General features: G+C 37.3%; 1 long non-coding RNA gene across 1 annotated transcript; it reads right to left on the bottom strand.

Moving 5' to 3' along the window:
* Window positions 1-39,577: 39,577 nt before the first annotated feature.
* LOC118818141 lies at window positions 39,578-61,989 on the bottom strand. Its single transcript, XR_005008064.1, has 3 exons — window positions 61,876-61,989; window positions 40,923-41,058; window positions 39,578-40,781 (listed from the first exon to the last, which is right to left on the bottom strand). It is a non-coding gene; the product is annotated as an uncharacterized LOC118818141 (long non-coding RNA).
* Window positions 61,990-72,089: the final 10,100 nt, after the last annotated feature.

Below are 72,089 nucleotides of genomic sequence, written 5' to 3'. Positions count from 1 at the left end.
CTCTCAGGTAGAGGACAACTGAAAATAACGGCAAACTAAAACTAAAAAGACGGCTCATGAATGCATCTCACACTGCCTCACTCCGTAGAGTTTCTCGCCAAGATAGAAAATTGTGTCTTCTTTTAGAGTTACTAACTTGGCTTATCAAATAAAGTTGCCATATTTAATTATACACTTTTAAGTGTTCCTAAATGGTTCTTGGCTTGCATGTTTTGTCCAAGGAATAAATACTGACTGCTCTAGAACCTTTACATTATGTGGAGGGTCTTCAACTCTGTATACCCAGTAGAATTCTGGAATGATCTTGTGGATTTCTACCAATTTTCAGAGTTAGAGGACTGATTATTAAAGCAACATTTTGTAACAATTTTACCTTAAAATAAGAGCTTCAAAATCATTTCAATGGTACACTGGCTGATGATAGGAAGAATGTCGTCTCTGTCATTACCACTCCGGGTCTGGAACGCCTGAAGTTGTAATTTTGGTGAAGCATGAACAAGACCTCTCACGAGAATTGCATAATGCTTTATGGCACCACGTCACACAACAACAACTATGGGTCATGTTAGCTGTAGTGATCTGGTGATTTGGGACAGACCCCAAATTTCAATTAAGCATTGGTTTAACCTTCTTATGGATCACTGCAACTTGGAAAGACTTACAGCGAATCTTAATGAAGAATCCTGGTCACATTTTACAATATATTGAGACCTGTTTTCTTTTTTCCACCTTCTTTACAAACAGGTTAAAAACACATAAATAGAATCTGACAACTACTCATATTGTAATTGTAGCATGAAAAAAGTTACATTCAACTAAAAATCTACTAAATTGACCATCATTTTCTTTAACTCTAAACCTGGTTCTAATCCTAATCCTAACCTAAACCTCAACCCAAAACCTAAACCCATCCCTCACCTTGGTCCTAGCCCTAACCCTGGTCCAAATCCTAACCCTAACCCCACCACTGATTAGAATCAACTGAGTTTCAAGATAGTTTGTTAATAATTTGAACATCTGTAGATAATCTATGGTGGACTATTTGAGGACTATCCAAATAAAGTGAGACCAATTCATCTTATGCCAAAAGTTTGGTTAGTCTTGTCAATCTCACATCAAATAAGCCTTGAAAGTTTGGAACCTTGCAAACCTCTCAGCTGGCTTGAAATAAATTACACTGTCCGTATATTCTGTACAATAACCTATATGATGTTGTCAACAACATTTTATTCAAGTTCGCACATTCTCCACATTCAAACACTTAGCAGACAAAGTAGCATATATGGGTTGAAAATTTTAGCCATGTTAGTGTTAATCTCCAATGAATAAATAAAACCATGCAGAGTCATATTTGTGTAAAATCCTGTAATTTCAGTCAACATAGTTCTTTCAATTCTGATATTGTCTTTGCCTGTTTGGTGACTTTCAGTTTATCACCAAATGCACATGTACAGCTGTCCATGAGGGGGTCTCAAAGCATAATTTGTATTCACAACAGCAATGCAAAAGTGAATTACACTTGTAGGGGAATTACAAGAGCAAAAAATAAAAAAATCTTGCCTTATGCTATTTAAACCAGACAAAATGAACCATTACACATTCATTTTATTTAAAAGGTGAGTACCACCTCTTTAATTTGAAAATGAAACCAAGTGAACACAGGGCTGTGAGCCCAGCACTGAGGGGAAATGGCATTGTAATTGTAATATTGAAAATACATAATAAAAAAATAAAAGTAGAGCTTCTAAAAATAATAAACCATATGTATGTGTTCCAGTGTAAGTACGCTGGCACAATATGGCTGCTGCTTTTCATCAATGTAGTACGTTTCCACATTGGCTGAGGAGAATGATTCTCCCACGTGGCTCAGAGGCTTCTCGGGCTAGGCGCTTGTGTGGCGCTATCATTGCAGCTACGAGACCCCCCAGCTACGGACTCTTTCCAGGTTATGAGGAATCCCAAGCCGACCTCCTGATCTACACTACACTGCAGCTACATTGCTGCCTGGGCTGGCTGCCTATGTGACGCTACACTTCAGCTACAGGGTCTCCCAAGCTGACCGAGACCTTCCCCAGTGGCTAATAAATAATGTAATTTGTGCCAATGATGACTGGAGTTCTGCTTTCTGTCAGAATTAACCTCAGTAAATTACCACTGTGGAGTCTACATGGCTAAATATAAAAAAGGTTCTTTCCATTCACACCTGATATTCACACAAATGGTTCTACAAGAACCTTCTGTTGAAAAGTTCTTTAGGAAAAGAGCTCTTTTTAGCGCCTTTATTTTCCACATCCTTCTGATGTGTCCCTCATACATGCACAATTCACTTGACATCTTTCTTAGAATTCATTTAGAGTAAGTTGGTGTACACTGTGATATACAGTTCTCAGTGTTCTCTATCTCAATGAGACTATGAGCCAGAGGCATGCTGCACTTCTATGTACCCTCCACTCTCTCAGAATGATAACACTAATCCTCAATCAGCTCCACTCTCACAGACTCCCAGTTTGACTTTACTAATGGCGCATGACCTCTGCTTATCATCAAACAGGGCTGCGCTAACAACACAGCAGATACAGACTTGTTTTGATCAACACCACAGGAAAGGCAGATAAATGCTAACTGTGGCTATGTGCAACATCAGCTTCATTTGTGTGATCAGAGAACAAGTTTTCCAGAATGAATAGTGAGCTAATGAGCGACTTTGTCCCTAATAAGGGAGCAAGAGTGGCCTTTGGTCTTAACATTGATCTGTGTTGTGATTGACCTCAAGTTTAGTGCTGATGCACAAAATTTCTCTGATTTAGTCATAAGTTTCTCATTCATCATCTTGAAAAGTTTTAGAATAAAAAAAGTATACATTATACATGTATATATTACAATTCATGCAACCCTGTTACTCAAACCTGTTCCTCCTCATAAAAAGTGAAACATTCCTTTTATTATGATGTGTACAGGAATTTGGATCATCTTGTTGCTTTCTATAGGAAGACAACGAGACAAGTAAGCATTCTCAATCTATTTTCTCAGTTTACACAGAATTAACTGATTTGGCTACCTGGGTAAAACTTGACCCTTCAGACCTATATATATATATATATATATATATATATATATATATATATATATATATATATATATACATAGCAAAGGAAAAGGTACATTTTAAAACAGTTTCAAGGCATAAAATGAACTCTATTCATGGAAATTCCACCTGCATACCTCACAGTCTTCTTCTTCTTCTTCTTCTTCTTCTTCTTCTTATTATTATTATTATTATTATATGACATAGATCTGTGAGGAAGGTTTACATTTAGAGCTTCAATTGAATGGAAATAAGTCAAATTGTAATGTGATTAAAGTAAGTTTGCATGTTTCCAACTATGAAACATTATTGGGAATTCAACATGTTTCAAATACTGTATAATGTATTCTTGAAGATTGATGAAGTTGCCAACTAGAAATGTTTTACAATTTGCATAACAGCATTACAAGAGTCTCATCTAAGCTGCACTGTGTTCAGATGTTCTGGTGATTTCATTATTTTATCAACACTCTTTTCACTTGTATAAAGGTGTCTGTATTCAAAGGCTTCACACGTCATGAAGAACAACTTGTAAGGAGAAGACAATTAGCAGCTTCGCAACCTCACCTCACCGCAGTCTTAACTCCTCCCTCATGTCCTGTTGCATGCTATAAATAATGACTAGTGTGATGAAGTGGTGCACAAATCTCTTCAAACAAACATGTAGACGTCATTAACTTTTAATCCAGATTCAACACTGAATCCTGTTTATTTAGAAAATAATAATAATAACCACAGAAACTACAAGCTTATTATTCCATTATTAATCTTAAAGAGCCCATATCATTGAAAATCAATTTCCCTCTTTTTTCTGAGCTAGACGTAGTAGGTAAACATTATCAAAATTCATATATGAAAATTAAGCTGCACACACGAACTGTTTTTTGTTTTTAGTGACTTTGTGATGCCACAAGAAAATGCATTTACATATATTCGACTAAGCAGTCTACAGCGGTTCAGCCCCATCCATTCACATTGAAGTGTTTCAGGTTCGAAGCATCGAATGAGGCACAATACAGGACAATAGAGGACAGAAGAGAATGAAGCTCATTTACATATACCAGTCTTAAATGTGCAGTAACAAAAAACAGCCTGTTTAATTCTGGGGGAAATTAAGAGGTTGGAAAATGGTCATGTAAAACTGAGCTGTACCAGGATGCAAAAATAAATGGAGAAAATACAGGACAGTGCGTGTTTTCGGTTGCCACTACAAGTATCAGAAATTGGGGCTGAAGTTGGGGCTAATTGTTTTGAAGCTACACACAAATACCAAAGTGAAACAACTCTACAAACTTCGGGTTTGTAGCGACCACTTCACTGATCAAGACCAGTGAAAAAAATGCAAAGTTGATTTCTTCAAATTACAGCTGCTAAAAAAATGCTGTTCCCTCTGTTGTATTTTCCACCACAGAAACTGGAATCAGGGTAAGAACGTTGTCAATAAATGATTTGTCATTAGCCACCATGCACATATTACTATTATCCGTTAGCTTACAACAGACTGTCTAAAGTAGGCCATGAAATAAAATAACTATCTGCCTTGCTATCCTACCTCATAAACTGGTAAGCAGAGTAGCAAGTAGTTTGTTGTTGACACCACCAATTTCCATTTGCCCTGGGTTGTTCTGCTTCAGCGCTGACAGGTTCAGTCTCTCTCTCCCTTTTGGCTCTCTCTTCTTCAAGCCGCTGCAACTCAATTGTATATTCTGGTTCATACTTATACGGCTCTACAACATTTTGGAAACAGACCCTCCTCAGAGTCCTCTGCTTACTCTGCCATCTTCTAAAATAGGTAAGAAAACTGTAAATATAAACTGTAAACAAAAAAAAACATGTTGAACAATAAAAGCACGCTAGCTTGTGTGCATTGACCTCAGTTGAGAATGCAATTTTGAGAGAAAACACGGAAATAATCCTTGAGTAATAGTTTGTACTAAAAATACATTTTAGGCCAAAACTTTAGAACAAAACTATCATAAAACAATGTCTCAAGTATCAAGCAATGTATTTATAACCATTTTGTGCAATAAGTTAACAGGATGTAGCTGCTAGACTCATTAAATGCTTCAGACATCTGGTTCCTAGTACTATAATGGTGAAAAATTCCAACTCAGTAAATTTCTCTAGAAAGGGGCGTTTCACACCGAACCACTCTGAATGATTTTGCTTACATCTAAACCATTGTATGATTAAGTAATTAAATTGGTGGAGTCCCCCTTTTATTGTACATACAGGCCCCTGGGGTCCAAAGGGTCAATATTACATGCAAGATTACAGGTAACATGTTAAGCCACCGACATTACTAAGTCTTGCTGACATTGTGCTTGCTACAAAGTCTTAGTCACCTCTCTGGCAAACATGACTCAGAACTAAAATTCACTCTTATATTGAGGTATTTTAGAGTCCAAGAGAAACATTTAAGATTGACCCTCAAAGAGCCCTGAACGATCCCACCTGTTTCAACTCTTGCACTTATTTAACTGATGGAAAGGGTAAAAGATAAATATAGATGGCATGGCTCAGTAGCCAGATGAATCATCCTTTACTTCACATCCTCATGATACATTCAGTCTGAAACTGCTCTCAAAGATGTCACACTGACATGAAAACATGAAAAGTGTTATGAAATACGTAATCATAACTAACGATATCAAAGCATGTTTCGAAACTTTTTTTTTTTCTTTTCTTGGGTAAAATGCAAATGAATGCAGTTGATATTGAATAGGTAGCCAGCAGTGTTGGAGGTAACAAAATAATGCATTACATTATTGTCATTACAAAGTAGTGTAACATTTGACAGTTAACCACATTACAGTTACTGAATTCAGTATAAGAACTCTGGGTAACACTTGAACCCTGCTGTAAAACATGGACATAACCATGTCATAAACATGTTATGACAGTCATATGTTGCCATGAGTTGTCATGACACATTTTCTACATTCATTTAACAGTGCCATGTTACCATTACTGTTGTCACGACAGAGAGATATTATGGAACCTGTTATGACAATTACCAGTAATGATGACCTGATACTGTTATATTACTGGACATAATCTGTCATAACAGCATATGACTTCTGCCATGACATATTTATGGCATGGTTATGTCAGTGTTATGTAGTAAGGTTCAACTAAAGTGTTACCGAATTTTGTTACATTACTCTCTGGGAGGTCGATGTTAATTTTGTGCAATGCATTTAAAGCAGAAAGTTCCTTTATGTAGATTATTTGCCCTTGTCTTTGCATGTAGTTTGTGTACATGGGTAAGGCCATAAACTTGGCAAGCAATCTGTTGAAGCAGCTAACCACACTAATATGAAACTCATGGTGAAAGACCCCTGCGCTAAAGAAACCTAAATAGGCTAGATATATTTTATATTCAGAAACAGCTCTTTAAGATTTATATCATATTCGTAGAGATTTTATTTTGAGGCATGTGTTTTTGAACCATTTCTACAGACTAGTTTATAGCTTTTCAAACAACATTAGCTGTTCATAATTTTAATGAAGTATAACTGACTGTGTTTTGTTCAAAGGCAGGGATAGTGACAGGCCTTTTAAATGACATTTATTATGACTACTCCAATGCTGGTAGCTAGGCTTGGAGACTGTTTTGGAATTAATTGGATTGAATTAATGATTGAGACTAGAACAGATTTAAATAGAGATAAAGACGTTTGTTTCTCCTCCAGGATCTACTTTACATGTCTGCATACACTTCTGTATTTGTACTTTCCCTGCACTGATATTTCATGTCTGTTTGGGTCACTATTTATGAGTAATGAATATATAATTCAAAGGCCGTGCATTAATAATAGGAGTGTTGAGTATTTTAAGAAAGGATCTTGCAAGGTCATTTGGAATTAATAATAAAAAATAACAGGAATGAACAGAATACAAAACTTCTGACGGTCTGACATTGAGTCATGTCCTTGTATCTCTTTCTTCATATTATTTAGAAAACTGCTCAATGCATTGGCCACTATCAGCTGCAGCATATCAAAGACAGTCCAAAGGAAACATCATTTAATTCCAATTTCATGCCTGAGTTAATGCAAATGCATCTAATTTATTACAATTTGAGGTAATTACGTTATTAATGATTACAGAACGGCTCTCAAACTCGTGACTATCCACAACTCTCCACAAAGTAGGAACCACAATCGCGTTGGAGGTTTTCAATTCCACATGAACATCCATAGAATTGATGACATATCACCCAATGCTTCACTGCTCAATGCTTACACTTTTACATATTGCATGAAGACATGATGGATTAGCTCCTCACTTCACACCCCATTTCAGGTGTGCCAGTAATGGAGGTTTTGTTGCAAATGTTTTAAACCTTAGAAGTCACAGTTATCATTAACAATAACAAAAGCATTCTGTAATTTTAGATGAATTATTTCTTCTGTAGCCCATTGGAAAGTGCAGCTTCCAAACTTTGAAATCATTCTAAACTTTAGAGCATTTGTGTTTATATGCAGGATATTTTATTTGAATTTGATGAAAAGTTTTTGTGATTGTGGCCACAGTGCTGTTTCACATTCATTCATTATCTAACCTACTTGTCCTTTTGGGGAAGGGGATGGGGGGTGTTTGCTAGAGTCATTAGGCAGAAGGCAGGAAACACCCCAGAGAGGTTACTAGCCCATCATAGGGCAGACACACAGACATACACATTTACACACACACACACTCACACCTAGGGTCAATTTAGTATTACCAATTGGCCTGACGGCATATCTTTGGACTGTGGGAGGAAACCGAAGCACAATGGAAGAAACCCACACAGACACAGGGAGAACATGCAAACTCCACACAGAAAGGACCCTGGTTGCCTGGCTGGGATTCAAACCTAGACCCTCCTTACTAAGAGATGATGGCGCTACAATTTTTTTAACATTGTTTGACATCAGGATGAGCAGAAATCTGTCAGAAGAACTGACAAACTTATCGATATCAAACATAAATTGAAAGTAACTAATTGTAAGTCATTACGTAACTAACTACATAAAAATACACTATATGGTCAAAGGTATGTAGACACAACCATTATACCTACATGATCTTCTTGGATTTTCATTCCAAAACTATAGACATGTCCCTCCTTTAACAAACTTTACTGTTGGCACTATGTGTTCCAGCAGGTAGCATTCTCCTGGTCATCTGCCAAACCCAGATTCACCCATTAGACTTCCATATGGTGAAGCATCACTCGGGAAAACATGTTTTCACTGCTCCAGAGTCCAGTGACACTGTGCTTTACACTACACCAGCCAATGTGTGGCATTGCTCATAGTAAACGTAGGCTTGTGTGCAGCAGCTCAGCCATGGAAATCTATATCATAAAGCTAATGATGCACAGTTCTTGTGCTGATGTTGCTTCCAGAGGCAGGTTGGAACTCTGCAGTGAGTGATGCAACAGAGGATCTAGGCAATTTTTATGCACTACACTCTTCAGTAAGTTTGTGTGGCCTACTGCTTCATGTCTAAGCTGTTGTTGCTCTTAGACACTTCCATTTCACATGAATAGCCCTTACAGTTGACTGGGACAGATCTAGAAGGGCAGAGATTTCATTTTATGATAGAGTGTATCTACAGTACTGTACAAAAGTCAGATACTGACTTTTAATTTATTTAACTTATAGCCAAAATTATTCATTGTTCCCCATCAGGAAAAAACAGAAAAAGTGTATTGAATAGAAAATTGCACTGAAGCCTCGGCAATAAAATATATCACATTTTTCAGCATTTAGTATATCCACACTTTGCCTTTATTGCAGTTTCCATTCTTTATAGCAGACTTTTTTCAGTTTTTCAAAGAAATCCTTAGTGCTATTTTTCCACAACTCCAAAGTTCAACCTGTGAAGTTGGTGCATTTTCTGCTTATCATGACAAAATAAAAAATTGGCCTATAATTATTGTACAGCATACTCTGATTAGATAATAACATCTTCAAAAGAACAGTAAAATGGCAAAAACAACTTTAAAGTGATGATAAAGTTTGCTGGTCAGACAGAACATAGGTTTTGGAGTCAGCTCACCTTTGACTTTATCTGCCTACCTGCTCTGAGTTGGCTGGTTGCCAGGTTAACTGTGTGTTCCTTTCCAACCAGAGAGGAGGAAGTAGTGGTGCTGAAGGCCAAAGAGGAGATGGTTTCTGCTCTGCTCTAATAAAAAGCAAGGGCAAGAAAGTGATCTAGAACACTGTGCCCTGCTTATGTCTATGTACACATAGAAAGGTCATGTTATTTTCTAACATTTGTTCAGGCGTTCAGTTCACCCTCTCTTTCTCTCCGTCTATCTGTTTTACACACAACTGTGCATGATTTGTACCTGTAAGTACCTATATAACCTATAAGTGTCAATGCACAGAGCAGAAACCTGCATTTGGTATCTGATGACCAATGTTTATTTTTCTGTGTACTTGCGGCAGCGCTTGGTGAGTACAGTACATCCGGGCTATAGAGCACACTGCATTTAATTGTGTGAGTAAACAAGCTCTCACTCAGACTGGAGTGTATCTGAGAAAAGTGTCACGGTGCCTTTCTTATTGAGAGGACCCTCAGTATGGTTGCCATGGTGAATCAGAGTTGTCTTGATGGAGCTGAGGACACTTGAAGTATGAATGTAGCACTACTCTCCTTCCCTGAGGCCTCTCTCTCTCTCTCTCTCTCTCTATCATGATAGTGTTTCACTTATAGTCGTAACGTTTCCCTTCGTTACTGGCCAATTAGGTCAGCAAGTGTTTAAGAACTGATGATGGTATCTATTATATAGATAGATATATTATGATAGAGTGTATTGTTATTTTATATTCAAAGTTGACTGAACTGCACTTTCTCTCACTGCTTAACAGGTAGTTGCTCATATTGGTTCAGTCACCTGGAAATGTTCATACAGCCAATCAAGCTCTCCCATTGTTTAGGCCTTCAGGAACTGAACTGAATGCTTTACCTGTTAGATTAACCACCAACATTCTTTAGGAAGTGACAGTGGAATCACCTGTCACATTTTGATTTCCAGTGAGTAGAACCAAGTTTGTGTGGAAAATAAATCCCTCTAGGTCATCTAAAAGTTCTAGATACATCACTGACTGCAAATACACGATGTAGTCTAACTGGGTTTCAGTCAGTTGTTCAGGAAAACAGCAGCAGGAGCTCTATGCCAGGTATCTTTACTGAAAAGTTCACTATAAAACTCCTACATATAGAAGACAAATTATGTGCTAATGTCTGTTCAAATTTCAAAGTAAAATATGAAGTGTCTTTCACAAGCCTCACATGTCTATGTATAATGTAGACCACCCAGACAACATGGACCACCATTAACTTAGTACCAAAAAAAATAGCCGTATTGTAGAGGTGGGTTTTTTCTTTTTGTTTTTTTGGCTTAATTTTGACTTATGGCCCAAACTAAAGGACTATCTCTAATAGTATCATTTCACCGCTGTACATCTATGAATAGAGTAATATGGATATATCTCATTATCTGCACATGCTTACGTTTATCAGGCACGTTCAACCCTCTCAGGTTGAATTCTTATTCAACATCAACAGACTTCATACATAAAAGAATAAATCTTGAGAAAACTGCAAGCTAGAGATTTACTTTTATTCTCCTCCCAGACGGGTAGCTTTGTGCAGTTTCAGTGAGGGCTCCAGTGCAAGTCCCTTTCAGAGGCTTTGTAATCCTGTGAACTGTACCGTCTTTTTGGAGACTTTGTAAAATAAATCCATGATGGCAAATTTAACTCTGAATGTCTTCTGTGATTATTTATCCGTTTCTCCATGTGGAAAAGGGTTATTGTTCTTTTTAGCATGGACGTTAACCGTCCACTGCTGCCTTGAGTTGAGTCGGTTGACAAATCAGAGGCTGCGTTTCTGACTTGCCAACCAATCAAAGGCTGTGTTCCTGACTTGTCAATGGAACAATGCTACTCTTCTGGGCAAAACAAAAGTAAATCTTCAGCATGCAGCGTTTCTGAGATATGTATTCTTTTATGTACAATGTCCTGTGATGTTGTGTATGACAGTGTTGACCTGAGATAGTTGACCATACAAAACTGAACATCTCGCCAGCAGTACATTCAGATCCTTTGGCGATGGCCCCTTTAACTCATTTAAATCTGCCTTCAAAGGGGTGCCCTGGGATAGTCAGATGTGAAGATTTAAATAAAATAAAGGCAAAGAGAGTTAGTCAAACATTAATTATTAGGGATGCACCAATTCTGGATAATTAAATGAAATACATAAAATAAAATTAAATCATTTTAGCTTAAAGGGCCCATATTCTATGTTTTTCTTCATTTTTTTTATCAACTTATAACTTTTTCTGTGTATGTACTGTTTATGTATTTCTGTCTATGTAATGTTCTTTATAACTTATATGTGAAGGGGCGGGGCTAAACTCTCATAGGCGTCTATATGTAAATGTTTTTGGGGTCCATGACATCACAGAATCAGTAAATGTAAAAATCTTTGCTTCCACACATGGACTGTACAGATTGGAGAGTGAACAGTATGTTTTCCATCATTACTAATACTTACGTACTACATCAAAGCCTTTTATTTCAAAATAATTGAGCCCTTTAAGAAGTCTAGGGTCATTTTCAGTGTTTTTAATTATAGTTTTTAAACAGTGAATGATCCTTGCTGTCAAAAGGAAGCTGCTCTGGTTTCTCCTCACACCTGTTGCTTTTGTATTGTTTGACTGAACCAGGGTTTGTTGTCTCATGTGCAAGCCAGCCTATACATGTGTGAAATGACCTTGCACGTTTGCTATGTGAATAAGCAACTACAACAGAAAATAGCAAACTGCTTCAGGAACATATGTCAACATTCCCCAGAATGAGTTAAATGCCTTCTTCAAAGACACAACAGCAGAGGTCAGAAGAAGGGCAAAAGCATTAAACAGAAACATTAGGACACCAATGCAGAGACCACTGAATCACCGCTCCCTGATTCTAGAACACAACGGCTTTCGATTTTCTCCTTCACAGTCCTGTCACCTGCCCTCTTCTGAAACACTGGACTCTATGGACCTTGACAGAGCCATTCTCAACACACTGTTTAATCAGGCCAGAGTTTTCCCTCTTTCCCCTGGTATCATGGAGGAGACACACACGTTGCTGTCATTGCTCATGATGTCACACTGAGAGTCCATCTTCACCCAGACTTTGGCACACATGGTGCTGACAGCCCTATAGGCAGATATTCCAAAGAACAGTGAAAGACAGCTTGATCTGACAAGATATTTATACTCTAAGAACAGTGCAGAGAAACAACATTTGATTACTCAAAGGCACTGACTGAATCATATTAATACTACCAAGCACCAAAATATGTCAAAAAATGTAGTGACCATATTTGGTGCTTTGGACAAAATACACATTTTGTATTCATTTGTGACCTTAATTTGTTCTTGGTTATACAACTTAATGGAACTTCACTGTACAAAATAATGAGTGCACCTACACGAGTCTTCTGAGTGTTTTATATGTAATGTTGATAATGGTAAAATAATGGTCAATCCAAGAAAATGCTTTGTTTTGGGTACCCCTATGTCATAAACAGCTTAAATAAATACCTTTTAGGCATCTCAAAACTATAGTCAACCAATGTCTCAGGCATCAGGCCATGCATTTCTAACCATTTCATGTAACAATATAGTTTCTTTGTCTGGTTCTGACTCAGTAAGTTTCTCCAGAGTGGCACATTTCACATCAAACTACTGTGAAAGACTTTATGTACATCTTAAAGTGTTAATTATGTAGAAATGTTGAATAATCAGTTGAAATCCCCTTTGACAGCTTGTGTTGTAGCCTGTGCACAGGCCTATATTTTCATAAACTATTGTTATAAACCCAACTGTAACAAACTCTATGACTGCTATTTTGCAAAGTACATGTAGAATTGCAAAGTGCACTTTATGATACAAACTTTACCCTCCAGGGAGAAATAAACCAATTGGCCATATAACTGATAGTCTATCCATTTAGAACTAGCCAATGACCAATCAGAACTATGAAAGTCAGGTAAGTGTTGCTAAGCCCTTAGTTTTTCCCACTCAATTGGGCTACTTTTCATGTTTAGATGTAGAAAGATTAATCAAACCTTAGTATGTAATAAGGAAATATCCTATAAAGAATTTTTTTAGTAACATTATCATAATTTGTATTAGATTAAAGTAGCATTCCCCTACTTTAAAGTTAAATAGACTGATCTGGTGTTCTAAGACTAAACTGGCTTTGATTCTGGCAGCCATAAGCACTGCAATTTGTTATTTGAAATATTATGATAATTCATAACATTAAATGTTTATGGGCATGAGTGTTGCCCAAGGCAATAAATGCTGTATATGTTGATGAATTCACATTACTAATAGCATTCCTACTGGCTTTAGTCCATTGCCAATTTTCTGTTTCAAGCCTGTAGATTTTTATTTATTAAACCTGTAAATGTTTTAGTTCATATAAGTTGAACTTAAATCAGCTAAGGTTCACCTATTTAGTGACGCTATTAGAACGAGGTGTCACTCTCACGTCTGATCTGGTCTGATGTGGTTGTCTCTCAGCATGAGCCTCACCTCTGTCCCTGTGCATCTGCTCGCCTGTCGGATTATACTGATTCTCTGTGGCCTTGGGTCAGCGCTGGATTAAACAGCTTTAATCCCAGGTGTCACAGCACTTCATTAATTTACTCACTTTTGTCTGGAAAGTCCCAGACGTTGCTGATAGGGCTTGGCGGGCAGCCAGTCTATGAGCTTTAAATGCGAGAGGTGGACATCAGGGTCAGCTACAGAGGGCAAATGAGAGGCAGTTTGCTCCAAATATGGAGCAACAGAGCTAGAGGGTGGGAAGGGTATTGATGCGCATGAATGTTGATGAATAAATGGCCAGCAGCCCAGTTCGTTTTATCATTTTTTCATGTGTCATTCATTTTCATTTTCATGTTTCGTATTGAGATTTGTGTATTAAATCGTTCACATGAAACAGTGTTTATCATCTAAATTTTATGCTAACCATTAAGAAAGATTCTTCTTTGATGAAGGTAGTTGTATCATGACAAATGTTGGCCGATTGTTTGTATAATTGTATTTATAGAGAGAATCAACAAGTTTCATGAAGTTAATATTTAAATGTACAAACAGTGTGTAATTGCAATGGTGTCTATTTAGTTAATACTAATTGTACTCAACAATTCTGTTTCACTGTGATTAAGCTTTAAATGATTCATGACTCTGGCTTTCATTGGCCAATCCAACCATAAAGAGATACAGACTTGTGGATTACTCACTTTAAAAAGGCTTATCCCCATGAATGGTGTAATTACTGCACTACTTCTGCATTCATATAATTAATTAAAATTCATTACATACTGTATTGCTGTATTGCTGAAATATCATTTATATAGACTTTCATTTCTGCATTTGTGGGCACTAATTTTCCATCATGTTGGCAAGTTTATAACAGCAAATACTTTACTATTGTATTATACTGTATAATTTTAAACAAATGAGTGTTTAAAATGGTTTAAAACGAATGGTGCAATCTGACATTGCTTTCCTAGTGAACTAATTTAGAGGAGTGGTGGATGGATGTGGAGCAGTTGGACTGTAGGACAGCTCTGGATTGGTACACCCCCTGTTGACCATTATATATATATATATATATATATATATATATATATATATTGATAGATAGATAGATAGATAGATAGATAGATAGATAGATAGATAGATAGAGAAACCTTGTTTCTCCAAAATAGTAACTTTACAGGAGAAGGAAAAAACCTACGTTTACTTTTATTGTAAGTCAATGGAACCAGACTTTTTTCCACATCATTTTAGGCCATTTCTTTTGGTCCATTCTTTATAAAACTCATACACAATGTAAAGATCAGCAGGCATTTTCCAATTATGTAAAAAAAAAAAACTATACATATTTTGAATGCAACTCTCTCTCTCTCTCTCTCTCTCTATATATATATATATATATATATATATATATATATATATATATTATTTCATTGCACCAAAAAGGCAATGAGTATAAGAATATATCCCAGACACTTAAAGTTCCAAGAGACACAGTTGGTATCATATCTAAGTTTAAAATTCATAGTACAGCAGTGAACCTACCTGGGTGTGTGGAGGAAGAGGAATCAGACATTTAAACAGAACAGCTGAGAAAAACCCTGCCAAAGACCTGATGTAGACTGGAACAAAAGTCTCAGTGAAGACAATAAGAAGAACATTACACAAGCAAGGACTTCACGCCTAGACATTTCGCTGCACAACACTCTTGACGAAAAAGCACATAAAAGTTGATTTGAATATGCAATAAGAAATTGAGACAGGGCTGTGGAGTTATAGGAGACAGTTTAATGGAGTAATGAAACTAAATTAGAACTGTATGGACCAATGGATCAGTAGCATGTCTGGTATAAGAAAAAAGCAAAGCATATGACAAAAAGAACACCATTCCCAAGGTCAAGCATGGAGGTGGGGCAGTCCTGTTGAGGGGGTGTTTTGCTGCTGCAGGAACTGGCAAATCGTGCCTGTTTGACTGGCATCATTGATTCAGTGAAATACCAGCCATTTTGGAGAGGAATGTGTTGTCTTCAGTGCGTAATTGAAAGCTGATGATCATTGAACTTTCCAGCTAGACAGTGATCCCAAGCATATACACAAATCGACCAAAGATCAGAGATCAGTTGTGGAATGACCTTGCGGTGGCCATCTCAGTCCCCGGATTTAAATCCCATTGAAAATCTTTGGTAGGATTTAAAGAAAGCTGTGTTGACATGGAAACCAAGGAATGTTAATGAGCTGGAAGGTTTTGCTATTAGGAATGGGCAAGGATTCCAATAGAGAGATGTTAGAAGCCTGTGAGCACCTACCAGAAGGATTTAATGGAGTTTATAAAGTGTAAAGGATGTGCCACAAAATACTAACTTTGGGGGCTGAATAATTTTGTACATGGACATTTATGGAGGGAATAATTTTTCATTCAAACTGTTCAAAGTAAACTCAAATTTGAACATGTAGTAATAAACCTCCTTTTTACTGTTTACTAAAGCCTCGGTGGACAGATTCTATACTTCTTTTTGCCAAACTGCCTTGCACTTTTAGGGGGTTGGATAATTTTGAATGCAACTGTACATATATAAACCAAGCCCAAAATGGGCTTTGCATGTATATATATATATATACACAAGAGCTTATGTGTCCCACTGTCCAACCCCATAATCACCCAAGCCTCATATTCATTGCAGAAGGACGAAAGTGGTTCTTATATTTTAGGTGAATGTAAAAAGATTTGGTTGGTTCATCATAAAATATTCACACATTTCACGCAATATATGTGTGCCACTACTGTGTCCGTGTGACTACTGAGAATAGTTCACCACCCAAATTATACATATGTGGTCAGTGGTAGCCCTGTGGGGGTCAATTTCCACAGATGGACAGTGTAGAGAGAGGCTGATAACAGAACAGTTAGTAAATTAACCTGCAAAGTACATCATAAGTGGTTAGTGTACCAAATAAAATAGGTTATAGACACATATGAGTTATATTCTATAGATATAGTATTACATGCAGTAAGTAATCATTTCTCTTGGCACCATCAAGCCAATTTTTCTTTTTTTTTGGTCTGTATAAATCTTGCTATATGTAGGGGCCATGAAGCACCGTTGAACTTCTCATCACCCTCAGAAAAAGCTAAATGCACACATCCACATAACCGAGGACATGTTGCACTGTGCCTCAAACCATACAAAATAAAAATAAAAGAAAATCCAGAAAATCTGTTCAGGTCATTTCAAGGTTAATTATTAATTACAGTAATATTTTGCATGAATTCCACCTCTACCCTCAATCTATCCCAGGGACATAATTAGTACTACACAACATTCAGTGTGGCTACAATTTCCAATGGAATCTGCAAACAAAGCATCTCGTTATTGGGTGGTAGTGTATCTGCCAAACAGACTCATCCACACCAGCTCAACCTTGCATCACTGCGGTTAAAAATAGCCAATGTTTGGGGAAAAAAGAACAAAATGTGTTAATAAATGGTACAACATTGATGGACTTATTAAGCCTTTTCACTTAGGCTGAAACCTTGTTGTATTATTTGACCCTTTACATACTTTCACACATCACATAAACCTACTTGCCAAAAACGCTTTTTTCATCTCTGTACTATTGCACATCTTCACCCCCTGCTCAAGTTAAAAGATGCTGAAGCTACTGGTTCATGCGTTTATCACTTCTCAACATGATTACTGTAATTCTATTCTTACCTTTCTCCCTGTAGAATTCGTAAACAGGCTGCTATATATTCAAAGCTCTGCAGGAGTTCTCACCCACAGCAAACATGCAGAGTACATCACTTCTGTCTTATACAGGTTACTATGACTACTCATTACTTCACATTTTAAATACAAGATACTTTTCATTACCTTTAAGGCATTACATGGTCTGGCATCTCCACATTTAACTTAGCTCCTTTATCCGTACATCCCTTCATGTAAACTTATTCTTCTGGAACTTGGCTGTTGGTTGTCCCCCAAGTCAGATTGTTTTCTTGTGGCCTCAGGTACTTTATTGCTACAGCCACTAAGCCTATTATTATTATTATTATTATTATTATTATTATTATTATTATTATTTCCCTTCTGCTATTCACTAAATAGGTAAATATTATTCTAAACTGAAAGATCAGCTGTTTGGCTGGTCAAATGTTGAGGCACACAGGTAAAGAGATGAAGTTCGCAAAGTAAAAAATGAGTCTATAGATCGTGGTCACCTCTGGCATAAGCTACACTACCAAAACAATAATGGGAGGCAAATACCAGGGATGGGAAAGGCACATTGGGCCTTATTCAAGTTTCATCAAGTTTTAATTAACAGTCTTGTTAATCATCAGTTTCATCTTTCTCATATCTTTACTATTGAAGTCAATATGTGTAAACTTAAGTGTAATATTTTAACGACATTTAAAAATGCTTGTTTTCCTTATGGATCACTGTCAGTACACCTGCACAAAATGTGGTGTTTCATGTAAATTATATGTATCAAAAAATTATCACATTACATGAATAAATTAGGGTTCATCATTTGCAAATGATGTTGTAGTGACTTTGTGCCCTACATGTATCTCCAGCTCATTTGCATGCACATGAGCCCTCTCACAAGCCCTTGTTATGGTCCATATTTCCGTTGTTAGTCATGTTTTACTGTATGCAATACGTGTGTTAATGAGTCAAGTGAGTGAATTTGGCAGATAGAGGAGAGAAGGTTGACCCACCACCTGTGTCTAGGCAACCATACACAGTTTTTGTTATGTGATCCTAAATTTATTGTGTATTCTCAATTTTCATCTTTTGTGGAATAGCTGTAGCAGATATGTTGATGAACTAGCAGTGTGTAAATACATGTGAATTAGCAGAAGTGTAGCTCTGGGCACTTTTCCAACAGTGGTGGCTATGGGGCAAAACAGGTTGTTCATCATACCCCGTCATGTTACATGAAAACATTACATTTCATATTTTAGATGTAGCATAACAGCACGTAGGCCTAATTCTTGTAGCCCTAGATTTTGTTTACTTGTGGATAATGTAGAAGCATCACTCTTGTTTTGCCATTCTGAATAGCATTTTCATACATATACGACATGCTAGTGTTTCAGTCATTGGCTACAAAGTTTGCAATTCTATGGATATTCAGAATATTATGTGACATGTTTGTGTTTATGTTATGTTTAAAGGCTAAAAGGTTTGCTATTATGCCAAACACACAGTTGAGAGTGTACACTGAAAGTGAAAAACAAATAATCTGCAGATGTTCCTCAAAAGAATAAGAGTTTCACTCAATTCAAGACTTTCTTGTCAATTTTTTAATACTAGAAACTTGGCAAACCATTTTCAGGTTGTAGACAAATTAGTTGAAATATTAGTTGTAATATTTATTTCACGAAAACCAGTAAAATCAGCAGAATGGGGGATTTAATTGGCCACAAGACCACACTGCTAAGGTTTCAACTGATGTCACACTGAACTTGTGTTGTATGCATTAATTTTATTCCTGTCTCATATTCCCTTGGCTCCCACTCTCTCCTATCTTTACATATACAAGGAACCACTGGGTTTAAGTTACCTCCCACCGGTGTGGTTAGCTTTGGCTAGTTCTGTGGCTAACCACGAAGCGTTGCACTCTATGCTGTAAATGCGAGTTGCCAAATAAAAGAGCATTTCAATTGGTTCATGATGCCTTCTGGTCATGCCTCTTTCTTGCCACAAATAAATAAGGGACTATTGGGCGGCACTTGTTTCCATGCAGCAGAAGGTGATCCATTCATTGCACTCAAATCACCACTAGTTTTCATGTCAAACAGGTTCATATGATCTTTTGGTATAATACTATCCTTTTGCAGATCATTATAATGGTTGCTGTCCTTGACCATCCTTTAGCTTTTGCAGCATTGTCCTCTGGACTGCTTGGCCCAGGTGTTGCACTAGAGTAATGTGTCTCCAAAGACAAGGAGACTACCTTGTCGCAGCCTTCAGGGAATTCCTTAACAATGAGGCCTTCTATCACAACTGACTGCAGCCCTGAGCCAACTTTCTGCTGGTATTGTTCATGAGAGAAATGCTAATATTTGCTTTTTTTGGATCGTATGTTGATACCTCAGGAACAAGCTTGCACGTACTACTTCTAACCCAATGAGAATGATGAGAATGTGTGAAGTCACTCTTGCAGTTTTGGTTCTTAAGCAATAACCACCCAACCTTTACTCTCACGGAATAGTGTGATGCTTCCCTCCTCGCCGCAGCCGAGACAAAAGTCTCTCTTTCCATTAGAATGAATAAAATTGACAATGCTCTGTAGGGGAACAGGAAATTGAATTAGGTTGTTATCTCACACACTCAGGCTGACTTCAGCTCCTTTCCTTGGTCTCTGTTGTGGCTTCCTCATCCTCTCATCTAGTCTAGCTCACTCATTTTTATCCATAGACAGACTGAGTTGCTGTTACAGAGCGAAGCTTTATGCACATGTTCTATTTACATTTTGATATGCAGTTCAGTAGTTAGATGTAATGGGTGAAATTAATGTAAATTGTCACTTTGACTTTGTGATTAGTTTTGACTAATCACAGTTTTGTTTTATTGCAAAAGTCAGATAAAAAAAAAAGTTATGCAGAAATACCTGTTAACATCACACAGTACTGTGAAAATGTCAAACATTTTTTTCAGGAAATATTTCTAAAGAGGTTAAATATAAGATAATCTACTTGCATAAGGAAAGTCAAATGATAATAATTGGAAAAAAGAGTACAAAAAACATTTAAAGATACAGAGAAAATGGGACTGCTAACAACTGCACAAGACCAAGTAAACTATCAAAACTGTCACCATCAGATAAACAATAAAGCTTTCATCTTTGAGACAGAGGAGAAAATCAAGCTCCACTCTTGCTTCAGATCTAGAAAAAGTGTTTTTAAGGATGTGATACTGAAAAAAGAAAATTGAGAAAACGTTAAGAAGCTGCTGCTGTTCTCAGAACTATGGAATGGCCACCCCAGAGTCCAGACCTCAAAATCACTGAATGTGTTTGGGGTTACTTGATAAGCAAAACATGCAACTGACTTCTAAGATTGTAATTTGAAGGTTTGAAAAAAAAATATCTTCTCAGGTGTCTTGTCTGTCCTGTGATGGACTGGTGACCTGTCCAGGGTATTTCCTGCCTTCTGCCCTAATGACCGTTGGGATAGGCTCCAGCTCCCCCTGCGACCCAGAAGGATAAGTGCCTTAGAAAATGTGTATGTGTGTGTACTTGTTGATGCTTCTGTATAATGTTCTATTCCATAATATATGTTTCATGTGAATAATTTGTTCATAATGACCATTTCGACCAAAACTGTATAAACAAGCGGGTGATCTCTGATTTTTTTTACAGTGCTATATTTCTCTGAAGGTAAAGATTTGAAGGCAAATCTTATAATACAGACTTCTGCTGCAAGTATGTCATACAAAGTTCATTTCTATGACTGTGAAGTAGAAAAATGTGTTGGTTTGTAGTAATATTGATAGGATATTCCTTATTTCTTATTCCTTATTATTATTATTATTATTATTATTACTTCACAGACACAATCATTATGATACAGTAGAACTTCCTTTTAACCTCAAAAGTCCCCACATAACTTTAAAAGTTACGGAGACACAGCAGTGCCAGACACAAGTGAAAAAAGCCCTTTAGGCCATGTCATTTTAGCTACGCTATTGAAAGCAAGATCAGTAAAATAGATCACTTGAAGTGAGATGTCCGATGAAAAATTTTGCTTGCAGCTCATGTTTTATACCGTACACATGCAGTACATTGAAGCCAAAATGTATACAGTATGTCCAGCACGGCCATCGGTTAGAAGAAAGAAGATTTTCAGAATACTTTGATTCTGTGGGATTTTAAAGCCACAGTATGCGAGTCATTTGCCAAGTGTGCATAATAGCAGGATTTAGAGCAAGATCTCTGGGCTAATCTCCAGCAAACCAATATTGACTCAGCACCAGTGCTTGAAGTCCATTTAGGCCTACTTCAGTCCAAGACTGCATATTCAAATGGACAGATAAAGACAACAGCGCTTATTTGCTGAGAGTCAAGGTCACTGTGTTATGTCCTCCTGTCTTCACATTACATTACACAAACTGGCTTTGTTTACAGAAATCACAAATGTATTATTAAATTGGGAGTTTTCTGTAGGATTAAATAAGTAATTGTGCTTCTGCTCTATTACTTATTTAACGGGCTTTGTTTTTAATAATACATGTATAAATTCCAGCAGATGAAGCTCACATATAGTATGTATTCATGCTAATTTGATCAGTTGGCAGAGAGTTCGGTGCTTTTCACTGCATAATATGACTAAGTAGTGCCCATCTTATTGGGAAGAGGCAAATATAACGATTTTGTTTACTATCCAAATTGACCAGTAAAACTACACAACACTTCTGGGTTTTTATATATAATGTTGATGATGATAATATAGTGGCAAATCCATTAAATTCTTTGATGTCTATCTCCAGTCTCCACCACTGTGAACAGTTCTGGCTCTTCAAGTTTCATTTCACATTAAACTACTATGAATGACTTTGCTTACATCTAAATGGTCGTTAGTCAGATTAATGTCGTTGATTAATAAGTGGAATTCCATTTTAACAATCATTATATATGTTTAAAGTGGTCCACAGTTCCTATATGTGTTCAATCAGCCTCACAGATGCTGATTTTTTATCTCCAACAACAACAAACATGTAAGTTGCATAGTGTGAGGTAATTTTGAGCTAATATAATCTACCTCAGAGTCAGAGGCAGATAAAAAGCAGCAGTGCAGCTAGGTCATGGGTGTGATGTCTGGCAAGTTGCGGAGTAACTTCAAGAGTGAAGCTGCTATTTGTTAATGAAATTTCTCAGACAGACTGCAGTGATTAACACTTTTCATTTTTTTAAAAACGTTGCCCAAACGTGTCATTACCAGTGAGTCATTTAAAAGCCTTCTCATGTTTTACTGTTGGACGTTTTAACAGTTCTTTACAATCGCTAACAAGCATTTTTAAAAGTTTTCAATTTCATACAATTTTTCACACTCCTCTCCTCGCTACAGAAACCTGCTATATCTGATGGGGGTGTCATGGATAATGCTGACTGATTGAGTAGACAATGTAAGATATGTAACTAGCAAGATTAGGGGTTATAGATTTCAGTATATTCAGTATGTTCTAACTGTTTTTGATTATTTTTTATAGTGTTTATGATCTTATTAATAACCTTTACAAAACTAATATTAAACCATGTATAAAATATTTATAAGTGTAGTGTTACTGTAAAGTGGTAGATGTTTTATATGAATCTTTAAAGTAGTAAAGAATTACTTCCTGTACAGTTTTGTTTCATATTATAATTCATTTTTTATTCTTTGTTTGATCATGTAAAAATGTATTGATTGTTTTCTCTCTCAAAAATCATTAGAGTAGAAAAAAATACAAAACAGAATGTTATATCTTTACTGTATAGGAAGAAATAAAGTGCTAGAAAAAAACATTAACACACAATCTAAGCTGATCAGACAGTCACAGATACAGTAAATGCTTGGGTCAATTCTGCATCCTTTGGCCCAATGTTTTCTCTTGCTTATATACAGTGCTGGGACCAAAATGAGCTGTCCATGGTCAACAAAATAACTCCAGAGGTGACCCCTTTTTATAGATGGTCAGCACCCTGGTAGGACTTCTGTGAGCAGAGAATAAAACAGGAAAAGGCATTCGATGAATGCTTAATGTATTCAAGCAAGGGGAAAACTGCTTGTAGTTGAGTGTAGTTGTGCTAACTGTGTGAAGAGTTTTGAAAAATGAAAACTGTAAAGTGATTAGCATTGTGCTAATGATGAAATATTTTCTATGTGAAACAAGGTGGGGAAACATGTTTAAAATGCAGAATAGTCATTATAGCACATGGGGAAATGGAACAATTACATATGAAAAGTGCATTGATAAATTAATTAATAAATAATTGGCCATTAGCTTTAAACTATTTTGAACTGTGACTAGCTATTTTGTTGCTATAAAAATGTTTTAATCACTGAGAACATTTACACCAGCAGTGAAATTCACTACTTTTTACTCTTTTTTCCATTGTCTTTCTTTTTTAATGTGGCTATGAAAAAAAAAAAAAACCTTCAGAAAATAAATGTAGAAACAGTTTAATCTCCTAGCACACTTACCATGTCCATAATTCATGCCACTTTCAAATTATTTTAAATGTTTTCTTATTACAAAAGACTGCAGACCTCTTCCTGTATGTGGAAACAGAGTCAGTAAGTGCAACAGTAGAAACTTCACTCACCCCTGAAATAAACCTCTGAATCCAAAATACTGGACGGTTTAAATTAAAAATTAACCAGATTTCAAGCTTGACTTTGAAGTGGTGTTGCCGTCACACACTCAACACCCTCAAGAGAGAGAGTGGGGGTAGAAATAGAGAGAATGAGAGAGAGAGTGAGAGAGAGAGAGGCCTGCTCATGCTACCACAGATTCTAGCCCCAGTTAAAGCTCTTTTGGGGCCGGTTTGCTATTGTTCTACACAGCTCATGTCGACATAACTAGGTGAGGAAGTATCGTTTCTCCTTCACTTTGCTCAGATTAACTGTTTCTAAGGCCACTCTCAGTCAGTTTAGTTAAGAGCGAGCTGGCTCCTCCTTTAGAAAGACATGCAGAATTATGAAAGTAGGTCTTCTATTTTCAGGAAGTAATCGTTCTTTAAAAGAGAGCACGCAATCCTGCATTGCAGGCTTTATTACAAAAGACAGACAGAAAATAAGAAAGAAAGCAGTGAATGATGCACTCTTAAAAAAAAAAATCTTCAAGGGTTCCAGGTAAAAGCAGTGGTTATGTACATGACCATGGCAACTAAATGAACCATGTGAATGCTTAAATGGTTCTTTACAGTTTAGAAAATCATTCTATTTAAGTGTATCACTGTAATTACACTACAGTTACCTCATCAAGGTTATGACGAGTGGTTATTATATTGTCTGTTGCATCAACAGAAGGTTCATGGAAGTTCTTTTGGTAACACTTGTCAGATTTTAAAGAATTTACCCACATTGGGTAAAACACTGATGGTGGCACTAGTTTAAACTCTGACATTTGAAGCCTGTAATGTGCTTTATTATGTATGTTTTAGTGTTTCAGTAAGTCCTTCAGTAAATACTTCAACTTGAAGCCTCACTCTTAACACTGGAGGAGGCTTTAGTACAGTACGCTTCACTTTACTTAGAGTGGACAATTCATAATGCATAATAAACATGGCTATAATGTATAATGCATTTTTATAAATATTTATAGCTATGTTTATAGTGCCTTATAGATGCATTATAACATGTTATGAATGTGTTTATAGATGCTTACAAAGGTGACATTCATAGAAAGTGTTACCGTTCTTTCAAAGGTGTGGTTCTCAAATCAGGTCCTCAGGGACCCTTAGATGATCCACATTTCTGCTGTAAACCAACTCGCAACACATAAGGATAGAGGGAAAATGTGGTCCATCTCGGGGTCCCTGATGGACTGCTAGGGAACTCTTGAGGACTTGTTTGAGGACCACTGGGGGTTCTTTAGAGTGTTATAGAGGCAGAACCCTTAAAAGTGCCTCCTGGAACCAATTTTTGCAAAGCATTTTAAGGAACCATTGCAATTTTCCCATAACACCTTATTTATTTATTTATTTATTTATTAGCATATCCTTTTAGAATGTTTTAAATGATTTGAAATATTTTTTCCTCCTAACAATAAGTTTAATTTGAATTAAGTTACACATGTGAATTGTAAGGGTGTAGCAATATGTGCATTTCACAATACAATGCACATTACCATATTTGCATCATTATACAATACATATATATATATATATATATATATATATATATATATATATATATATATATATATATATATATTCGATGCAGAATTAGAAAAGAAATGCTAACACATTTATTTATTTTTTTTTCTAGCTCCCTTTTTTTTTTTTTCCAAAAAGTAGTACTTGTTGAACAGATAACTAGCACTATTATTATTGCTTTGTTGTGACTTATAATAATAAAAGTACATAAAATGGACTAAAAATGGACAAAAATGTGGACTATAAAGCCACATCTCAAAAAAAAGAGCATCACAAGTTCATTTACAATCTGATCTTGTGTTTGTATATAATGTGTGGCTTTTATCTTCTGGGTGAAATGGGTGAGAATATTCTAACATGGCTCAATCATTCCCAGCAAAATGTAGAATCCAGGACTCTCTACAACCAAGTAGAGGTGCAAATTGGAAGCTATAAGCATCCTTGTGGAGCAGCTGCTTGAAAAACATGAGGAGAAGTAGCTGCTGAGACTCATGTTTTCTTCTCAATTTGATAACTGACATATTTAGTTGAGGTCTTTAGAAATTGCTTGGCATGTTTGAGTTATCAACACAGGTATTTGACACTCACACAATGTCTGTACACTGTCCCATGAAATTGAACTGTATTTGAAATATCAGTATTGAGATCCTAAGTGAATAGTAACATGCTTCAGTGCCTCATATACTATAACCCTATCAATTACCATATACACAGTTTGAAAATATAATATTGTTTACCAAATAATATAACTATCTTCAATGCTCTGACATCACATGCAACAAATAGGTTTATGTTTTAATCTTGTAACATCCACTGAAAAATTTGTTGCTTTAAATTTGCTTGATTCTGATGCAAATGAAATCCATGACATCAACACAATTCTTGCCAAAATTAAGTAAAATAAACAACAGTAACCATGTTAATGTAATATTTATCATTCATATGGAACTAATTTGAAATTAAATTCAAAGCACTATTTTCAATTGAATAGTAATAATTGAATTCAATTTTATTTTCAACAGACTTGACACTACAGAGGTGAGCTGTTCCCTGACTGATGCTCAGAGGTGCTTTAAACCTTTAACTATGCTTTTTGCCAAACATCTTCTAAATTTCCCCTTTCTACATCTTTCCTGCCTTCACTCCTCTCTAATCCTCTTTTTACAGGCTACACGAGCGTGCAAACCCGGGACACTTATGACAGCTCAGACAATGCAGTGTAGAAATCTGCCTTATCTATTATGACAGGCTGAAATTCAATGAGAGAAGCCTGACATTTAAATGAATAGCTGATTTGTGCTGAATCGGCTGATTTCTCCGCTCCTCATTCACTCATTCAGCATAAATTTGAATGCTCTCCAGGCTGTCAACATTTCCCCCAATGCACATAATGAGCGAGAAGTGACCTTGTGTTCTTCTTTCTTATACTGTGGAAAAAAGCATGTGTATAAGAAAGCTTGTTTATCAAGAGACAAAACAGACACTTTTTTGTTAGACAGAGAGAGAGAGAGAGAGAGAGAGAGAGAGAGAAAGGGAGAGGGAGAGAGAGAGGGGTGTAAAGTCCTTCAGATTCAGTTGTGAGTACATTTCAGGACCTTAGACAGCAGCAGAACTATTAATATGCAACTGGCGGAAGAGCAGTTCTGCAGTACTACTTCTGCATTCACAGGCTTCCTATGAAGCCTGTGTTCATAGCAGTTATAAAGGTGCTTATAACTCTTGGTAGCAATGTTTTATAAGCACTTATAAACTCTAATCATTTCTCATAAGGCTGTTACAGTGTACTATAATTAATTATTTGATGACTTATAAACATGTTGTAACACAAGTGTCACTATTCATTACAATGCCTTTAAAATGGATAAAGACTTTTACATAACGGAAATGCAGAATGGTTGTGCAGCTTAAATGGTTCCCACTTCCTGCTAGGTTGTTGCTAAACTATTACTATGGTATCACAGGTAGCTGCTAAGATGTTGCTAGGCAGCTGCTATGGTATCCCATGTGGTTGCTAAATTGCTGCTAGGCAGTTGCCATGGCAGTTGCCCCTACGAACTTGTTAGCTATGTATTGATGAAAATGAATGGGAGTCTATATGAGGAATGAGGGATGAAAAAACAACACATAGAGGAGTATGGGTCAGTATGACTGTGGATTGGAGCTTGGGAACCTGTCCTGAGTTAGTCCATGCATTTTGGTGGTTGTCAGTCAAAGGAAAGAATATGTTTTGTTTGGGGGCGAAAATGAGTGAGTCAATGTAAGGATTGAGGGATGAAAAAATGACACACAGAGGAGTGCGGGTCAGTATGACTGTGGATTAGAGCTTGGGGGCCTGCCCTGAATGAGGACATGCATTTTCATGTCTGCTGGGTAAAGGAAAAACAGGGCTGGGGTTTGAGTGAAAATGAATCGGATTCTATTGGAGGAACGAGGGATAAAAAATAACATATAGACGAGTGCGGGTCAGTATGGTTGTGCAGTAGAGTTTGAGGACCTATCCATAGTGACTACATATAGTTTGGCTGTAAGGCAACGAAGTAATCGAGTTTATGTGGTGGTGAAAATTAATGGGACTCTATGGGAGAAATGAGGGATCGAAAAAAATGACAAACAGATGAGTGTGGGTCAGAACAACATTGAATTCATGCTCAGGGGCCTGCCTTGAGATAGTATATGCGAAATGATGTCTTTTGGTCGAGCAGAAGTACAGTAGATGGTCGTGCAATTGTTCACCCCTTTCATTCTTATGGGAAAAAAATTCATAATTTAACGAAGATTGTACGAAAACTGTGGATCGAATCAAAAAGCTGTATACAAGCCCAAATCAGCACACCAATCAGCCTGGACAATCTGGAGTTGGAACGGTGTTGATTGTGATGAATTATGCGGCAAAAATCCAGCAGAAAAATAAGAATAAAGGAGAAGAAGAAGAATATAAAATGAAGAACAATATAATTGCACAACCATAATCATAAAACACCTATAATACATATCAACAATTCTAAAAAAAAAATTCTGAACATTTTAAATGCCATCACTAAGTGCTTCAGGTAAAGTGACTAATGTATTAGGCTATTCACATTTCGGTGTTAAATGTGTACTGTTGCGTGTCTGTCAGTGTGCGCTCTATAATATGCACTATTACTTTTATTACTGCAGCATTAAGTGGTAAAGCTTCCTGCCTTGTAAGGTTAATAAAGTGCCACTTATATTTTCTGGTCGTATTTGGACATTGTAAAACAAACAAATGTTCAAATCAGTTATTCTTATTGTCTCAACAACTGTGTTTATTGTAATCTTTGTTAGAATTTTGAGAAATTAAGAAATTAAAAGTTTTTCTGAAACACATTTTCCGAAACTGCTTATCCTTCTGGCTCACAGTGGATGCTGGAGCCTATCCCAGCGATCAGTGGGCGGAAGGCAGGATACACCCTGGACAGGTCGCTAGTCCATCATAGATTAAAAGTTTGTCCAAACTTTTAAATACTTCCAAAAAGAAGCTTTAAAAGCCATTATAAGAGTCACTATGAGTTTGTAAGTAACTGTAGAATTAATTATAATTCATGACAAGAGCCTTATTAAACATGACTAGAGTTTATAAATATGCTAACAAAGCATTGTTTAGTTACTGAGATGTTATAAGAGCACTTATAATGACTATAAATGCAGGCTTCATAAAAAGTGTTATCCAGTTTTGAAATCAAGTTAAAATTCAAATTCTTTATCATCTTGTAATTATTAAACAAACAGTAATACTTTATTTGAAGGCACACAAAAGCACTAAACAACGAAGTACAAAAAATGCTTGAAATGTTTAAGGCCACTTATGTGAATACAACATAATTTACTTCTTAAAATAACTAATGGCAGCTTATGATTACTGGCCTAAGCGGTCTATAAATATTCAAGTATTGTTTTATAAGAACTTTTTTCATAAAGAACATGTCATTATGTGGAGAACCTCCACATAATGTAAAGGTTATATTCCAACACCAGCCAAGCCAAGATCCATTTAGAAACATTTATTTTAAAAGTTAATTCAGTGTGGTTTCATTACTTTGAATACCAGTCAAAGTTGGAACTGTTCAATGAAAGTGACCTTGTTAGTTGATTTTGTATTCATATTCTCTTTATATTCTATTAGATATTTATATCATTCTGATCTGACTTACTGGTCTTCAGTAATGTTCTGTCTTTTGATAGGAAATCCCTTTTAGCAAAACCCTTCTCTTCCGTGTTTCCCTCTTGATGGCAGCCCTTCAAATAATATGGAATTACGACTATACATTCTATTTTCAGGAATCGGCTCTGTCCGAAATCATGACAGCACGTTTAAATATATTGGTCTTGCAGCGTCTTATAACTGTTTAATTTCCCCCTCTCCTGCCTGCATGAGCACTCTGGACAGTCACAGACAAAGTCAAATTATATGGGCTGCTGCCTTTCAGACAAATGCTTTACATTAGCATGTGAATATGTGTTATAGTTCAATCTCTCGCACCAGCAAATTTTAATTTGAATACAAACCAGGAGGCCCTGTCACATCTCTCATAAAAAGACAGGGCTTCTACTCCAGTATGTGCAGTCAATACCAGTGATTAATGTATTTACTACTGTTTTGAAGACTATTTTATGGAATAGCTTAGCGTAAAAGTAATATCTTTGAGATACTTAACAGCTTCATGCTCTCGTGCACCATTACGTCCCCTAAAAATGTACACTCAAGTGTTGGTGAGCTAAGTATGAACATCCTATAGGACTTTATCCCGTAGTAGAAATACTTAACAGTACACACAATTCCAAAAATACTCATATTTAATAAAATACTAGTGACATAGTTGAATGGTTGGAATAGCAGGTGATTTGTACATGGTTGTATATTTCTCTGGAATTCTCATACAAATGCAATTATTATCCTGTCAAATGTTGAATGAGGCTCATTCATTCGGCTGCTATTACTATGTCTATTTCTGTGTTCTTACTACCAGGGAGATTAACCCCATTCTCACTGTAAGACTACTTTTTATTTTTATTACTTTTTACTACTTTCATCCCACCATCCATCCAGCTCTCTTTAGTTTCTGCTGATTCTTGTGGTGTTTTGCCATCAGTAAGTGAAAAACATGCTCAATTGGATTGAGGTCAGGCGATTGACTTGGTCATTGCAGAACATTCCACTTCTTTGCCTTAAAAAAGTATTGGGTTGCTTTTGCAGTATGCTTTGGGTCACTGTCCATTAGGACTGTGAAATGCCTTCCAAATAATTTTATAGCATTTAAATCTGAGTACATAAGTACATATTATAGCCATATACACTTCGGAATATGTCCTCTTGCTTCTGTCAGCAGAAACATCATCAATAAAATACAAAGGATCCAGTTCCTTTGGCAGGCATACATGCCCACACCATAACACTACCTCCACCATGCTTCACACATGAGGTGGTGTGCTTCAGATCATGAGCATGCTTTTGGATCATGAGCATTTGCATAAGCATGTTCCTTTGCTTCTCTATATACCCTTGTTGTTGATCGTTGTCTCATCTGTCCATACAATGTTTTTTCCAGAACTGCACATGTATTTTTAGATGTATTTAATCTGGATCTAATCTAGATATAATCGAATGTATCTAACCTGGTCTTCCATTTTGTAAGCTTACCAATGGTTTACATCTTGCGGGGAACCCTCTGTATTTATTTTGAGGACGTTTTTGCTTGATTGATGACTTTGACATAAATATGCCTACCATGATTTTGATCTAGCCAACTGTTGTGAAGGGACTTTTCTTCACCAAGGAATTAATTCTTTTGTCATTAACCACATTTGTTTCTGTGGTTTTCTTGGCCTGTTCATGATTCAGAGCTCACCAGTGTGCTATTTTTTCTTTAACCCCTTCAAAGGCCAGGGCCAATCAGGACTCAAAGATTTATAACACACTTCTATCACCTAAGAATAGCAAAACTAGTTTGCATTGAAGTCCCTCTAGTTACTTAATAATAAACTTTAATATGTAATAAGCCTGGGATTTTAAGGGGTTATGAACGTACCAAATAGTTGATTTGAACTTCATATAGTTAGTTAACAGCAGCAGATTTCAAAAGCAAATACAGTGTTGATCTGGCCAGTGGCCAGCTGGGTAGCATCCTGTGAAAGGGCAAATCTAACTGGTCAGATCAGGTAGTATTAGACATTACTAATGTAGTAGGGAAAAAGGGAAAACAAACAAACAAACAAATAGATACACTAAGTTTCTGATATAACAGTAATGTCTTGGCTGATGGGTGAATCAGAAGTGTATCATAAACGTTACACATATAAAAACCTACTGTGCATTACACACTACTTAAAAGTGCTCTATTTGAGCAGAAAGATGTGCTGGATCCTGAGTTGACCTAATATGTTCTGTTTCTCCTTTCAGGTTCACCTAAGGACAGTAAGGAGACACTTGCCTATGGTTTGGTGGTGAAGCTTAACATCCCAAAGCTCTCCCTCACCCCACACTCACTGCAGTAAAATGAGCATGAGTTAAAAGTCTGTGAGGGAGATACAGAATTTATGAGCCCAGCCAAGATGCTTAAGGAGGGGACAGGGGGACTCTGAGAGAGAAAGACAGCGTGATCTATTCTAACTGGGGCTAATTTCTCAAGAGCAAACTGCAGCACTAGATAAGAGGATCCAAGCCAGAAATGAAGACAGAAGAGTGGAAATTATGAAGCGTGTTATACTGTGTATTAATGTCCTCCTGCGGCTTACACTTGTAAGTCCTTGCAGCCTCATTGACTGGTTGGAATGCTGATTTGAAACATGGCACTATTTCCTTTTCTTGTTCTGACTGTCTTTATAGCTGGTGCATACATAGCTCAATGTGAATGTTCTCAAAGACTATTCTTCTGTGTCTGCATACTGACTGCTCTGTGAAAAACAGGGCAGAGGTTAATTTGAAGTATTTTTGAAATTTGGATTGGTGAAGGACATTTTTAGCTTTAGTCAATCTGAACTGTTAATTTGATTTGCTTTATTTCATCATGTAATTTATTGATTTGAAATGAATCGAGCTGAACTGCTTGTCACCACATGAAGTACATTTTTTAGGTTGAATGACAAAACACATTTTACAGTGTTTTGCATTTTTTTCACCAACTACTCTTGGAATCAACTGGCAGGTAAAAAGTATTTTTTCTTATTATTAGCACCCTCTATTAATGCTTTATTACATGTTATAATAAAGCACACCTCTCCCTGCCAACTTTTATTGATTCTATTCGTTGCTTGTTTAGACAAAAGTTCAAATACAGTATCCATATTTATTTATTTATGTAAAAATGATCTTCTTCAAGGGTTCTTCAGTACAGAAAATGGTTCTTTATAGAATCATGAACACTCACAGAACCCTCTGCTACAAGCTTGACATTGTAACAATAGAAGAATTTCTTTGGTGCTATATAGAAACCTATATAGAAACCTATATAGAAAGATTCTATATAGAACCATCTACAGCACACTTTCTATCAATCTGAAGAACGCTTTGAGTGTTTTTTAAGTCTTCTTTCTATATAGAACCATTTTCTTTAGTAAAGAACCCTTGAATAACCATAATTTTTAAGAGTGTAGGATAAGGAATGGAAGCACTTCAGACTACCCCCTCAAATAGGCACTGGAGGCCAGGAATAAGGCCTGCGGGGGGAGAGACATGAAAGTAACTAAACATATTTTCCTGTTTCTTTAGGAGGTCGAGGGTGAAAAGGCCTGTTTCACACATAATACATCTTGCTTTTCTTTTCAGCACTCATGTTAACAGGTTAGGGCATTCACACAACCTGCGTGAGAAGAGCAGCAGTGCTCCACAGAAGCAGTGCTGAAGCTGGAAAATAGGACACAGACTGTTTTTTTCCACATGGTACATGAAGCATGTGGCAAAACACAGTGAAATAAGCAATGAAAACCAATGAAACCAAACAAAGACATGAAGAACAAATGTGAATTCTATAATTCATGGATGTTCATTCATATTAGTTAAACCTCTTGTGCTACATACACATTTTCCAGTAAGTATTAGGTATGAAAATAGCTGCCCACTCACAAGCCAGAAAGCTGCTGAGGGTCAACAAATGCAGTGTAAACGCTGTATGTATTCAATTCTACCGCAAATTAGTTGCAGTAGTGGAGCTGGTTGGCCCTATATGCTCACTACGCATGTTGTACAGGGCCCTGCAAATTGTGCCAGGACGCCGCCACTCCCTCATGTCAAGGATGAGAGGATGAAGTGGAACTATCCATCTGTTCACAAAAAAAGGAAAAAAAAAAATGCTGTGAGAGTGAATTGCAGGAACAGAAATCAGGTAAACTTGTGTTCTCTCCTCTTCAAGTTTGATGTCAGCACATAACAAAAAAGGGAGACTGTTTATTACATCTTATTACACCAACAGGCAACAGTGTTTACAAACTGCAGCTCGGAAAAGACAACCGTGCATAAACATGTGTTTACATACGCCCGCACAAAATGAAACCTGTGCATTGCAGAAGCAGCATCTGTGAATGCCAGTCCAGTCCAGTCCAGTCCAGTCCAGACAATACTGGACTCTCCACATAGGCGCACATCATTTTAAAACAAGACGCTGATTATCTAGACTCTCAGTCAAGGTTTGGTTACAATTCAGGACTAATACAAAATGAAAAGCAATGGATTGACATTGAGTATTGATTAAGTATTGAGTTTAAAATGTTGAATAGCTGGGCAATCTCAATAAACAATACATTGCCATAAATCTGGCAATATCAATAAACAATGCAATTTTTTGTCAATACCTCAGTGTTCTAGCATTTAAACAAACAGTATAAGTTTAAAAGTCTTCAAAACATCAAAACTTTTTCAACTCTGTTGCCTTCATAACCCCATGACAATGTGTGGTACAGCTCAACAGTAATTTGCTGTGTTATTACAGATAATGTCTATAAATAAAATGATAATTACAGTATTTTACAGTGGAAAATTATTACATTTTTTTGAGTGTCGCATTTTTAAATGGTTGTAAAAATTATTAAAAAAAAACAGAGAGTTGGTGGTTTATATATTTTACGTAAAGAATCGATTCTCAAACTGCAAGATCGAACATACCAGTTCTTCGGTATCGACCTGCCACTCACTGTTCTCAACTCTGCTTATCCTCTGAGTGCTTGTCTCTGGTGTATTTTTCCGCTCTTGTTCCAGTGTTGCTAATGTAGCTGAGTGAGAGCGGTCTAATTGATGGATAAGGTTATCTGTTAAACAGCACTTCATTAAGCCTGGCCTTGGGAGCAGTCTGTGGTCTCTTAGTGCTCTCTGCTGCTTCCCTAAAGCTCCATCATAGATCAATCTCTCCTGGAGGTGCACACTGACCCTGAGAGAACAGTGATCCTCCTCCACTCACTTTCAGGTCTCCTCCAGCGGATCTGAGTGCAGCAGCCAGCCCCGCTATCAATAAGCCCACTGTAAGATACTGCAGCACCTCAGGTGGGCGAGAGAGCTCTCTGTCTGCCGTCAGCCATTTGGCAAGCACTTCTAAAGAGGGATTTACTCGCTTGATAGAGTATAGTTAGGATTCTCTGGTGGTTTAAAAAAGTAGATTCCAATTAAATTAATTAATGAAAGTTAACACCTTCTACAGGAAACAAACTTTTTTTTTTTTTTTGCTAAATTTTAGAGCACAATTCCTACTCATTTGCTGAGTTTAACACACCGAAAAAATGCACTCACACACACACACACACCCACACATACACACACACAAACACACACACACACACACACTTGGCTTGATTTCCAAACTCACCATATATATATATGGTATATCACATATCACAGTTTGTTTCATAATAATAACAATGATGGATACAGTTTATGTTGTTCCTATTTCATATAGAAAATCATATCAAATTTTGCTCTCAATCTAGATGTAGTAACAGGACATTTCTACCAGAATTTCAATGCCAGCTCCACCACAGAGTTTCATGCATGCTACACAATAAATGTTGTTTTTAATCTTTGTAAGATTGGTATTTCATACATTCATGTTTGAAACATGCTTCTTTAAAGCCTGAATAAAACATGCTTCTGTCTTAAACCAATGAAATGTTAAGCCTCTGTGAAAATGACTGGTGACAGTGTGAGAGATCAGAGCTAAGCTTGCTCTCGGGTAAGGTGAGCTTTTCAGAATGGTGCCAAATGCTCCAAGGGCTAAAGAAAGAAAGACATCATGTAAAGGCTAAGTGAGGACACTGAGAGGACATTAAATCCCCGTACCAGAGGGCAGGTGATGACTGACAGAGTGTGCTGGGGAAGGAGGATGGAGGCTTAGGCTGTGAAATAGACCTTCGTCATCCAAATGAGCCACTTGGCTGGCTGTGCTGGGATTAGCAGCACTTTTTAAGTAATGACTATGAAAAAAAGCAGATTTGGATTTTATAGGTATTAAAAAACATTCAGGGCATGTATGCATCCTCCAAACCATATAGATCTTTTCAGATAAATTAACTTGATTAACTCACAACTAATGTTTCCAATCTACCTTATTTCAATTAGATACATAGTTAAGCTCAGTAGCTTAGCATTTTAAATGGGAAGCTTTATGTAGTAACTCAAAACAAAGATTCCTTCAATTTATCATTTGGTTAAAGAGAATTTTGGCCAGTGTTCTGTAAAGCTTGTATAACCTCTGTGTTTGCTGTAAAAGAATGCATGGATTGTTCAACTGTCAAATCAATTGTTTAACCTCTCCAGGCTGTTTACCAGCCTGATTTTCATTCTCAAAAGACCACAGAGAAAGAACTCTTCACAGTTGTTGAATTGTTTTGCGTTGGCTAACAAACTGGAAAAATAGTGGTAAATTTAAACAACAAAAACCTGTTTTTGGTTTTATTGTGCCTTGCAATACCTTGTATGCACCTTGTATTGTACAGGTTTTAGACCACATGGGCAATTATGACAAAAACAACTGTTTTGACTCACAGTGGGAACTTTACTAGCAGCAGAGCACAAAATTTTGTCATGGTGTCAATCATAATCTTGATGCTCTCCTTCAACCACTGCTCAGCAAATATTCCACTATCCTCCACTACCTCAGTCAAGATTATAGTTTTGACAGAGTAAAGGATGTCCCTTTCCAAAGCCAAATACAAAATGTTAAACAACCTGAGTTAAAGTTGCATTGTGCTTGTTGGTAGTGATCTACAAAATGTCTATTTCTATGCATAAATTATGCATTAGAGGTAAGATATGAAAGGAAAAAAAGAATTCCATGCCCACTTTGGCAGTATGCTTTAGCTTAGGACGCTTAACAGTCTGGAGTTTTGAGTTTGAGTTTTTCTATCTTCATTTTGTACATGTCAGTCATGTGATTTTATCTGTCATCTTGATTGGGGTAAACGTGCTTGTGAAAAATGGACACATGCTTTACAGGGAAATGGTGCATTGGTTGTTGGATTAATGTTAACCTTTGTTCTAATCAGTGTGTGTGTAATCTTGCTATTGTTTTGTCTCGATTGGAAAAAAAATGCGCTTATAGCAGTGACAAGCCCAATACCATGGTTAGTATTCTGTCATTCTGTAATGCTGCATAGGTTCATGTAACCTGCTGTGATATCATAAAAAAAAAATTATGACCATCCAAAAAGGTAGTGAAGTAGAGGCCCACCAAACATTTGTACCCAGGGGCCAAAAACTTGATGATTCAAGCTTGGTCTTAATGATTAAATTATGCAGACATTTTGAATGGATGGAATTCCTCTTTAAAGCTGGAGTAGGTGTTTTTTTGAAGAAACTAGGAAGTGTAAGCTAGTTTTTGAAAAAATCCAACCAAAAAAATCCCACCACCTACTTTCAGCCCTGCTTCCAAAGCCACTGCCCCAAAAACATGCTCAGCCTGACTGATATTCACGATGACAGAGTGTTCACTGGTCGGAGAGAGACTCTGAAAACATGGTGGAAACAGCATGGTTTGGTGGACTCATATATCCATGCTTCAAAGGTGTGGAAGTTGGAGGATCTTTCTCACAACTACAAATAAACACAAATAAGCTCACTAGCTACATAACCTCATTTGTAAAATGTCCCGTACAAAGCTGAGCATCAGACAAATACTGTAATGTGGGCTATTTCATCAAGAAATTCAAATGAGTCACAGGTCTGGCCTATGCTCGGCTTGATTTCCAAACTCACCAAAGAACACAGCAAAACAAAAGAACAGGCACACACTCACTGCTGGCTCCCACTCCCCAAACTGTTAGCTGGCTAGGCTAAAAACTCAAGTCATGAGATAAGAAGGTAGACATGCATGTAAGCCATCCAGTCATTTCCTTTGTCCTAATGAAACGACAGGGTTTTATTGTCACAAATGACTTTTTTTTTTTGTTTTTATTGGCAGAGCATTTGATTTTTGGATGCAAAGATTATTTCAAGAAATATAACAAAAACGTTTCTAAATAAATAAATAAACCACCTACTCCAGCTCATGAGGTGTTTATTATAGAAGCTGAGAAACTTGCGTCAGAAAGAGAAAGAGAGATGATTGGATTCTAGCAGATCTAAAAGGAGACCAAATAACACTATGATTTTCTCCTATTACACAGTGAAAGAACTGATCGAGAGCAGAGAGACCAGGATTTAGGATGGAAAACTGCTTAGAGAATTGATAAACAACTTGATTTTCATTATTACTGCAGAATTAGGATGCAGTTTCTCATTGGTGAACATTTAGATTGTTAAGCTCTGATCTACTGTAACTGTTCTGTTAACGTTTTAGTACGCAGTAGTGATTTTGTTGGCTATAGAACAAAACCTCTGCAGTGGAAGCTGAGTGTGATAGTGCACCACCACAGTCAGAGTGAATCAAAGCCACCTCAGGCACTGAGGTGTTTCAGATGAGGTATAAATTATGTGGAGCTGCAGCAGCTCGACTTCTTTACATAGCCAGTGAACCTGAATCAGAGATGTGCCAGACTCTCTACTCCAGCAGTGTGAAGATGTGTCTGGTAAGCAAATATCCAGCTATTTCTGAAAGTGCATCTACTGTAAAACCTCATATAGTTTGACAAACTATTATTGAGTAATGACACATTCCTGTCATTTCTCTGCACAGTTCAGTGCTGCTCTGAGATGCAGTGTGATAATTGGAGTGACAGTACTTCCATCAGCAGCAACTGTTGGAACAGTTTGTCTCCGTCGCAGCAGGGTGTTCCCATCACAGATAGATATGCACAGTGGGACGCTGACCTGGGCCACAGCTTTTTCTGAGGCAGAGAGAAGATCAAAATGGAAAGTGTTCATGGAGCATCTTCAGAGGAAAATGATATGTTGTCTGCTGCTGGGCGGAGAAGAGATCTAGTACACCTCAGATGGGGAGGATCATTTTAGCAGTTCCTGGTTGTGCGAAAGTACAAAGACAGTAATAACAGTTATAACACAAGTCTGTGTGTGTATGTTTGTGTAGTCAAGTGTAGTCAGACCAACATCATTTTGTCTTGATGTCGGGGTGAGGTGGACATTGTTCTTAAGATCAGTATATATACAAAGTATATATAGTGTTCAGAAGTCTGAGACCACTTCTAGGCCAAATCTAGGCTTGTTTTCTGTTAGTCCTACACATTAACAATAGAATAAGTTTTAGAATTATGAAAAAAAAACTGAAACAAAGAAAAATTACTATAAATAAAAAGAAGAAGAAACCTTCAAGGTTGTGCAACATAGGTGACATTTGGGGGTGGAGGTGGGGGCAAGGACAGGAATTTGTCCCTACTAAAAATGTATGTATGTCAACAGTTATTAATGACATTCATTTCTTTTATGTTGCTTATATGCTTGTGGTTAACAATTATTAAGCTTTAATTTATTGTAATGTTATATAGCATTTTTACTGGCAAAAACTGCTGAGATAAACAGTTTTGAACAGTTTATGTGACTGCCTAAGACTTTGCATAGATATAGTTATTCTTTTTGACAAAAAACTTGATTACTCCATTTTTATTTTCCTTAAATTAATTAAGCACTTTATTTACACCATTAACAAATACTAACTGGCATTTGTATTATTTGAAAATGTGAGGATGAATGGGCCAAAAACATTCCGTACATCAATGTACATTTTTTTATTCTTCTGACAATTTACCGTAATACTTTATTTGAGTGATCATTTGTAGATGAGTAATAAACACTTAACAGTTTATCAGTAACACATCAACAACATATCTGTGAAGTAACAGTAGTGAAGCATCTCAATATATTGAGGTAAATATATTAAGATATACTGTTGATACATTACTTACATTAGTATTATTGATGTGAATTAATTACACTTTATATGATAATTCTACTATGCAACACCTAACCTTATGCAAAACCTAACCCTCACTCTGGCCCTAATCCTAACACTAACCTTAACCTCACCCTAAAACCTAATCCTACCCCTTATTCTGGCCCTAATGCTAACCCTAAACTTAACCTAATCCAGTTAAGCTCCAGTTACCAAATGGTGTCAGAAGTGTGTCTATAACAACTTGTTGAGGATGTTGAGATGGTCTGTATTAAACCTGTTATGTGTTCAGTGACCTTCCAGGTTAACATCCACAGATATAAACTTAGACACTCCAAATAAAGTGAAAAACAACTGAATTCAGCAGAATATGAAAAAAATTCTGCAGTTAATTAAAAGTCTCTCAATAATCTACTGGACGTATTCACTGCTGCTACACCATTGATATGTTGTTGATATGTAACTTGAGAGTCTGTTGAGTGTTGATTTCATGTACAAAGGACCAGTCAAAATAAAGTGTCACCAATTTACCATTTTGGAAATACAAGGTTTTGCTCCAACATTGATGATATCAGTATAAGTTAAACCCAGACAAAACAGCCCAGTATATACGTGAGCAAACCTGCATAGTATGAGTGCACTTTCCTGTGTGCTTACAGCTTCTTGTGCTGTGTGCAGTTACAGTGTACAGCTTGGCTTCCTAGAATGCGCCTTGCATTTAGCACATATAAACAATGTTTAGAATGTCAGTCACGTGACAAGCATTCGGAAACATTCATGAAAGTATGTTTAGGTTGTGCCACCAGGTGTTCTTCCTGAGAGATGATAAGTGCCAATTGGAATTCTCAGCACATTTCCACACACCGCGCTCAAAAGCTTCAAATAATCCTCTCTCTTCTGAATGATCCGAGTCAAACTGCACGCAGAGTAGGCTTGTGCACGAAGTCTGGAAATTACACCGAGAAGAAAAAGGCAGCTTTCGTTGGAATTTTGTGTATCTGTGCATGTATGAAGAAGTATTGTTCACACATTAGCTTTCAGAAATCCATTCTGCTGTACAGTATGTAGGATAGACAGAACAGCATACCTGTTTCTTTCATCTCACATTGGTCTCAGGGTGTTCACAGGGAGATAGTCTGTGTGAGGGTGAGAGAGGAGGGTTTCTTTTTCCTCCCACAACGCCTGGCTCCCCAAAGAAGGAAATCCAGGAGGCTGGGGCATGACTGGAAGAATGAGATTAGAATAAAACAAGACAAAAACTTCTCTTATACAGTGAAACTCAATGCCCTCTTAGGCTGCCCATTTTACGGTACCCTGCCATTCAGTCAGCCTCCCTCTGTTACTGCTAGGTGCCATTCAATACAATACGTAGTACAATGCAGTCCAGTGTTGAAACGAGAGGGAGCATCTAGAAGTCGGGATTAAAGAGAATGACTCAGTAAGGCTGTGAGGATCGTCTTCCTTTCAACGGTCCAAATTAAATCTGATGACTCGAAGCAGCACAACACAAAGATGCCATATTTAAAGTAAAATATCATATGTTGCAATTCTTCATCATTTCTTCTTCCCCTTTTCCCTCTACCTTCTTATATTTGACTATACACAGTTCTGTGCAAAAGTTAGAGACCACCTTTTATTTGTCTGATTTCCAGTCTAAACAGCCATTCAATATCAGTTATTCATTTTTCAGGAGATATTTCTGATGATATTACATACAAAATAATTCACTTGCTTAAGGAAGGGGAAAGTCTAAGGAAAAATAAGTGAAAAAACAATACAACCACAAAAAATATAAAAGGATATAGAAAAAAATTAAACTCCAAAAACATGCAAGACCTGGTAGACCGCCAAAACTGTCACCATCACATAAGCAGTATTTAAAGGAATTCAAGCTCCACTCTTGCTCCGCATCTAAAAAAAGTCCACAGGTGTTTCTGTCCATCCTTCCACTGTGAGTAGTCAATGTTTTGGGTCTAAAAGGATAAGTACCTGTCAAAAAGTCAAAAAGAAAAACATTTGCAAATCTAGACATCAGCATCACTGAATGTGTTTGGGATTTCTCGGTTCACATGAAGCAGAAAATGCAACCAACTACTAAGACTGAACTTTGGAGGTGTGGAAAAACATCCTAGCAGAAGCCTCCTAAAAAAGTATAGAAACTGCAATAAATATAATTTTATATGTATTTTTTCGAGGAATCTATGTATTTTCTGTTAAATACATGTTTTCTGCTTTTTTCTTGACATTGAAAAATGAATAACTTTTTGACTTGAAATTAAATAAAGGAAGGGTGATCTCTGACTGTTGCACAGTTCTGTAATAGTCTGAATTCACTGAACACTGAGAATTCTGTCTTGATATAGTAAGATGTCAATGAGCTCTAAGGTGAAACGAGGGAAACGGCATCAATAAAGGGAAATTTTATCACAGTCATCTTGCTTAAAAAAGGAAGATATTCCATTTTCGTCAGTGCATAAAACTACGGTGGAGAATATAAAACGGTCTTTAAGCGCTACTAATCTTCCTTTATCAGCCATAAACACCACATGCACAGACCATAACCATGGCATTTCTGATAATTTGGCCTTTTTCCTTTAATTTCATACTCATTTAATCTTGGCCTTTCAAGGCATAAACTCTATCCATGGAAATTTTTATTTATTTGTTGTCTATTAAGCATTGCTAAACATTCTCACGCTGCTCTAAAAGCATGAGAGAAAACTAAGGAGGAAGAGAGATGTCTTCCCATTTTCCTAATTTAGACACTGCAAGGTGATCCTCTGCTAGACCCCGTTCTTGCAGCAGGCTTTGGTCTGGACAGGCCGCGCTTAAAATAACAATGATGCTCTAAATGCGTCCAAGCTCAGTTCTGTTAAAGGCTTGGTGCATTTCTAGAAATAGGAAACATCAGACTGTCTCAGAATAAGATGTTTGTTCCCGTGAGGCTGATTAAAGATGCAGAAGCTTTTAGTCATTCCTGAAGCCCCTCTCTAATGGACATGGCTATGCTCTAATGAAAGCTCTGAACTGTAGAACCTTCATGTAAGATCCTCTCATCTTTTCCTCTCAGCTATTATAAGGCATTGCACAAATGTTGCTCAATGAGAACAGTGAGCGTGGCTCATTACCATGACTACTAATGGGCCTTCTGAATGCTCTTTGTGAAGCTTGTGTTGCTATTTCCGAGACTGTACTGATATGAGGCCAAACCTTTCTGGCCAATGATGCCTTAGAAATTCACAGAATTTTTGTCATAGTGCATGACTTACATTACCTATATTGTGCTAACATAGAACATATTAGTTAACATTGTTTCTGTATTTTCATGTGCATTTATAAACATTGTGTGACAGCTGCACATCAATTTCTTACTTGCATATGCAGAGCCAACTGTAGTACTTAAATGGCATTTAACAGCAAAATAAAACCAAAACAAACCCTTATCTTTAAAGAAGCACTGTACAATTCTGGAGAACGACTGTTGATGTTTGAACTCAACAGCAAAAACAAACACACCCTTCCGTTTAGTGATCTGTCAGAAACTCCACCCCACAAATTCGTGGACACACATCGTCAAGGCCAACACACCTTTTTAGATCTTTGTGGCCATAAAACCCTTTTCAAACCTTACACACAAATACCATGATATAACCTTAGAGTGAACAACGACACAGCAAGTATTGTAGCTAACGTCAGCTCGGTAGTGAGTTAGCAAACTGTTGCTATGGACAGTTGTTAGTGTTAGTGAAGCTAATCAGTTGCTATCATAAACATTCACAAAGAAGACAAAACAATACTGACCTATTGATTCTGTGAAACAACTAAAATGAGTTAATGTTACCTGCCTGTCCAGCAGGAGCACCCTCCTCATCCCTTTTCATGCATTTGAACTCTCACTGAAGCTTAAGTCAGCTTCTTGTTCAAATTTTCTCGTTCCACCTTAAATTGTGAACGCACGCTGTGTGGGCGGTCACTGGGGAGGGCAAAACAAAACATAGGGTGGGCCGACATGTTCACAGGGTGGGACTAACATGCACACGCGGCCGTTCCAGCTATGAAAACAAAAAACAGAGAAGCTCAGATTACAGTACACACAGAGGGGGCGTGACTTCATTCTCTGCTCAGGACGCAATTACTCCAATATGTTTGTACAGATAGAATAGTTGTTTGCTGCTATATTAATATGTAAAATGTCAAACATAACAGCTTTAAGTTTTTTCTCCTTATTTCTTTTTTTCCTTTTTTCTCCCTCACTCGAGCATCTTCAACAACAGGCAAGGTCTTAACCCTTTAATGTCCTGCTCAACCATTTGGTAGAGCACATTTTGAGTCACTATATATGCCACAAAGTGCCATCTTGACCGTTTGGTGGACATGAATATTTTAAAAGTTGTGGGGTCAAAAAAACAAAAACAAAAAAAACACCAATTGCTTTTATTATTGCCCCAAACAAATAAAAAATACAAACAAATTCCATTGCTTTTTTCTTGATGAGGACATTGAAGAGTTAAGCAGACCCATTTGTTGCTTATTAGGTAAAGCCAGCTCTGTGCTTGTATTTTGTATGATGTCTATGCAATTCTAGTGTTTCTGAAATGCAGCCTATTTGCCATAGTGCCATAGTGCCATAGAATCTCATACAAATAACATTCTTTGAACACCCATAGACTGAATACCATTCTGGCACAGTACAGGTATTATTTCATAGTTGTAACTTTTCTTCCATATGGTTTTTATAGATTTATAGGACTCTCTCACTACCCAGGTATCAAAAAGCAAACCTCATGTATGGTTACTAAGAACTTACCCTGACACTACATGGAGACTTGCTTCAAAATTCAATTTTACCTGTCAGTCAGAGGCTGCTTGCTGTATAATCACCTCGCACAACTGTCCTTATGGAGAAGTGGCCCTTTAGCTTCACCCAGGTCTCTGCTCTCCTGGTAAATAAACTTACTATTCTGCTTGTTTGCAGCTCATTACCTCCAGTGTCAGGTGTCAAGCAGAGTGAAGGTATCATCAACTGTGACCTTTATTCAAGGGGTCATCAACTGTGGGTAAGTGAGTACTGAGCTGCAGTTAGTGTTAGGCACTTCAATGAGCAAACACACAGAGAATATGAATAGGCCTCCACCTTCCTGCCAGATGTGCACCAATTGTGTAGAAGAACCAGTTCACTTGGGTGAGTTTAGAGATATAATTAACAGTATAGGGGGACATACCCACTTACACAGCTTCTAGTTTAGGTAATACTTTATTTGGAGTGGTCCTTAACAGATTATCAGTAACACATCAACAACTTATTAGTGAAGTAGCAGTAGTGAAGCATCTGAATACATTGTAGTAAATATCTTGTAGATGTACTTTTGATACATTACTTACATTAAGTAGATTTTTTAGTAGTAATGTTAATTTGTTACTGCCATTACCAAAGATCTAACCTTACCCAACTTTACCCAAAACCTAACCCTAACCCTGGTCCTAATCCTAACCTCAACCCGAAACCTAATCCTGACCCTCATGTTTTTGACATGTTACTGAGAGTCTGTTGAGTGTTTGTTTCATTTAAAAGGACCATTCAAAATAAAGTGTCACTGAAGTTTACTCTAAAAAATAAAGGTTCTTAAATGGTTCTTGGCCTGGACATGCGGTACTTATAAGATATAAGATAATTGTATTGCGCAAAGTAGAGGGAAGTCAAAGGAAAATAAGCAAAAAGAAACAGGAGTTTCCCAAACGCTTCCAAAAAATATTAAAAGATTCAGATAAAATTGGACTACTACTACTATTGGACTAGAACACCTGTAGATGAGTAATAGAGTCTTAACAGATTATCAGTAACACATCAACAACATATCAGTGAAGTTGCAGTAGTGAAGCACCTGAATACATTTAAGTAAATATCTTGTAGATGTACTTTTGATACATTACTTACATTAAGTAGAATTTATTAGTAGTATTGTTCATTTCATCTGTGTGAGAGAGAAGAAAATCAAGCTCCAGTCTTGCTTCATATACTTAAAAATCCACAAGTGTTTCTGTCCATCCTTCCACCATGAGGAGACAACTCAACACTATAAGTCTGAAAGAATGTGCAGCTGTCAAGAAGTTGACCAGAAAATGCAAATCAAAGAAGCTACTGTGTTCTTAGAACAAAGAACTGGCCACCCCAGAATCCAGACCTCAACATCATTGAATGTGAGATTACTTGGCTTGTGAGAAGCATAAAATGCAACCAACTTGTAAGACTGAACTTTGGAGGTGGAAAATATCCCTGCAGATTTCTTTGAAAAACGGAGAGCAAGTTTTCTTGAAAACAATGGATGCTGTAATGATAGCAAAAAGTTGGCACTGCAACTACCAAAAATAATGTAATTATATTTAGTTGTTGATGCTTCTGTGTAAAGCGGCAGTTCTATAAACTTTAAAAAAGGCTCTTCACATTTTTACATCATTTACCAAATTGTTTCATTAAAAAACAGTCCATCTTTGGGAAATAAAAAGTAGTCAGTCTATAGCGTTGCTTTGAAGAACCTTTGTTGGGACCTTTTTCATTTTAACAATGTGCTGTTGCTTCAGAGAAAATCTGTTTACTGTTGAAAAAAAAATTAGATAAAATAATTTTCCAAATATTCCCAACCTTCTCCATCAAAGCTGTGTTCCAAACATCATTCATTATTCATTCAGAGTAAATAAACCTGACCATACGTTTCCCCAAGATCTGTGATGTTTTTGATGCTTATTCATTTTAAATCATTCCTCCATATTCCATTCCAAATTGAAAGGCAAACAAATGATAATTGAAGCATATCTCTCAGTCCTTCCCCAGCACCCCCCTCCCCCCTCCCTAAACCATGTTAATTCATACAACATGTCAAGAAGCGAGGCATGGTTGTGATAACATTATTAGGAGGATTGTTTGTGAGGGTGTCTTATTCAATTAATTCAGTTCAGCTGAGTTATCCACTGTGGAAGTATGAATGAATGATTGACTCTCCAGACACCCATGGGAGAAAGACTAATTGAAGACATTTTAAAGCCTTATCTATTTTTAATTCCGTGTGTCTCCCCCTGTTTATGAAAAGTCACTTGCTGCTGTAGCTGCAGCCGCTGCACGTAATGTGTTTGCTGATGACTCATTCCGTTCTATCCAATTTCCTCACATAATTATCAATAAATGTGTTGAAAAATCTTGCCGAAGTGAAGGAAGAGAAAAGACGTGCACCTCAGCAAGCTGTTATCCTGCATTAAGGTCTGTGTAGAATACTATATTATTCCTCATTCATAATAGCAGATGGAATGATGACTGCTGTCATTGCTATTACCCCTCATTTTGCATCATTTTCAGAAGTGAAATTCAGCAAATGCCACACTGAGGGGAGCCCACAGCAGTAAGTTGTGGCAAGACTTGTGTCCAGCATAGTAATGACAGTATTCTAAGTACATTTCTTCTCAAGTAGTTTATTTGATGGCCTGCAGCTATAAGTGCCCCCCTTCCAAAGAGGCCACTTTAGCTCAGATGATGGCTCCACAGCCAGGCATAACAGGATGGAGTTTTAAGTAAATAGATGGGATGATAAAAACACTGTGGTGTGCAATGACTGCACGATTATTTTAGTCAACCCCTTGGTTTAACTTTAGGCTTATTATTCATTTTAATCTTGAAGCTCACTGTTATTTTATTAGTACTATTAATTATTCAGTCCTAGTTTGTAAGACATGTAGTCCTCAAGTAAGGAACTGAAGTGTGGATTCACCTATGGATCTTTACACTGCATTTACATTGCAGTGGAGCAAAGCAATATTCATTCTGCCTTCCATTGATTTTTTATGAGCACCGGCAGCAGTCGTGTGTAAAAGATTGTGAGAGCAGCAATGGAGCGCAGCGTAAAGAGTGACATAAAGTTGAACATTTCTGAACGTTTTGCAGAAACAATGTGAATTTCACAGGGCGGCTAATCACATTGTCGAGAAGACAGAGGAGAATTAGGTGGGAGATTGTTATATCAATTGATTGCTTTACCCAGGTTTTCTCTCAGTTTGTCCATGGCCCACCCACTAGCTAGGTCTTACCACATCTTTTTCTGATGCTAATCCTACCCACAGTGCCAACTCTACCTATGAAGCGACATAAGCAGCTGCTTAGGGCCCTGTGGCTTCCAGAAGGCCCCTAGGAATGTCTGGGTTATTGTAACATTATATTGCCTAAGATGCTCGAGTGAGAGGAAAAAGAGCAACCGGTTAATCATGTCTAAAACACTAGATTTTGTTTTTTTTTTTTTTTTTTGGTGTCTTTTTTGTTTGTTCATAGTTGGACAACAAGAATAAGTGGATCTGGTGTCTGTCTAACAAAGTCAGTTAAACTACCCAAAGGTTTTCTGAGGATTTCAGCTTCATAAACAGTCATAGTTAACTTCTTTTACAACATCAGTTAACAACTTTATCTGTTAACTCAGGTTTAAAAACTTAGGCTGTGAAAATTTTGTATGTGTGCATACTAGGGGTGAGCAATATGAACTCCTTTATATTGCTGTATTTTTTTACTATTCTGATGACAATGATATGATGTCATGCTATAAAAAAGTGAAAACATTTATAATAGTACAGGGAAAATAACAAGAACAAAATACTACCATAATAATGGCATAATAATGTATGATAATAATAATAACAACAACAACTCAAAGTACTCTTCATTGTGTAAATACTACCAAATACTCTAGTAGTTTGAAACTGACCCAAATATGTCCAAACATAAACATCTGAAACAGCATGTAAAAAAACAACATATTTATTAAAATAAGAGTATATTTGGGAAGTAGTCCAAACAAAGACACTGTGTGATTTTATTTGCACTTGCACTTCTATTGCAACTTACATTGTAACCCCAAACAAGCATACGATCATGAGCAAATGAACTAGGTATAAATGTATGTCATTTAGCTTGTGGTAGTCATTATTTTTAGGCAGCCCCTAATTTTGCAGTACATCAGCAAAGCATGAGACTGATCACAGGCCTACCCAATCAATTTTGAATTGTTTTCTGTGAGTGCTGTGATTGTATGATGGCCAATAAAATCATTACACTCTCTGCCAAGCTCAGTCTTGTTTTCCTCAGCTCTCCAATCAGTAGCAAATGTGGTCTGCAAATTTGGCACTTACAGTGCTCTTTCACCACAAAATCTGAAACGGGCTTTGTGAAATGTCAATGCAAACATCTATTTCAGAGTCATTAAAGGTAAGGCATAAATGGTCCATACATATTTTTCATGCCTGCTATGGCAGTGTAATTCAGCCTAGTTTGCTGTGCTGTTTTTACTGCATCGTACATCTCAGCTGTCTGATTTTTACTTGGTTATGCAGTCTTAATTGGGCAAAAATTGTCCATGTGATGAGTGGATACATGCTTTATAGTTAAGGGTGTTGCAGTGTTGGTTGGGTTTATGTGAATCTAATATTCTTGTTGATATGTGCACAGTGTGGCTATTGTTTTGTAGCACCATGGGGCAGAAGTACTGAATTAGGTAGGGTGATGACCACACTGCTTTCAGAAAAAATGTGATAGCCAGATGTTGCAGGGTGGTTGCAAATTGTATCTACAAAGTTGTCCCACTCATTTTTTCATAGGTCTACTCAAAAATGTATTTCTGCCTACGCCACTGATTCATCAGAGGATGGAGTTAGCCTATACCTTCTAATATTCTAATAATTCTTCTTGACAACACTCTCAAAAGGAGCCAGTGGTTGACAAGGTTTGCAATTTTTTTAGCCATAATGGAAATACAGCCTTATATTATAAGGAGTTAAAGCAGGGGTTGGCATGCCTCGGTTTTAATTGTTCTTGACTGTGCCGCTCCAGCATGGACGAGCTGTCAATAGATTTAGATGATGCTCAGAACTGTAAAACAACTTTGACTTTCTGTCTTTCCACTAACTCTGGAGACAGGGTTGGCTGCGCTAATTGTTGTTTGCTGATCATGCAAACAAATTGGCCTTTAAATAGGAGAGGTGGCCTCAGTGACACCCAATTTCCACATAATTACCATTGCAGATTAATTGGATGTCTTGTTAAATGTAACCTCTAAATGTTAGGATCTAGTCGCAGACCAATTAATGTGTGCAGGGGGATGAGTGGGGGGAGAGAGACAGAGATAGAGACAGACATGGAGCAGGTTGGCTTGTGCCAGTAGCGTGCTCAGCATGGTAGACAGTGTCCCTGCGGAAGAGACAGCCATGTCAAAGTGACAGAATGAACTGAGAGACGTGTGAGGATGTGAGGACATTTTAATCTCTATGGAGACATCCCCTGCTGCCGAGTCTCTGCACATTAGAGATGTTACAGAGGAGTGAATGACTTCAGGTCAGCGCTTGTCAAGGATTTAGACTTTTCGGAATTACACGCAGTAACAAATGTGAAATCTTTAAACCTGCCTATCTTTCAAAACACAAACTCCCCAGGGTAAAAAAAATAGGCAGAGATGTAATTGCAGACTTCTTTTCTGGCTAGCTGAATTCTGAATCAGTCTGAGATAAAGTGCTCAGCTGTCAAGTGGAATTATAATGAAGCTGAGAAGGTGGTTCCACGTTTCAGCTCTTTACAGAGACACAGCAGAATAGAAAATGCTTGTCATTCAGATTAAGGTGGAGAGATCAGCGGAAAAACGTAAATCCAATCCAAGAGAAATAGTCTGTTTGAGCATGTTTAATGGCTGGAAATTACTCTCCCATTCAATAAAGTCATTCTAATACTTTGACATTCAAGTGGAAAAATGCTAGCATTAAAAAATGCTGTTTACAACTGTACTTATTATCATTTAAGTACCTATGACATCTAATAACAATAAGTACATGTGATCAGACCTCATCCTGTTTTTCAGACATTACTTAAGCATATAGTCTTAAAAACAAAGGTTCCAAAGAGAGTTTGAATTTGCATGATGCCATCCAGGGCGGCACGGTGGCGCAGTGGGTAGCGCTGTCGCCTCACAGCAAGAATGGCCTGGGTTCGATTCCCGGCTGGGTGACCAGGGTCACTTCTGTGTGGAGTTTGCCTGTTCTCCCCGTGTCTGCGTGGGTTTCCTCCGGGTACTCCGGTTTCCTCCCACAGTCCAAAAACATGCAGTCAGGTCAATTGGACGTGCTAAATTGCCCCTAGGTGTGAGTGTGTGTGTGGATGTATATGTCTGTTTGTCTGCCCTGCGATGGACTGGCGACCTGTCCAGGGTGTATCCTGCCTTCCGCCCGATGACAGCTGGGATAGGCTCCAGTACCCCACCGCGACCCAGAAGGATAAGCGGTTTAGATGATGGATGGATGGATGATGCCATCCAAAATCACTTTTGATTCCCTAAATGAACTTTCAATCGATGATTCTTTAGAAAGCCACTTTTTGGAAATGTGATGTATGAGTGTGAAACCTTTTAAAGATTTTGTTTTCTTTTTATAAACCTTTTCCTAAACCTTCTAAGGATGACGGTAACCATAGCTATTCCTACCACTTAACCTTCTCTTCTCCATTAATTACAAAATGTCTCAGTTTTCATATGCAAAGTTTATAGTATAACAAAGCCAAAAAAAGATTTTTTCTCCATTGTAGCACACTATTGCATACTAAATCATTAATGATGAACTGCCAGTTTGGATGAACATAATGTACATTTTCAATTCTCCAGCTGGTCTCTCTTACAGCATGAAATGAAGCCTGATGGACACACCCATCTGTATGTATTTTTTGCCACAGAGTGTTTATATACAGTATGTACAGTGACAAACTATAGATCATTTTATCAAACTGGGTTCAAAGTCAGAGTTGAAAACACATTAAAGGATAAAAGTCCTTCTGCTTTGAAGAACCTTATTCCATAATAAATTATTAAAATAAATGACTCCATTCCATTTTTTCACCACCAATATAATAATAATTATATTATAGTTTCTGAACTTTACCAAATGTTTCGGTAGTGAATGTTTCATGACTCAAAGTGCTTGCCAGTAATTGACTGGCAAACACAGCTTTGAACAGTTGTACACACATAAAATCAATATTTTTCATTAAAATTCTAAACGGTTTACTTAATTGCAGAAAAAGTGTGTTTTGGTAGTGGCGTGGCTAAAATAAGGCTCTGCCTACAGACTGAAAAGCTTGTGTTTCGGTAGTGATTTTGAAACATGGGACAGAATTTTTTGAATAATTTTTTTTTTGTTTTTGTTTTTTGTTTTTTTTTAAAATTCAACTCAAGATCCCCCTAAATCTTTCAACGTCACTGTAAAGGTAATCACAAACATCTTTTAAAACACAACATTGAAGAAAAATCAAGAAAGCATTCACATTATTTTCATAAATTGTAATTTAAGGTGTTTAGAGCCGTAGTTTGAACCAATTCAGTACAATGATCCACATGGAACTTGCCTCTCAAAAAAGATGATTCTTCAAGGGTTCTTTAGTAAAGAAAATGGTCTGTATAAAACCATGAACACTTTGCATGATCTCCATCAATCTGGCAAACATTTTCATGATGCATAGAACCCTTTAATCATCTATATGGAACCATGAACAATCAAGTGTTCATGTTTCAATATAGAACCATTTTTTTTTTACTAAAGAACCTTTGAAGAGCCATCTTTTTTAAGTGTGTAGAGCTAGGTCTCCCGTTCAAGCCAGAAGAGGATAATGCTGATTTCTGAAAGAACCCTTACTGGATTTCAAATGGTATGTTTAAACTAACACTGGGGCACATTAACATTTTTTGGCCTTTCTAGATGAAGCACGGACAGTACAGAATCATTACATCACGTGTGTAGAAAAGTTTAGCACCTTTACATTGAACAGCAGTTTGTAAAACCTTTAAAAGTTTCTTTATATTTTTCAATTTATTTATTTATTTTTTTAAATGTGGTGTGACATTGCTCAAAGAATGCTTTGTGGCACCTTTATTTTTAAGAGTTTAGTCACGGTCTCAAATACAGTGCCAGTGGTCCATCACTACTGGTAATGTTTTCTGAAAACCAGCCTATAATTTCTCAAGGAAAGCAAGTGAGAAAATTCCTAATGGAATTATCGGTTGAAGTTGTATGTAAGGAGATTTTGAACATATCATGTTCATATATCATGTGCAATAGGGTACTACTGTGTAGAATCTGTGGCCCATAAAACCACCAAAGGCCAGCAGAGATTAACGAGTGAAGAATTTACTGGATCATTCCTCTCTGGATGCCCTATTTTGTACCGTGCTTGAGTGGGTAAAAAAGAGAAACCACAGACAATAGGCCTTCGTGCAGTGAGCACCAGAATTCATAATTACAAACTATTATCCAATACCACCCAAAGGAGCCTGGCCCAGTGTTATGCACTGTGAAACATAGCAGGTTTTAAAATATTGCAGTGTTCCATGCCTCCAGATAGAAACTGGAGAATCTCATCTTTTTCTTTTCACTATGCTGATGCTGGTTGAATGTGGTAGTAAACAGATGCGTTTTGCTTAACTGTAAGCATTAACATATATTAAAACATGAACATCTGTTGATGCGTGCCACATGCTACATCCCACTCGCTGAATCAAACAACATTTTCACATCACTCCCGCTAGCGCTGATGCAATGTCAACTTCTGTCTGTCAAGGTAAATTAATCCAGATTTAATTAGCATGCCTCTGTTGAATTCAACATGAATTTTCCTAACATGCCCTGATGTTCCCAGGGTGGGTAGTGTGCCATATGCCTGTTAACTGGGTAATTCTCCTCTCAGCGCTCAGAATATAAACTACGGAGGAGACTCCTTGTCCCCCTGAAGCCCGTGGGGTAGAGCACGGGAAAGTGCAGCCTTAATTAAAGATGATTTGAGGTGGGAGAGGGAGCCGCTGGGGCTGCGGTGAAGTGTGAGTGTGTGCAGTGCGAGTGTGTGCTCCAGTGGCGGGCTCACTGTGACAGTCTGGAAAGGTGAGATGAGAGAATGGGGGGCATGCAAGCTGTGCAGAAGAAGAGGAGAAATCCAACATGTGTCCTTTCTGCTTTTCACAAAGCAAGGAGGGAAAACTGCTCACAGAAGAGTGTACATGCAAGCCCAAGTTGGGACAGTACGTGAACACTATGTCAACCTTATTTATTTTTTTATTTTTTTGTAAACATACTCTCGTTCTGAAAGTGATGCCTGCAACACATTCCAAAAAAAGTTGGGACAGAGGCACTTTAAAGCTAGCAACATTGTTAAATGCTCAGAAAATATTTTAAAAGGGGTGATGTAATCATGCTTGGGTGTAAATGGAGTATCCAGGAAAGGCTTATTTTTTTTGAGAAAGGATGGGTCAAGGCTCACTGCTCTGGTAAAAAAAAGTCATCAGCATGTAGTCCAACTATTTAAGAACAACATTTCTCAATAAGTATTTGCAAGGACATGAGTAATTTCATCAGTTGAAGTCATATGTTAAAATCATCCAGAAACGCTGCCGACTTCTTTGGTCTCAAGTTAATTTAAAATGGTCTGATGCACAGTGGAAATGTGTATTGTGGTTTGACGAGTCAACCTTTCAGATTGTTGATGCAAATAATGGACATTATGTTTGTTGATTGATCCAGATTGTTGCCAGTTGTTCAAAAGTCAGGGTTTGTCATGGTACGGGGGTGTATTAGTGGTTAACTTACACATCTGTGAAAGTACCAATAAAGCTGAAAGATATATATATATATATACACACTTTGGAGCAACATATGCTGCCTTTCAGACACCATCTTTTTCAGGGATGTCCATGATTATTTCAACATGACAATGCTGAGCAACATTCTGCATGTGTTAAAACAGTGTGGCTGTGTAATCAGACAGTGTGGGTGCTAGACGGGCCTGTCTGTCTCCTACGGAAACATGTGACACCATTATTAAGTGCTTAATATGACAACAAAGCTCCATATGTTTGCACAGCTGAAGACTTGTATAACTGAAGAAAAAAATCAGCAATCAGTAATTTTTTGGCAATGTCATTTCCATAATATACAATTTCAATTCTCCTGTTGGTCTGTCTTGGTCAGCAAAAAATGTAGCTTGATGGACACACCCATTTATATGCATTTCTTCCAACAGAGAGTTTATATATAGTATATCTACATTGGAAAACTGTGGGAATAATATCTGGAGTCATATTATAGAAACATCCTAACAAATTTTATAGTTTTTTTACCCAATTAATGACTTTGGAACCTTTGACACACTTTTCATGGCATGCTATTGTTCAATTAAGTCAATTTCTATTGTTTGGCTTTTTTTTTTTTACAAACCCTGAACACTCAATTGATCATAAAAATAATTGGCAGATTAATCTATCACCCGTGTGCGTAAGTATTGAGCACAGTTGTGAATGGTCCTAATGGCCGCTGGGCAGTTCCTTTGTGGATGCCTGTAAGAACTTTATCCTTTATCCTCTGGCATCAGCCTCATTAAAAGTAATTATTTCACGAATTCTAACAGCTGGAAGCAGCAGTGTGCCACACACAGTGGTTTGAATTAATAACACATCACTACACACTGAAAGTGTCATTAATGATACACCAAACAAACAAGATCAAATATCAGAAATATGCAGGTTGAAATACCTGGTGTATTCTGCAATTATAGTCTTGAATAAGTCATGTTCCTGAGCTGTAATAGTGAAATGATGAAAATGTTTTGGTGTATAGTGCCTTCATGATAGAACTTCTACGACAGAGGTTCGAATTCAAAGATTCAGCAAAATGGTTTTACTTGAAGATGTTTCAAAGCTGCATGAGCTCATGCTTCTTTAGAAAAACTTGCTGAACGACATGTATCAGTATTCAAAGCTTTGTGTCTGATGTTTATTTATCAGACAGTTCATCTTACAAAGACAGCTGATAAGCCCACTGTGTGGACTGAACACAGCTGCAAGCATTAAATAATACACAAGTGTGGACGATGGTGTAGAACAGAAATCTGGTCCACAAATAAGATATGTACATGGAACCTACAAAACTGTTTACTAACATGCTGCTACCATGCTGGTGTCATTGCTGTGCTGATTATGGTCCACCACCTGAATAACATCTGGAGCCATGTTACAGAAACATCCTGACTCTTTTTAAATAATGTAATAATTCCATACATAATTGTCTAACTTTAGGATAACTTTAGGTTTTTTGCACATATGACATTATTTTTTGCATACATGTAAAATGTATTATGATATTAAAAAAGAACACGATTACTTGCCATTTCATGTCACATGATCTCACATTATTTACATGTGTTTACTTGTACTTGATGGTTTTCGATAACACTTGTGAAAAATGTGTGACTCTTCTTTAAGCGATGTTAGCGCTAAGCTAACGGTGATGCACATGAACATATTTTAGGCATTCTAGATTAAACACAGACAGCTTGAAAAAGACAATCCATGTTTTATTTGAACCATATCTCATTTATTGTTTCTATGCTAACGCTGGTTGAATGTTTTAGTAAACAGTTAATCATAAGCATTAACATATAGTAGAACATGAGCATCTGTTGATGCACGTGCCATGTCACATCCAATTTACTTAATCAAAAAACATTTTCACATCACTCCCACCAGCACTAATGCAATGTCAACTGCTGTCTGCCAAGGTAAATTATCCAGATATACCTTGACAGACAAGGTTAAAATATATTTAACCTTGTATGTAACAGTTTCACAGTGATTCTTTCAGTAAAGATTACTGGTTTAGAGCTCCCACTATTTTCCATTTCTTACAACTGACTGAAACATGGTTCATATTCAGTCAGTGATGTATCTAGGACTTCCAGAAGACCTAGAGTGATGTTTTTTTCCCCCTCATAATATTGGTCCCACCTATTGTTAATCAAAACGTGACTGGTTGATTCCTCTATCAGTTCCTAATTACGTTGGTTGTTAATCTAACAGCCTTCTGCCCAGCTCCTGAAGTCCTAACCAATGGGAGAGCTCACTTGGATGTATCTACCTAGATACCACAGAGAACAAAAAATCTGAGAGGATCATTTTCTGTTGGCTGGTTCAAGAATTTATACTTTTTTTTCTAGTCAAAACTTAACAATCATATAAGCGTATTACAATCATATAAGCATATTACCACAAAACCTGCAGAATTTAAACACAACAAACATGATGGTTCAATTGAATAAAAATTAATTCAACATTCTAGACATGTATGTTTCAGTTCTAGAAGGCTCTGATGGTTCACCACTGGAAAGTAGGCTGGTTAAGCTGGACTTTTGAAATTACAAACTGAAATTGTGGAGCAGTGATGACCCCAATATACAATAGGGGAGGGCTTTGTTATGTTTTAACAATGGAAGCTTTGACTATAACTTTTTTTAACTACATTTCCATGTTTACATTTTGCAAGTTGCAGGGTAACTGACAGAACAATTGATTATCAACCTTGAGTTAGGATTTCTCAGCTTGAGATAAGGTGTAAGATAAGATTTCATTTCTAAATTTGCCATTTTAGGTCTTAAGTTAAGACTAAACATAAGACGTTTTTATTATATGGCCTCTGGTGGTCCTACCCCTTACAGAAAACCCTTACAGAAAATGTACACTTGAATTTCACATGCAAATAAGACCTCTTTTTTCACACATTTGATAAAAATGAAAAAATGTGTGGAAAAAAAATGTGTGATCACATATGAAAGAACATCTGATTATGTGAAAAAAACATGCAATCACAAGTTCCATTTAAGGTAACATTGTGTCTCATGGTCACATATTATTCACATGATATTGCATGTGTTTCTTTGTAAACACATGGTTTTTTAGACACTTCACAGGTGAAATACATGTGACTTTTTGTGTGGATATTGGTCCCTTACAAAGAGATGTTTGTCCCCTTATTGAGGGATGGCATAGATGGGAGCTGATAAATTGTACAGAAGTAGCTAAAGTCAGTAACTGTAAACCTAGGAATTGTACCTCTGTGGTAGGTGTACATATTAAAATGGCGAATGAGTGTAGGTATAGAGCAGGTGTACCCAAAAATAAATTCATTGTAAATGTTTTCACTCTTACTCTTAACATAGTACTGTGGGCATATAAAAATAGCCTGCTCTCAGCAGGTTTTGGTAAATTATTGCAGCTATGATGTCTCATGCTATGGGTAAACCCCCCTCTCCCCTTGTCCAGCGCTGTCAACATATGAAAACGTTCCCTCTTTCCTTTACTACCTACGCAATCACTCCAGTCCCAACTCCACCATAAGTATGGTTTATTTGTGTGGATTTGAGCATAACTGGCATTGTCACAGCCAAGCATGCCAGTGTGCCTCACTTTCTCTTTTCTCAGTCTCACTATATATGAGTAAAATAATAAAGTGCTTCCCCGGCTGAGCAGATGTGATTGATGTCTTTTATCACTCTTGGCGTGTACCGCTGTCACCAGGCCCATATGAGTGGAAATGGAGCGAGGAGCGCCACTATCAGCCCATTACACCAGCCCCTCGTTACCTGGGCAACCACGCTATGTGTCACTCAGTCCTTGCCGTCCTGGTGCGTGTGTGTATGTGAGATATTACAGCTAATGAGAAGACACATTGTTTGTCTTGACTTTAAACCGCGAGTGCAACCCCTAAGAGGAGCAACAAGGCTGTAAAAAGCATAAGATGTATGTATCACACAAACACAGGTCAGCCTGATATACCACTGGATTTCTGTCCTAGTGATTTATTAGGTCATCAAAAGGTTGATGTTAAGGGCTTTCAGAGTTTAGAAGGCCATTAAAGGGCTATTATAGTCTCTTTTTCCGCAGCATTACCAATAATGGCTGTGATGAGCTGAAATATTGAGCTACTTGTGGAGAAAGAGTCTCTTTCGTCCTCACTCCTCTTTGCATGACATTACCCAAGCTGTCACACTCGTCCCAGCCTGCCAACCTCCTCCCCCACCAGGCCACAGGGCTGAGTGGGGGGGTCAAGCAGAAAGAGCAGTTTCCAGGTTTTCGGTCTTTGAGAAGACTCAAAGACCACTTGTGATCGTTTTGAGGTCGGAATGAAATGAGCTTTGATAAAGACATACATCATGTGACAGTAACTCAAGAGATGACAGAATCACAAGGACCACCTCAGGGTAGCTGACATTATAGTGATGAGAATGCTTTTATGATTGCAGAAGATGTATTGGAGCAGAGTCATTGTCACTATTGACTGCTGTCTCTCAAATGTCCACTTTGTGAAAGACGTATAACTCTTTCATTTCAGCAGCCGTTCTTGTCTGTTAATGGCTGGTATCTATGCTGAGTGTAGCTTCTTTTAAATGTACTCACTGTGGAAAATGTATACTGAAGTGACGTTTGATCTAGTCATGTTTGATCTTGTTCAGGATGCATTTGATGCACTATAGAGCCTCATGTTAAGAGGAGCAACCAACATAATAAAGCTCCTTTCTGTGGACATACAGAAGCACTTATCCTTTCTAACATAATACCACCTACAGCATTAAGTATATGTCTGAACCTGACAAATATTTCAGCTAAAGACGAGGCAAACCAATCCACAAGCATTTTACATGAAAGAAAGGTGGAAACTGTTTCGTATGCCTTGCAATATTGTTGTGGACCACAACGGAGACAGTGACGCACACTTTTCTACAATTATGCACAGTTTTTACTGGTTATTGTTTAGGCTAGTTCAGGAGTAGGCCTGTGCAATAAAGCAGTGTACAGTGACTGGACATTGGCAATGATTGACAATTAACCTGATGATGAATCTTCAAAGTTGATCATTGCCCTGTTGGAAAAGAGACTTAGAGCAGGGATGTCATAGAACCTTTTTACTGGAACAAATGTTGCCATGTTCAACTATAATAATAGGTAAAAGGCAATTCATAAGCCACAGAGTTTTCCATTTTAACCTTGACTGGTTGGCTAGACTACGTGACACAGACATTATGACTGGGCAAATTCACTACTGACACTGCAAGCCCCATAATGCCCCTGCACCTTTTTAACACTTCCATCAAGTCAAGCAGCTTTTACACTATTGTGGCAAATGCGCTCAGCCCTGTAGCTGTTAGCATTTGTTGTCAATACAGTGCTAGCAGCAGGTGGGCATATAGGCAATACTTAACAGCATAGATATACATACAAATGCAAAGTTAATAGCAGAGCATCAGTGTAATGCTAACACTTATGTTAAAGCTAACCACTAGTAGCCTACCGGAAACACGTTAGATCACATTATTTAGGTTAGCAACTCTTATATTTAGTCCAACCTAATTTAATATATAACGAACATTATTTACAATTATAAAGGCTGTTGTGCTATTAACTGAGAAGTTTGTGTTGATGAATTAACAATGGAAAAAAACATCATTACACAATTACAGTTTGTCTCAAACTAATCTGAACAGGGATAAGGAGTGGAAGGAGAAGCACAGAGAAGGAGTGGACCTTCATAAAACATTTCTGAAAATGACTTGGCAGACAAATAAGTATCTCAGGATCCACATCAGCACTTTGGCACAAAAAGAGCTTTCTGTTTTTCATACAGACAGCTCTGCACCCTGACTGGCAAGAGGTTGGACTGGGCCCATTAAAGGCCACCGCACACCAGACATGTTGCATTGTGTGGGGCAGGGTCACGTGGCAGAGCACTGCTATAGAATGCTGGCAAGAAGACCTGGTAAACATCAAGTTCAGGTCCTGTTTTATTTTAAATGAAATAAAACTTTTCATCATTTATCACACTTGGCATCAGTTTACTACTCCTTTACGAACTCACTGTTCCAGAGCTAAAAATATGAGGTGAAAAAAGATGAGAGTGATGTTAGCTGAGGTAACATACCATTAACTAGCATTTGCCCATTTATCTACAGGACTCACTGCCTTTATCTGTGTAAATGTTAAGTCACGGGTGACCTACTGTGGCTTTCTGTGGTCTCAATATAACCTAAATTTAATCTAGTTATGGCAAAATACTGAGTGGGGCACTGTGATGGGTTGAGAATTTTTAGACCCTGCACAGAGCTTCCAGTTTGCGGTGGTCTTTTTGTGTGCCCCACTATAACCAGCAGTCTAAAAAGGCCCCGAAATAGAGAGGACACTTTTAATTTAAGAGATTTGCTAAAAATGAATAAAAATATTAAATTGTATGTACATGTAATACCCTTTTACGGTTAAAACATTGGATTTGCACAAGACAGTAATATGTTATTAAGCTACAGTACAGCATACGTATATATGGTATACACACACACACACACACACACACACACACACACACACACACACACATAGTTTCGGACTCAAACTTTTTATGTGGTTCAGGTTCAGACAAAATTCTGTCAGGCTCAGGTTGGGTTTAAACTCGATGCTGTGGGTCAGCTTGGGTCAGCCTTGGACAGAAAGTTATTGGGCTGTATTTGAGCATGTTTACTTCTGAATCTTGGCACCTGTTCAGAGCACTGTGAAATGGTAACAATCCATGTATATTATAAATGGATGGATTGTGAAAACCTCCACTATTCCTCCTTAAGTGGCACAAGGAACATCTCTCACTTAGAAATAAGACAATACAGTTCCAGCTTTATGTTTCTTGTCTTTCCATTTATGAAACAGAGCGCAATACATATGACAGTTATGTTCTGAAAATGAAATTAAATCAAAACTGAATCATAGTAAACAAGATGAGTATAGCAGAAGAAGAGAGAGATATTGGATTTGTCGGATTTGTTGCCAAGTGAAGCAGCTTACCCTCCAAAAATAACCGAATGCAAACACAACCCTCAGTGCACAAACATGTTTTTATTTGCTTGTGTTCGGGTTGGATGGAGTTTGCTAATTCGGCATTGATTGGGGTTTACGGTCAATGAATTATGAGTTTATAAAAATGTTCGGACGTGACCTTTTCCCGACACATTCTGGAGCTCTGCCACCCAAGCTGGCTGGAGTCAGGCCTGCTGTTTAATTCCCTCTGGACAAGCCACTGTTGAATCTGCTCTCTTTGTACTGTGGTGCATTGGGGGTTGGGGGGTGGGGGGATTCTGTAGACACAATATTATGCTGTCATCATAAAAATAAAGTAGTGCTCACCTTAGGTCAACTCTGAAGGAAAAGAGTTGATTCAGCAGAGTCAAACAGAGCAGACTAAAATACAGCAAGGCGTCACATTGTGGCTTTGTCCTTAGTCTCGAGGGGAAATGTAGTGTGAAAGAGGGTTTGTCCTCAGCGTGGTGTTGTTAGAGGGGGTTCTGTTTCAAAGTTGCTGTAAAATCAATGGATTATGTGGAAATACTGGCAAGCAAGAGCAAGCTGTAAACTTTCACACAGAGAGAGACAGCGAGAGAGAGAGGGCAAGACAGAGAGAAAGAGAGAGAGAGAGAGAGAGAGAGTTGTTTTGAAGTTGCAAACCTTTTAAACTTTTATGATTAAAGACAAGAATAACTTAAACAAGTAAATCAACTAACAGTGTGTAAACCACTGTAAGGAAAGAGAGTTTGAAGCAGCTGCGTGAAAAATCATCATCTTTTCCAGAAACCACGCTCTCAGTTCATGGTAGGGGTCAAATAAAGGTACCTACAGGGGCTTCAATGCAAACTGGTTGAGCTGTTCTTAGGCTATAGAAGTATGTAATAAAACTTTGGCCCTGCTCCTTTAAGGGGCTAACCAGGTAAATGTGATGTACAGACTTCAAAGTAATAAATCGCTGTTGTTGGAAGAAAACCTTGTATCTCCAAAATGATGACTTCACAGAAAAATGAAAAAACCTACTTTACTTTTAATGTAGGTCAATAGAACCAGATCTTTTTTTTTGGGCTGTTTGTTTTGGTCCATTCTTCATGAAATTTACACACAATGTAAATAGCAACAGGCATTTTCAAATAATGTCAAAAACTGAAAAACGACAAAAAATGGAGATATGAGGTTTTCTTCCGACAGCAGTGAAATAATTATAATACTATGGGTGATATGATGATGATGATGAGTTAACTAAATTACCATGAAATGCCCAACAAGTTTTAGGTTGGCAAGTGCGGGGTACAAACTGCAGAGTACTGTGTAATTATTTTGAGTAAAAAGATGTAATTACCAAGACAATCTAAATAAATTACACTAGAATCCCTGACAGGTTCTAGCTATTAATCTGATAAAGGACACAGTAAAATACCTAAAATAATACCAAAAAAAAATATTTGGAGAACAAGGTGCTGAGTACAAGCATACTTAAATTAAATTAAATTTCATTGTAATGACACAGGTTTAAGCAATAAAGTGAATCGAAATACCTCCAAGTATCGGAAGTAGTTCTACGGTGCAAATGGATGGCACAAAATACAAAAATAGATTTCTTAAGTAAATAGTTAAGACGTAAAAAATCTACCAATCATTGCTTTCACTCACAGCCCAGTATAGGATTCGTTTATAGGTAATAAACAAGTACATACCATAGAAGACTCTTTGTGATGTAATGTAATGTAAAAGTACCTTTAACTCAAAGTAATTACATAGTGCTGTAGAGTTTGTACCACATACCTACTCAGTTAATACCTAGAACCTGTTGAGCATTTCAATGCAACTTAGTTATCCAAAATAATTACTAAGTACTTTGGTACCTCACACTTACCTGATTAATGTATATAACTTAAGGGACTATAAAAAAAGCACTGCTGTGTCTGATCCACTCACACCAGCGCAACACACCCTTAACACTCTGCCACCACCACGTCAGTGTCACTGCAGTGCTGAGAATGATCCACCACCTAAATAATACCTGGTTTGTGGTGGTCCACCTCAGGTTAATGATAATTAATAGTTCTGTAATCAAACCAGGGAGACAAGCAAGAACAAATATAAATAAATAAATAAATAAATAAATAAATAGGGAAAAGGAAAATGCAGCTAAACCAAGGGACAAAAACATTGGAAACAAATCACTGTGCATTTTCCATTCTTTTTCATCTTGGCTTTTTTACAGAAAAGAAAAAGAAATATGCCAATTTGATTTACCTTCAGTTCTGGTATTTCTATAGGTGCTTCTATAGCTGCTCTATTACTTGCAGCAAAAACAATGAAAGCTATAAATACATTGTGCGTCACCAGCCTCAGCTCAGCCTTGTGTTTCATTATCTGATTTACTGTGTCCATATCCAGCAAAATCTATATGTTTACTTATTCATATATGTGTATCTACTTTCCTGCTGACAGTAGAGGCTGCATGTGTTTTCATAACAACAGTTCCAGTTTCAGGCGGCACCTCAAAACCAGTAGAACATACAGAGAATGCTAATGTTTCACCCACTGAGGAGCCATTACCCTCACACATGCATGCTCACTCCCCAGGGCCCAGAGCCAAACAGAGCCTCTACAGTATCTGCACTATTCAATAGGTGAGAACAGTGAGCGCATGAAGGGTTAAAGTGGTGTGATAAGGGAAAAGAGAAATCGTGGGCTGTGGGGTGTTCAGATAAAGGTGCTAGCGCTTAGCGGTTGGCCCTGGCAATTCCATCATGTTGCACTCCAGAAAAAAAGTGTTGAAAGTGGAAAGTGGAAGGAATCTCCTGGGAGGAAAAAACTCTCTCATGACAGCTGACACTCACACAGCATCTTCAGTTTACTGAGACACTGAGACCAAAACTCTCACTCTGCTTCATTGAGCTCAGTTTAATTTTAACCCCTTAGACTTCAGAGAACTTTCTGATGGTCCAAACTTCAGTTCTTGTCTTTCCTGACTACATAACTTAGATTTATTTTTGTAATTATAGTCTACTTCTTCGAAGTTACTGCATGATTTTAAGCTTGAAGTTTTAAGGGAATTCTGCCAATTTTTCAACATTTCTGCATTATGTGATACAGATTTCCTCACAATGGTTCTGATAGGAACCAGGTTCACAATGTCTTCAACGCAAATATAGCCATTTTCTTTACTAGTCAAAACATCAGTGAATATACTTTGACATTATATACATATACATATATATGACTTTTTTGTTGCCAATGTTAAAACAGTGGTAACAAGTTTTTTTGGGGTTGAATTTTGCCTTACAACACACTGCATGCACCTCTCCAAACTACTGCAAAACACTGTCATAAGCGTCAGGCAACTTATCCTTAACCAACTCATGTAATACTTTCTGTGAGGTGGCTTTGGGTACAGTAATCCCTTAACATTCCACGCTTATTACATACTAACTACAGGGACTTCAGTGCAAACTAATGGAGCTTTGCTTAGGTTATAGAAGTGTGTAATAAAACTTTAGGCCCACCAGCAGGCCCTTGGCTTGGTAAGGGGTTAATCCGTTCAAATGCCTGGTTCCTGTTACCCTCATTGTCAACAATTCCGACTCTATAAGGTTCCCTTAAAATGAGCAATTCACTTCAAATCACTCTCAATGACTTTGTTTACATATTAACACATTTTACAGACATAAAATAAAAAAAGTAAATCTGTTGAACTTCCTTTCAAGTTTCTCAATGAGCTTCTATATTTCAGAGAAACATTTGTGAAAAGAGATAACCATCTGGATTCAAGACAAATGTTTGCTTTGCGTGCAGTAAAATAGGGGAAAATCACTGCCAGAACACTTTGGCACCACTGCTGCACTGCTAGTACCTTATGAAGCTATTAGCATACAACACGAACAGCTCATTCCAGGCAACCATTAAGAATTCACAAGAGCAGTGCGAATGTGCCGAGAGGGGAGTGACAGGACTTGGTGCTCTAAACACAGTGGAATCATGAATGAGCCAGCTGGCAGAACACACAAGCCCATACAAAAACATCTAGGCTAGATGCGTGTCTGATGGAAGATTAGGAGGAATTAGTGAAGTTTTAATGTGTTGTACACATTATTTTCAGACAATATGAAGCTAGTTTGTTGAAATGTGTAGAAATAGAACTATTCTGCTGCTTTTATTGACAGTGCTTTAATGCACCTGTCGTAAGAGCACCACATATCACTTTCATACATTAAGAATCCAAAAGTCAAAGTACTTCAGAGTCATTGTCTCTAACAACAGATCTGTGTTGAGTGATAGCTGAAACATAGTTTCTCCAGAACATGGTGCTGCATTCAACACAGAACAGCAGCAGAGAGTAGTGCAAAAAATACAGTAATTCAATAAATACAGACAATAATTCACACAAACACTATTTAGTGGACAAAATGACTTCAGGATAAAAGAGACTAAACAGTAAATACTGAACAGGTGGAGGGAAGATAAAATGACTCAATCAGATGGAATATACCCAACAGCAACAACCATTTATATGCACAGTACTGTTCAAAAGACAGAAACCACCCTTTTCTTTATTGAATTTTCAGTCAACATGGCCATTAAACACAAGTTCCTGAGATATTTCTGAGGAGATTAGATATATGATAATTTATTTCCATAAGAAAAGGGAAAGTAAGAGAAAAAAAGAAGCTAAACAAAATCTAGCAGATAAACAAAACCTTTACTGTCAGACAAACAGTACTTTTTTTTACCAACTTCTAAGACTGAACTTTTAAGGTGTATAAAATATCCCTTCAGATTTCTTTTACAAACTGAAAGCAAGTCTCCTTGAACACATTAAATATCAAAGGAATAATATTACATTTACTTGTTGAGGCTTCTGTGTAATTTTCTGTTAAATATATATTTTTTTGCTTTTTTCTTTATGCTGAAAAATGAATAACTTTGACTTAATGTCAGTTTAGTCTGGAAATTAAACACAAACTTAATTCCAAAAAAAAAACAAAAAAAAAAAACATTGAGATAAAATGTGAAACGTAGACAAAATCAGAAGGAATACAGCAGAAAGACAAGGTATGTAATGATTTACTTTATAAACTTCATTGTAATCTTCATTTATTTTCCTATTTATTTATTAGTTAGTAAATATACACTCATTCTAAAATTAATGCCTTCAACATGTTCCAAAAATGTTAAGACAGGGGTGATTTAAGAGTAGGAACATTGTGAAATGTTCAAAAAAAAAAATCTTAAACAGGTGAGGCAATCATTCTTAGGTATAAAAAGAACATCCAGTAACGGCCTAGTCCTTTACGAGCAAGAACGGGTTGAAGCTCACCACTTTTCCAAAAATGCATCGGCAAAAAATTCCAACAGTTTAAAAATAACTGCAATCAATCACAAGCATTTCAGGTATTTCACCCTCTACGGTGTATAATACCAATAGATTCAGGGAATCCAGAAAAACATCTGTGTGCAAAAGTGCAAGCCTACAAACCACAGCTGAATGCCTGAGAGCTTCCAACCCATCAGACGGCACTCCTGCATGTTTCTGTGATAGATGTAATTTTACGGAATGTCCATGCTTATTTCAACATGCCAATGCCGAGCCACATTCAGCACACATTAAAACAGCATGGCAGCGTAATCAGATAGTGAGAGTGCTGGACTGGCCTTCCTGCAGTCCAGACCTGTCTCCCATTGAAAACATATATGTGCAAAACATAATAATGAAGACCCCTATATAGTCGCACAGCTGAAGACTTGCATGATAGAAGAATTGGTTTAAGATTTGTGTCTTTGGTCTCCAAACGATTATTAAGTGCTGTTTGAAGGAAAGATGATTTAAAAGAGAGGTCAAAATACCACATTTGTAGAACATGTTGCAGACATCAAATTTAAAATGAGTGTACATTTACGAAAAACAATGAAGTTGATAAGATAAAACATAAAATACTTTGGTTTTGTGCTGTTTTTTGTACCGGTATCTGTAGAGATCAAACAGAATGTACTAAATACTGCTTTTTGTTTTTAGTGGCATTTTACATTGTGTCCCAACTATTTTGGAATTGGGTTTGTAAATTTGGAATTTTGTTTGCAACTGATCCCCCTCTGTGGGTCAGGCATTTGAAGAAGATAAACAAAAACACAGTCCTACATATTACACCTTCAAGTTCTCACGCAAAAGCACTAAAAGTTCACTTGCTTTAAGCATTTTTCAACAAGGAGACAATATTAAACAGTAAACATATTCTCAAGTGCATAATTTACTGTGATATCTTAGTGATGGCCAAGTCAGACATTTCTCTCCGTTTCTCTCTTTCTTTCTCTTTCTCAGAGCCACATAACACACATAACACACTGCTGTCAGGTAAGGTGACTCATGTGCCTTTGTGAAGACCATTAACAGAGGCTCCAGTGTTCCTCTGGGTGTTCTTTGCACATACACTGCAGAAACATTTCTCTGTAGCCATGTGATTCCCACATGCTCTACTTGTGAAAGCTGCAGAATGTGCTTGTGTTCAACACATAACTTGGTACTCTTAAGCGAGTCTTTGTGATACTACAGTGCATGTCCAAAAAGCTTATAGACACCTGATCATCCAACATTTCTTCTGAAATCAAAAGGCATCAATAGGGAGATTGTCCCTTCTTTGCTGCAGTAACAGCCTCCACTCTTCTGGGAAGGCTTTACTCTAGATGTTGGAACATTGCAGTGAGGATTTGATGGTGTTTAGCCACAAGAGCATTAGTGAGGTCAAATCACAAATTCATCCCATATGTATTAGATCCATCACTCCAGAGAACACAGTTTCACTGCTCCAGAGCCCAGTGCTGAGGAATTTTATACTCCTCTAGCCAGCGCTAGGCACTGGACATGGTGACCTAAGCTTATGTTTGGTCTCTTCAGAGAGTCCTGTTCTATTGGCAATGGCAATATAATGGAGGTTATACAAGCTGTGCATGCACTAAAAAAAAACTTTGTCAACAATGAGTTTACCTTAAATTGGATGATTTCATTAATTAGGAGTGTCTCGATACTTTTGGACATATAGTCTATTTTGCTAATCTTTCAGAAGGTAGAAGTTATGTCTCACAATACCATGTAATACAAATACAGGGTAAATAACTGGGTTGCTTTGGAACAGATTTGATTTAACCCCTTAAATGGCCAGTTTTATTATTACTTTCACACATTTTAGTGTGCTTTAATATCCAAAAGCACATAGATACATAGAACTATTATTTTTTTGGCTTTCATTCATAGTGATTTCAAACATATATGAACAGCTGTACAAAAAAATTAGGTAGAACCACTTCAGCGTCCTTCAGCGTCTCTGGAGGACTGCTGGGGTTCAGAGAATTGCTGGAATAAAAACCTTTACCAAGACTCCACATATCCTTGTATAGTATTGATTCTGAGAATATGTCTACAGCAGTTTTTTGAGTGTACCGCTGTGTTTTTAGAATGGAACGAAGGTCTCTGTTAATGTGTACTTGGGCATTAAAGCTATCCACTAAAATATATGGCCTTAAATTCTGTTTTCCTCACAATAACCATAAAATAGCACAAGGTCATATTGTAGTGCTTTATTCTCTCTCGTATGCAGTGATAATGGAGTCGTACCAGAGGATAAAGGCCTGCTTTCATTCTTCCCCACCCACTCTACATAAAAAGTGATTTAAATGGGCAGTGGTGTTGCCAGGAATAATGAGGCATTGTCATGGCTACTCTACTGCCACTGTCCATCAAAGGGAGAGCGAGAGAGAGAGAGAGCGCGAGAGAGCATCGTCATAGTCTGTCACATCAGTGCTCTGTCATGCAGGATTATGACCCAGATGTCAGAGGTGTAGATGGCCATTTAGGCTGTACCAAGCTTCCACTCTGAAAAGCATAGGCTTTTACACAGGTTTGGATTGGCAGCGAGAGTCTGCTACATGAGAGGTTACTTAAATGTGAATAGACTCAAGTAGGTAGAGAGTGCACTGTGATTTGATGTTTTGACATATGCAAAGACTTGATGAGATGAGGTCATAGACAAACGGCATCAGGGAAGCATCGTCAGTAGAAGGGGAAACTCTTCACAAATGTGCCTACAGTCACCCTGCCCAATGCCAAGCACCAGCTAGAGTGGTATAAAACCCCCCAGCACTGGGCTATTGAGCAGTGGAACTACATTCTCTGGAATGACTGAGCTCCATCTTTGGGGTGAGTGGTGAGTCCAGAATCCACTAATCATGCAACATCAGTACCTGACCTCACTAATGCTCCTGGGGCTGAATGCAATCAAATCCTCAAAGCAATGTACAAATATCTAGTGTAGCTATCTCAGAAGAGTAGAGGCTGTTATTGCAGCAAAGTAAGGACAAACTCTATTAATACCCATGATTTCAGGGGAAATGTTGGGTGGCCTGGTGTCTACAAACCTTTGGACAGAGAGTATATATTAAATATATTCTAGCAAAGTTTAAATGAATAAAATAAGATTAAAATATGATAAAACAATGCTTAAAAACTGCCGATCGAACCTGTCTGAGAACTGTTTGGGCGTGGTCCTAATATTCTAATGAGCACACTTGATTGACATCCCTCTGTCCAACACTTCCAGCCTAATGGCACTGAAGCAGAACTTTGAACATTGAGTAAACAAAATCTATGTATGCAGTCGATATTGGAGACCCTGCTGTGTCCATGGCTGACTTAAATATAATCCATCTTTTATGTGTTAACGTCTTAACAAAGGCAAGATTTCTATTCCCTTTACTGCAGGATGTGTGTCCAGGGAAATGTTTTCATGGTGAGCATTGTGATTGGTAAGGGTGATGTCTATGTAAGCTGAGGATTATGGTAAAATACATCAGCCATTTATTGGACATTGGAACGTTATTAATAAGGCACACTTTTTAGATGTATAAGATTAACCTAATGAGGAAGCAAATACATTTTAGGTTCCCTGGGGCTTTACCCTGTTAGGCCATTCATTGCCCACAGTGACAAACTAGCATAAGATTCTGGGAGCTGATTGAATGCACTGGATGTCTTCAAGTTAAAGAGACAACTTTGACAGACTCTGATACTTGGCCTCCATGGCTACATGGATTAATATGGAAACTTAACAGGTAAAATCTGCGGTTTGTCTGTCTCCAACATTTTGAACTATGTGTTAAATCTGGCAAATTTAAAATGGTAAACAAACTCAGGGGGAAAAATGAAATGGATGGTTTCCAGAGATGTTTAAATTGCTGCACTACCCACGGTGATGCTAGTGCAGTCACCCTAGATTGGAATTTCTTCTTAGCTGATCCTTCCATCTCTAGATTCCAAATAAATCAACGTTGTAAGCGGCTCCCTGAGCCCCATATCTAATCGATCCTACATTCCTGGGGTGCCATTTTTATTTAGCCTCTAATTTTTTGCACTCACTCTGACTGTAGTAAACCTATCAACTCCTGGAGACAGAAATGGGCAATTCAAATTGATTCAATATAAGCCAAGGTCTGTTCAGCATCTCTTTGTGAAAATGTTTATATTAATTTTCAGCCGTCTCAAATCCCATTACTGTGTGTGCACGTCGCTCTTATAATAATCATAATAAAACCCAATTGTCAGGGAGTTTGGACAGGAGAGCTCTGATTGCTTTTTCAGTTTACTCAGGCAAAGAGCTTTCACAGCACATCCGCACAAATTATATCAGCAGTTAGATGGGACTTTTTAACCCAACTATTTATTGAGTAAGTCAGCCGTTCACGTTCTCGGGCAGATTAAAATGTCAAATAAAATCTAGTGTGGCTTACACAAATGCTGATTCATCAGAAGAGATCAAACACTGATTTATCAAGAATGCCAACAAAACAGCAAAATGACTAAAAAACATTTTATTTTCCTCCTTCATGTCCAGAAGAAATTTGATAGGTCCTGGAATTGCAGTGTCACATGATTTAAAGGCCAGATTATTCAACAGTGTATAGCAGTTGACACAGAAATGACACAAACTCTCAATCATGGTTTTTGGGGGCAGGGAAAGATTTATCATGCTGCACGAGTACAAACATGGCCTGAAGCTGATTTTCAATCTCTGCATCCTCACACTCTGACTATTCTTTGGTACAGAAGCCCATTTCCACCAGCTAAAGAACAAAGGGGGACTATTTCTCTGTTTTTGGCAGCAGTATGTCATAATTTTGACTTAGCATCTCAAAATAATTAAGAATTTCTTTAAATTTGACGTACTATTTTGAAATAATTTCAAATGTTAAAATAATGACTTTTTAAGGCTGACTTATTGTCAAAATAATGCTTTATTTTCTCACAATTTTGACATACTATGTCAAAAAACAACTTAGTATCTCTGTACACTGTTAGAATTAAAGGTGCTGTGCAGGTATATTTTTCATTCATCAAGGTACAAACAATGTAAATGTTCCCTCAAAGGTATAACAGTGGTTTTAAGATCCAATTGTTTTGGCTTAAATTATTTTTTCCCAGGTCAAAACTACATATTTGTACCTTTTTATAACCAAATGTTTTAAAACAGAACAGTAAAATAAAAAGCCTGGAGATATCTCCAAAA

Source organism: Colossoma macropomum, unplaced genomic scaffold (genome assembly GCF_904425465.1).
Source record: "Colossoma macropomum unplaced genomic scaffold, Colossoma_macropomum, whole genome shotgun sequence".
NCBI lineage: Eukaryota > Metazoa > Chordata > Actinopteri > Characiformes > Serrasalmidae > Colossoma > Colossoma macropomum.
The sequence above is the reverse complement of the archived record's forward strand: the minus strand, read 5'-3'. Positions and strand labels throughout refer to the sequence as shown.